The 68563-nt window shown below is 51.3% G+C and overlaps 2 protein-coding genes across 2 annotated transcripts; both read right to left on the bottom strand.

Moving 5' to 3' along the window:
• Positions 1-33402: 33402 nt before the first annotated feature.
• Positions 33403-34913, bottom strand: LOC121860530 (UPF0746 protein DDB_G0281095-like; the record flags this gene model as incomplete). Its single annotated transcript, XM_042357686.1, is given in 4 exon segments — positions 33403-33510; positions 33512-33598; positions 34289-34716; positions 34748-34913. Coding segments are annotated over 4 exon segments (789 nt in total), but the record flags the coding sequence as incomplete, so codon positions are not given.
• A 4683-nt stretch (positions 34914-39596) lies between these two features.
• LOC121860528 (cell wall protein RBR3-like) lies at positions 39597-50156 on the bottom strand. The gene is made up of 5 exons (XM_042357684.1): positions 49818-50156; positions 48934-49149; positions 48030-48329; positions 42098-42251; positions 39597-39946 (listed from the first exon to the last, which is right to left on the bottom strand). The coding sequence occupies exons 1-5, from the start codon at positions 50154-50156 to the stop codon at positions 39597-39599; spliced, it is 1359 nt and encodes a 452-aa protein (XP_042213618.1).
• Positions 50157-68563: the final 18407 nt, after the last annotated feature.

Here is a 68563-nt window from a genome sequence, read left to right as displayed (position 1 = left end):
CACGTTGCTCACAAAGATATATAAACCTCACATACACTATACTGTATATATATTACACACCAATGCATTACATGTCCACAGCATCTCAGTATACATACATACATACATGCATACATACATTCATACATACGCCAGTGATCCTGCTCTACCTGTCCTGACCTGACCCCAAGACAGACAGCGATATAAACACCAGGTACAGGACTAGTGCGGGTAATAATAGATAAAACAACAAGTATTGAGAAAAGGTTGAAATATTTGTGGGGAAATTCCTGGTGCCTTATATGAGTGTCACGGGTGAAGAGAGACAACCCTGAACTATTGTGTTGGTGGTAGTGCAAGTTGGCCGCTGTACAGGATAGTGTTGTGCTAGTATTATTATTATTATTATTATTATTATTATTATTATTATTATTATTATTATTTTTATTTTTATTATTGCTATTATTATTTTTTATTGTTTCTGAATATTGTTACTCATTATTGTTGTTATTGTTGTTATTATTAATTTTTTATTGTTCCTGGTAATTATTATTATTGTTGTTTTTATTAGTCATTATTATTATTATTATTATTATTATTATTATTATTATTATTATTATTATTATTAATTATTATTATTATTATTATTATTATTATTATTATTATTATTATTATTATTATTATTATTATTATTATTGTCGTTGTTAGTAAAAGCAGTAATAATATTCTGATTTACATTATTATAACTTGTCCTATTAATTATCATGCAACAACACACGATATGGTATAATTATATAATGTTTCCAATTACAATAATTATCACCATATGTATTATCATTACAAATTAGATTTATTTCATCCCGACCGACAGACAAACAGCGAGGGTCACTTACAACTGTGAGTGTTTTGTGCGGGGCATAACTGTGTCGTGTAGTAATTAGCTGGTGGAGACAGACAGACACACACACACACACACACCCGAGAACCTCATTAACATAATTATCCCATCGACAGGTAAAGCGGATGGTGGTGTACCTGTCCTGTGGGGGGTGGGGAGGTTTGAGGGGGTGATGGAGGTTGTGGGGGTGATGGGGAGGTTGTGGGGGTGATGGAGAGGCTAGAAAGGGATGGGGAGGTTGTAGGGATGGGGAGGTTGTGGGGGTGATTGGGAGGTTGTAGGGTTGATGGGAGGTTGTAGGGGTGATGGGGGAGGTTGTGGGGTGATTGGGGAGGTTGTATGGGTGATGGGGAGGTTAGGGGTGATGGGGAGGTTGTAGGGGGATGGGAGGTTGTGGGGGGGATTGGGGAGGTTAGGAGGGATGGAGAGGTTGTAGGGGTGATGGGAGACAGGGGTGATGGGGGAGGTTGTGGGGTGATTGGGGAGGTTGTAGGTGGGTGATGGAGAGGTTGTAGGGGTGATGGGGAGGTTGTAGTGGTGATGGAGAGGTTGTGAGGGGTGAGGGAAGCTGTCGAGTGATGAAGGGAAGTTGTGTGGGAGGGTGAGGGGAAGGTTGTGTAGCTGGGTGAAGGAGGTTGTGGAGTGGTGGAGGTGAAATTGTGGGAGTGTAAGGGGGGGGTTGGTGGAGTGGTGAGTGGAGGTTGTGGAGGGGTAAGGGAGGTTGTAGAGTGAGGTTGTAGGGGAGGTGAGGTTGTAGAGTGGGTGAGTGGAGGTTGTGGAGGGTAAGGGGAGGTTGTGGTGAGTGGAGGTTGTAGGGAGGTGAGGGGAGGCTGTGTGGAGGAGTGAGGGAGTGTGCCGAGTGGCAAGGGAGGTTGTGGTGAGTGGAGGTTGTGTGGAGTGGTGAGGTGAGGTTGTGGTGAGTGGAGGTTGTGTGGAGTGGTGAGGGGAGGTTGTAGGGAGTGTTGTGTTGTTTATGATCAATATAGAAATATGTGATTATATATTGTGTGTTGATCATGAGTAATGTTTCTTTACTGTTTTCATACTTTTTTGTTCCTTCATCTGTTTATAAGGAACACATGAAGATTAACACTCCCAGCTTGTTTACCTTATGATTAAACACTCGCACTCAGCTAATTTAACCTAATCTAACCTAATTCAACTTAACCTAACCTACTTTAGCTTAACGAAACCTGCTTTAAGTTAACGAAACCTAGCATAATCTGAACCAAACCTAATTTAGCTTAATCTAACTTAATATAGCTTTACCAAACCTAACCTAACCTAACATAATGTAATTTAACTTAACCTAACATAACCTACCCTTAGGTAGTGTTAGGGTGTTTGACCATGAGGTGAAATAAGAGGGGGGGGGGGTAATCTTCACGTGATCCGAACTGTTATAATGCTATTTTGAAAGTTCATCTTTTGGTATTGTTATTCGTTCATTAATAAAAAGGATCGTAGACTTACACAACTCGTTCGAGATGTAATAGTACTAACCTTTACGAGTGTGACGTCACCAGGGATTTCAAACCAGGAGGAGATGACGTCACAAGAGACAAGTGATGTCAACAAACATGGCCGACCTTGTAAACAAATCCGGGGGTTTACTTATTTACTCTTCCTCTTAACACATTAAACTAAGCCACGTACTGTAGGCTGTCGTGTGAAGATGGCTGCCAAAGTGGAGTAGCAATTACTCTGAGACTCGAACTTAACTATAGAAGCTTTTTTCGTAGTAATAATTAAGGGGAAATATATACACGGTTGAAGAATAACTTAAAAGCATAAAGTTGACAACAGCTTGAACACCTAGACGTGGGTGTTACCAGAAACCCGCCTTAGTGTGAAGTGATAACAGACACACACACACACACACACACACACACACACACACACACACACACACACACACACACACAAACAACTTGTATCTAAGACTGAAAAAAATTCGACACCATTTTTTTTCAGCTGTGATGTACCGAACAGGAGATATAATTAGTTTTTATTGAAAGAAAAAATAATATGGGTAAATATTGTTTTTTATGTAAACTTATTGTAAAGTTTATAATAATGGAGTTGTTGTGGGAGATTTTAATGACTAGTTTTATGTTTCAAATCCTAAACATGTGTAATATTTACCAACCAATTACTATCGTCTTAAGCCTCCACTGCCTGTGTAGGGAGGAGGAGGGGGAGGCATATTGATCACCATCTTTTGTCTGTCTGTATGAATGCTTCTATGTATATATGCACGTATGGTCTTTGTATATAATATGTATGATGTTTGTATATATGTATGATGCTTGTGTATATGTATTAATGCAATCTCGGTCCATTCAAGTGTATTAGCAGAATTAAACCCTAAAAATAATTACCTTTTAATAATATTAGTTTTAGGCCTATGTAAATACTTAACTGTCTCACCTGATCACGTCTAGCAGGTGTACTGTTGAGGTGTTTCACTGTCACGAGTCTGTGTTGTTCTTGTCCAGAGGAGTGAGGGAAGTTGGGTGAGAGGAATTTATGTCTTTTGTGGGTGTGGTAAGGTAATGTTGCTTGATGTAAAGTCTGATTTTATAATCTGCGGTGTTTGTCTAATGTTTATATGTACGCTCACATTCTTACGTACACAGAAACACACACACACACACACACACACACGCACAGGTCAGTACACGCTCACTTGCAGACAGACACATCAAAACCTGCACACACACACACACACACACACACACACACACACACACACACACACACACACACACACACACACACGCATAGGTCAGTACACGCTCACTTGCAGACAGACACATCAAAACCTGCACACACACACACACACACACTTACTTTAGCAACAGTCAAACACCAAACAACAAGGAGTTTATTTACAGGAGCTAACACGAATCTAATTTACATAAACTAACTCCTAGCCACATGCAGATCACCTTACACTCACCCTTACCGCCATCCAGAGTGTGTTAACCCCATGTTTTAAAATAAATAAAACACTGTGTACTGTATAGGTGTGTAATCTGAGAGTATAAATCTGAGAGAAGAAAATAGTAAATCCTTTGAAAACCATAAAAGCGGTGATGGTATGTTATTGATGTAAAGAAAATGATTTACTCTCAATTTGCCTTAACAGTAGGTTTAGTTTATCATGTTTATTCGAACTAACTTAAAAAAATAATAATAATGTCAGTGAATATTTATTGTCTCGGAAAGAATAGTTATTTCATACGTTTAAAGAAAATAATGACGGAATATACCCAGCATAAAAAAATATACGGCTAAATATGTCTTTAATGTGTTATTATTATTTTATTTTTTATTTTATTTTATTCGTTTTATTTTATTTTATTTTTTTGTATGAGTTAATGGATCATATATCAACAGAATCGTCAAGAAGGAAGAGTTATGACACTGTGATCTTAAGACCGAGCAACGGCAGACGGCCCAGCTCACCACCACCACTAGCCTGCCGGGGGAAGAAAAACACCCCCAGCATAGACGAAACTGTGGGTAATTTCTCTCTGATATGACGTCACACACTGGAGGATTCTTGAAGCATCCGGGGAAAAACCAACAGAAATGTGAGCATTTACTGTGTGTGTGTGTGTGTGTGTGTGTGTGTGTGTGCGTAATAATAATAATAATAATAATTAACGGTTTATTGAAAAAGTTCTGCAGCCCGAAGGCTGAAAATATACATTGGACATAAATGACTTATTACATACATTGGTGGTTGAACAAAAGCCTTCATTAGAGAAAGGTAAAGGAACATACAGTGAACATACAGATTAATGTAGGATTGTACGTGTTGAACAGCAAACACGTAGTGTAGTAACTCCCTCCCAGATGGTGTTAGGAGGGACCTCACGTGATGTAGTAGTTCCCTCAGATGGTGTTATGAGGGACCTGACGTGGTGTAGTAATTCCCTCGCAGATGGTGTTAGGAGGGACCTCACGTGATGTAGTAATTCCCTCACAGATGGTGTTATGAGGGGGCCTCACGTGGTGTAGTAATTCCCTCACAGATGGTGTTATGAGGGGGCCTCACGTGGTGTAGTAATTCCCTCACAGATGGTGTTATGAGGGGGCCTCACGTGGTGTAGTAATTCCCTCACAGATGGTGTTATATGAGTGAGGTTTGGTCCCAGGCCTTCCTATCGTAGACGGATTAACACATCTCTGGTTGTTGTTGGGTCTCACGGGCCGTTATCACTGGGTACCTGGGACCTCACTGTGTGAAGGTTAACTTGGGTAAGGCTGTTACTGTTGAGTTGTTCTCACTGACTTAAGCACTGTTCACCACTGTTCACCTCTGTTTAACACTGGTTCCAATCCTTTTCTAAATGAAATTGTAACTTCTGGCGAGAACTTGTTGATATTCCGGTGGGGAGGAGGGTTCAGGGGAAGGGGTTGGTATGGGCCAACTTAACAGTTGACCTGGCTGCTCCGAGAGGAGCGCCAGGTACTTCTTGACTCTTCGGTGGTCAAGGATGTAGTGTGTGTGTGTGTGTGTGTGTTTGGTACAACTCATCAACTCGTTATACACGACTTAATTAAATTTTTCTTTGTCTTTTAATCTAATTCTTTTTTAACTAAGTTTATTATTTATTTATTTATAGAACGATCGATAATCCTCAAGAGCTTTAAATTTAATACAAAATAAATAAAACTTCGTAAACTACTGAGAACCACAATCATAATTCTGTACCTGCATTTCCTTCTATTAAATGGGTTAACCTGGCATCACCTGAAGTGTATTGTAAGTTGTCAGCTGCTGTGGCCTGGGGTGCACGTGACTATGAACATGAAAATAATGAACAGAGGTAAATTTAACGAAGAGTTTTCTGCATCGTGTAGTATATTGTGTCAAGCCTTGTGTGGGTGCATCAGGGTCTCAACGACAGTATTCTGAGGACATTTCAATTTCGAATTTCATCATTATCAGTTATTATCAGTCACCGCCATCATTAATCATTACATTATCATTACCGTCATCAATCATTATAATCATCATTCATCACCAGCGTTATTATTACCATGTAGATCATCACCATTATCACCATCAGTCATTACCATCATTACCCGAAAGTAAGAGCTTAAGGTAAACAGCCAAGGTTCACCTGAGGTATAGACCAACAGACAGCACCAGCGACTCACTGAGATATTTATCCACCGAACTTTGTCCAGTCGAGGGTGACCTGTAACACGCAGTTGTGGATCTCCCTCAACAAGGTGCAACCACAGGACACCTCTATGACCCCTCTACTCGTGTCTGGTTAACCCCCGCCCACCAAACAGCGCCGTCTATCACTCGAGCGGTTGCGTCTGTCTGTCGGAGAAGAATGGGTAGCGGTGGGCAGTGTCACAACAGAGAGAGGAGGGGGGCCGTCTGTAGGGGGTGGAGAAGCACCCTTTGTCCCTCCTCACCGCAAATATGCCCCCTTTAGTTACAAAATAGCGTCTTTACTAAGTGGTTTGTCCGTCGGGGGTGTTCCATCCCAGGGAGCTGAAGAGAGAGCGGGAAGGAGAGACAGACAGACAAGAGGAAGATTGGATCTATACTGGTTTTGATGGAGGTGGTGGAAGCTAAGTCAGTTCTGGAGGTGGTTTGATGGTAAGGGATGTGAGAGATCCACACACACACACACACACACACACACACACACACACACACACACACACACACACACACACACACACACACACACACACACACAAAATTATTACCCAAACACATTCTTCGTCTTTAAGTGAGGTGAAGAAGTTTCCTCTTGAAATTCGCTACGCCGTTGTTATGAGTTGTGTTAATTACAGACACAGGGCCATGTTTATGGTTCTTGAGAATTACTTGAGTCAGACACTTCTTCTTGAAATGAACCTGGGTGTAGTCAATCAAAAAACTATCTTTACTTGGGGTGATCGATGAATTTCAGAATGAACACTGCGACTCCTGTTGTCTCGGTAGGGTTGTCAAAATTCTTCGTTCTTTGCGTCATATTTTCTCAGCACAGTTTTGTAAAGATATATTTTGAGTGACTGAATCACTTCTTAATGTGAACTTGGTCCGCATCAGTATATAAATTGCATTAAAGGTTTTCATCATCACGAACACACCTGAGCCATTCTTAAGCCATTGAGTGGCAGGAGTTTCTCTCAAATGAATAAAATCGTCTGGCGTGTCCAGAAGTAAAAGAACTAAGTGCGACACTACTCCTTAAACTTAAAAGGTTAATGTAATGTGAGTTAACCTGTGTTTATGAAGATTTTAATTTTAACTCTTCCCATTACGAACTCGTCTTACCTGCCAGCCAGCCAGCCACTCCACTACCTGAGCCAACCTGACTTCCCTCCTCACCACCGCCCTGGCTACTTGAGCTGCCTTAAGACCGCCCGCTCCACCTGTAGTGACTCCCGACGTGCTACCACCTCGGCTTCCTGCTCCTCCACTGTCTTACGCTGGAGGTTCTGTGCTACCCATGCATGATAATAGTCATCCTCTCTTACACTCAGCTGCTATGATTCTTTGCTTTTGTTGACGTTATTCTGTCCACTTGACATAACCTGTTTCTTTTGTTTGCTTTTTTTTTACTTACCCTTTTAAAAAACTATTAACCTGCTAATTAAACGCCTCCCGTTATTACTTTTTGCTACCTGCTTCTGCTACCCTCTCCCCCTCTTACATTAGGAAAGCTTACCCCCGGTCTTAATGCTGGTAAGGTCTTTCCCTTAGAATAAACTTCCATTCAGTCTTTCGTACTTGATTTTGTCCCTCTGTTTATTGGAGAAAGAATCGCCTACCTATTCCTCCCTCTAGTCTTTAATGCCCCTTTTCTCTCACCCTCCTACGCGAGAAAGACTCCTACATCGTTGCTGCTCACGTCTTCTCAGTCTTTAGTCTTTGATAATCGCTCTCGTGCTCTTGTGACCCTGAGAAAGGATCACCACATTCTCGCCTCTCAGACGCCCTTCCCCCCTTCACATTAGCCTTTCCTTCTCTCTTCAACACAGAAAAAGACTCATCCGTTCTCGCTTCCTCGACGTCTATCCTTCCGTCTTCGCTTACGTGTGCTACTAGCTAACTTAAGCACAAAAAACATGGAACACAAGCTCGTAGGTTAGTAAAACGCCTCCTCATATACTCTCGCCCACCACCTTCCTAACCCAGAAACATAAAAACCTCGTTAGCTGTCAAATGGAGCCATCATTCCTAATAGGCTCCTAACCAAACCTAATTAACTATTATAATTGGGGCTCATTAGGCACGGGAGCCATTAGAATTGGTTAGATTTGGTTCGATTGGGATTTCTTAGGACTTAGGGGGAGGGAGTTGTCCACTTGACCAGTTGGTTAAAAAGCGTGACCTCTTCCTCGTCAGGTTTTAGCGCCCCCTCACTTACCCATTACCTGCCTGGCCTCACTACCTCCCTTACCCTTGGGAAAAAGTGACCGACCAAACGGCTCCTTATTGTGCTACCACCACTACCACCACCACCTCCAACAGCAGGAGCAGAAGCGAGCCTCGGCCCCTGATGGAGTGGCGGGTGGCCGGGGACATTACTGCTGGTCTGTGGTTACTTCCATTACGTTCTTGGCGGGGTACAAGACGCCTCCATTACGTTGGTCTTGCTGGGGGTATAGCATAAGTTTGTTGGGATTACATGGGGTACATGTTTACTTGGGTACATGTTTGTTTTGGTACATAATTGCTTCCAGGGGTACATGGCTACAGTAGTACAGGAGTTTTGTTGAGTTACAAGATTTCTCCCTAACTTTCTTGACGGGGTTAAAAGTGCATATTCCCGACAAGGCTTAGGGACCTCTTGACATGAACTCAGCATCGACGCTTTTAGTACAGTTATAAAGTCCCCACTGCCCAGTTTTTCTTGTAGGGGAAGGGAGGGAGGGAAGGTGGTAAGGGTTCATTTGCCTAAGACATTGTAAAACCTTAGCGTCAGTATGTGATTTTTCCCAGTTAAAAAAAAAATAGTTAAACTCTTTCTGTCTTCACCAACCTTACCTGGATTAGAGAAGACGTTTGCATATTGTAGAGTCTTTGTATAATTTCGTTGCCATTATTTTACCCTCAGCTTAACATGAACCAGTTAGAAGTGTCCCGACGTCTGCAGTTATAGAGGAGAAAATTTTACTTAACGATCCTGGCTTCAAGTCCCCCGCTGATGTGACAACGCGCCAGAGACTGACTCACTTAAACAACGACCAAAAAAATAAAAATATGTCGTCTTAAAATAGGGCGTTAACAGTGCACTGAGACATTAACTTACGTGTTTGTTTTTTAGGCTCCGGGAAGAGGTCATTATGGTCGTAAAGGTGTAGAGGTACGTCCAAACAACACACACACACACACACACACACACACACACACACACACACACACCTGGGCCTTCCTTATCCTTCTCTCCTTCTCCAGTTTAACAGAGAAAGGTGTTAAGACTAGTTTCTTGTAGACTATAGTCACTCATTCCCCTCCTGCATCCTCTCCTACTCCTCTTCTTTCTCATTTATCCTCTTCCTCCTTCTCTATTCTCTCCTACTGCTGTTCTTCCTCCATCCTTTCTTTGTCCTCCTTCTTCTCCTCCTCCAGCATGACATAGGACTAGATACAGTACTTGTAGACCAGTGGCTGTAAACAGTGTGGTCAGGCCTGGCGCGTGGTGGGTGTTGAGGCAAAACAGCCAAACATTTCAACAATATATTTCATGCAAATGACTGTGTGTGTGTGTGTGTGTGTGTGTGTGTGTGTGTGTGTGTGTGTGTGTGTGTGTGTGTGTGTGTGTGTGTGTGTGTGTGTGTGTGTGTGTGTGTGTGTGTGTGTGTGTGTGTGTGTGTGTGTGTGTGTGTGTGTGTGTGTGTGTGTGTGTGTGTGTGTGTGTGTGTGTGTGTGTGTGTGTGTGTGTGTGTGTGTGTGTGTGTGTGTGTGTGTGTGTGTGTGTGTGTGTGTGTGTGTGTGTGTGTGTGTGTGTGTGTGTGTGTGTGTGTGTGTGTGTGTGTGTGTGTGTGTGTGTGTGTGTGTGTGTGTGTGTGTGTGTGTGTGTGTGTGTGTGTGTGTGTGTGTGTGTGTGTGTGTGTGTGTGTGTGTGTGTGTGTGTGTGTGTGTGTGTGTGTGTGTGTGTGTGTGTGTGTGTGTGTGTGTGTGTGTGTGTGTGTGTGTGTGTGTGTGTGTGTGTGTGTGTGTGTGTGTGTGTGTGTGTGTGTGTGTGTGTGTGTGTGTGTGTGTGTGTGTGTGTGTGTGTGTGTGTGTGTGTGTGTGTGTGTGTGTGTGTGTGTGTGTGTGTGTGTGTGTGTGTGTGTGTGTGTGTGTGTGTGTGTCCTCGCTCCAATTCACTGACTACGTTGGACAGATATTTAGGCGTCCGTTCTGTGTTTTTGGATGTGCCTCTGTTGCTTCTTGGTCGATTACAGGAAGGTTTTTCACTCTCCTCAATGCACTGAAGAACCTCTAGCTGGTGGCATGTGCATGTGACTGGAATAACCAATGTTAGTCTAAGCAAAAAATATATAGTACTCGTATATCTATGAGAACAATCCTCGCTGTGCCTTAGGAGAACTTTGTAAGGATATTGATGATGTCTTTTAAAGTGAATGATTTCCCATTGGCTGCAGTCTGCGCGTGATGTATAGTGGGTCACCGTCAAGGTCTACTGTATGAAATCCACGTGAAGTGTCAACTTCAGACTGGACATAATCTTTCTCCGCTGTTTTTATAATTAACACATCTTGGAGACGTTGATATGTCGGAAACTTGGGCCGTTACCTCCTCTTCCTCCACAAGGGCCGTTACTTCCCACTCCTCCACCGTCTGGGCAATCACCTCCTCCTCCTCCTCCTATTCATTTTCCTCCACTACCTCTTCCTCACCCACTCCTCTCTCTCCTCCTCCTCCCCCTCCATCACTACCACCACCCCTTCTCCTCCCCACCACCCCTTCTCTCCATCCCCTCCACCACCCCACTCTCTTCTCTTCCTCCACCACACCACCTTCCCCGTCCCCCCACTACCAGTACCCATCCCCAACCCGCTACCCTCCCCCCTCCCCCACCACCCGCACCGTCACTCGTACACTTCCCAACATAAACAAGGTGTAGTGCTATAATTACACACCTGTGGCCTTATTTTAGGGACGTCCTCACCTATACTTTAGGGGTCCCATATCCTCAGTGAGTCGCCATTGCTGGGGATTAATTGGTAATTGGGGAAAATTACATAATGAGTGCGTGATGGTGGAGGGGGGGGGGTGTGGAGTGTATGGAATGGGGATGAGAGGTGTGGGGGGACTGGGATGCAAGGGTGAGGATGGGAGGGGTGGGGGTGAAGGATGGGGGCGAGGATGGGAGGGGGTGAAGGATGGGATGTAAGGGTAAGGATGGGAGGTGCAGAAGGGTAGGTGAGGGAGATGGGGATGAGTGTTTGAAGGATGGTGATGGGAGATGGGATGGAATAGGATTAGGGTGAAAGAGAAGGGTGATAATGAATGAGGAGAGAAGAAGGATGGTAGGGTGAGGAAGATGGAGATATGAAGAGAGGAAAAGTGGACTGAAAATATGAGTGAAGAGACAGAATAAAGAGGGAGAATGTACTTGAGACGAGGCAGAGAACGATGGAAGTGGAGGAGGATGAGGATGGAAGGTAGAAAGCGGGGGTGGGTGAAGAGATATATGAGAAGATGAAGTCAAAGAAGATATGAGAAGAAGATGAAGTCAAAGAAGATATGAGAAGAAGATGAAGTCAAAGAGGGAAAGAGATTATCTACTTCAACCTGAGATAACGAGAGACAGACGGAGAGACAAATGAAAAGATAAATAAACAGATACAAGACAGACAAACATGCAGACGGACAAAAAAGGGCCATAAGACTACGTTCATTATATAGGCAGCAATACCGTGCCAGTACTCAGTTTAACAATCCACATTGAGTTATAGGCACCACCAGGGATAAATTTAACCTGCGTGCAACGTAACTAATTAACAGCCATAGGTATTATCTCACCTGGATGATAAATTTAAACATTAATATACTTCATCATCTTGTTTTTAGTCATTATTATTATACACAATCCCTTATAGACTACCATCTAAATATAGTTGCATCCCTATATACATAGTAACTAACGCAAATAATACACTTGACCGTTATACAGAGTGTAGGTTTACGTAAGACGGCCACCTGGCTAAAGGGTAATGTAATGTAATGTCATGATATTAATTAAGGTAATCGCTGCCTCGTAACGGCTCGACACAGGTGAGTAACGGGTAGGTGTTTTTTTTTTTTACGTCTCACCTGAAGTTTAATAACATGACAAGAGCTCTCAGTTAGACCTTGGGAGTTCTCGGCCAGATCTTAGTGCTCTCTCTCTCTCTCTCTCTCTTCCTCTCTCTCTCTCTCTCTCTCTCTCTCTCTCTCTCTCTCTCTCTCTCTCTCTAAAACGTCATAACCTACCTGAACAGACACACACACACACACACACACACACACACACACACACACACACACACAGACAACAGACAGACATTTGACCCAACAGAAAACAGAGATAAGAGATAACAGACGGACAACACAGACATACAGACAGACTATAACACACACACACACACACACACACACACACACACACACACACACACACACACACACACACACACACACCAGGCGGGGCACAATAAGGTAGAGTATATGGTCGTGCTGTAACAATAAATATAACAGGGGGAAAATGTTCTCTCCCTACCGGGTGGTCAAGACTGAGGGTGGGAGAGTGGGGGTGGGGAAGGGAGAGAGGAGAGTGAGCGTGAGAGGGAGAGTGGGAGAGTGTGAGAGGAGAGAGGAAGTGGCGTGACGAGGAGGGGAGAGGAGAGTGAGCGGTGAGGAGAGTGGGGGTGTGAGGAGGAGAGTGGAGAGCGGTGTGAGGAGAGAGGGAGAGTGAGCGGTGTGAGGGAGGGAGGTGGGGGTGTGGAAGGAAGGAGAGTGGGGGTGTGAGGGAGAGAGGGAGGTGGGCGATGTGAGGAGGGGAGGGGTGGGGGTGTGAAGGAAGGAGAGGAGGTGGGGTGTGAGGGTATGGAGAAAGAGGGAGTAAGGAGGGAGGGGGGTGGGAGAAGGTGAAGAGAGAGAGAGAGCTGAAGGAAGAGGGAGGAGAGGTGAAAAGAGAGAGACAAGGGGAGGGTGATGAGAAAGAGGAATGGAAGGGTGAGAAAGGCTGAGGGGAAGAGAGAGAGGAGGATTAGTGAGAAATAGAGAGAAGGAGGAAAGAGTGAGACGGAGAGGAGGGATGAGAAAAAAAATCGAGAGAACCATTTTGGGGAATTATGGACCAGGAATGACTCGAGGAGGGAAGGACTGTGTTGGAGGAGGAAGGGTGGTGGAGGGAGAGGGAGGTGTGGAGGAGGAAGGGAGTGTAGTAGAGGGAGTGTGTTGGAGGGAGGAAGGGTTGTGGTGGAGGAGAGTGTGGTGGAGGGAGGAAGGGTGTGGTGGAGGGAAAGGAGTGTGGTGGAGGGAGGAAGGGGTGTGGTGGAGGGAGAGAGGGAGTGTGGTGGAGGGAGGAAGGGTGTGGTGGAGGGAGAAAGGGAGTGTGGTGGAGGGAGGATGGGTGTGGTGGAGGGAGGGAGTGTGGTGGAGGAGGAGGGAAGGGAGGCAGTGGGGAGTGTGATGGAGGGAGGAAGGGAGTGGTGGAGGGAAGGAGGGAGTGTGTGGGAGGGAGGAAGGGATTGTGTTGGAGGAGGAAGGGGTGTGGTGGAGGGGAGAAGGGGAGTGTGGTGGAGGGAGGAAGGGTGTGGTGGAGGGAGAGGGGTGTGGTGGAGGGGAGGAAGGGTGTGGTGGGGAGAGGGAGGGGGAGGAGGAAGGGGTGTAGTAGAGAGTGTGATGGAGGAGGAAGGGAGTGGTGGAGGGAAGGAGGGAGTGTGGTGGAGGGAGGAAGGGATTGTGTTGGAGGGAGGAAGGGTGTGGTGGAGGGAAGGAGGGAGTGTATGGTGTATATTAGGAAAGAGGTTCTGTCTCTCAAGAAATATGTATTGTAAATAATAATATGAAGTGTATAGTGTATGAGAAGGAGTATAGTGTATAACGTATCAAGAACGGTGTATAATATATCAAAGAAGGTGTATAATGTATCAAGGACTTTGTATAATGTATTAGGGAAGGTTTTTTTTATATAAGGCGATTAGCCCACCCAGGCACAGGTCACTGGCCCACAGCGGGGCCTGGGGGGGCGAAAATGTAATAATAATAATAATAATAATAATAATAATAATAATAATAGTAATAATAATAATAATAATGATAATAAAGAACCATAAAGAAATACAAAATGAAAATGATCAAGCGTGAGAAACAATGTATGTATGTTGTGTTGTCAATGGTAAGAGAAATAATTGAGACCCTGCAATTGTGTGTAAATGAGGCAGAAAGTCAGATCAGCAACCTGGGACTTGTTCACAATTTTTAGGATGCCATATGGCAGCAGGGTCTACCATTAGACAACACATTATGCTTCCAATATCTTCCCAGGCGGTAGTACCTCCCTGTTTGGTAGCTACCTACTACCTTCAGATGGTGTGTAATGTATTAGGGATCGTGTATAATGTATTAGGAATGATATATAATACATTAAATATAGGATTGTATAGTGTAGTAGAAATCCTGTTACTGTATTATCGAGCAAACAATATCGTCACAGCCCGGGAACCTGGTCACTCGCCCGGCAGCGCCACACGTGCGACCAATGTGACCTTGACCGTACTACTGCTGAGGACCCGGGAGTTGTTCACGACCTATTGTGGTGTTGACATAAACCTTTCTGTAAAATTAGCCTCAGATTCTCAACTCTGATTCAAAAGTTGTAGAGTGGCCGGACAGAGAGACAGACAGAAAGACGGGAGGACGGACGGGAATGGCGGTAAATACAGGACTAGAACTTAATACAATGAACCCATAGTTTCAGAGAACATGAACACACTGCTGAGAAACGGAATGAGGGTAATGGGGTGTAAAGAAAACGGGGTCGTGTGGATGAAAAGACAAGAGGTATAGAGGGAGGAGCAGTGCGTTGACCATACACAGGAGATTAATGTTGGGTATGAATTGGAGGGAGGGAGGGAAAGGGAGGGAGGGAAAGGAGAGGGGAGGGGAGAAAAGAACCATTGAGAAAAATCGGGGCCGACACTTACACTATGGGAGGCTGTCTGTCATACCTAGTGCCCTGCCGCTTGAACCTCCTCCTCCACCTCCTCCTCGTGTCTATTCTCCTTATGTACTTTTCATTTCTATATTTTCTTCTTCTTCTTCTTTCTTCTTCTTCTTCTTCTTCTTCTTCTTCTTCTTCTTTCTTCTTTCTTCTTCCACTCAATGACATGTGGAGGTTCCCACACTACTTAGTGGGCTGTGTGTGTGTGTGTGTGTATGTTAGAGCACAGCAGAGCATACCTGGGGTGTGGAGCATGTCAGAGCATATCTGTGTATGTGTGTGTGTGTGTGTGTGTGTGTGTGTGTGTGTGGAGCATATTAGAGCATACCTGGTGTGTGTAGAGCATAGCAGAACATACCTGAGTGTGTGTGGGGGGGGATACTAGAGCATACCTGAGCGTGACCCAACCCCACACAATGTCACTGACAGATGGCACGGACTGTCATACCCAAAAGCCTACTGACATGTCATTTAGTGTCCCCTTGTCCGCTCCTCTTGTCTGATCGTGCGACACAGGGAAGACAAAGGTCATATTGTCCCTACAGTGGTGATGTGTACCTTTGTATACCGACCACACCCTCCCAACTTCATATAGCACCCACACCCTCCCAACTTCTTATAATGACCACACCCTTCCAACTTCTTATAGTGACCACACCCTCCCAACTTCTTATAGTGACCACACCTCCCATCTTCATATAGCGACCACACCAAGAAGTAACGACACCTTGGTTGCTATAGGGAGTGAGATGGAATAGGGAGGACAAATGGGATGATTGTCTGCCTTTGTTTTCTTGTTGCTGATTTTCTTGTTATTGTTGTTGTTGTTCCTGTTATTTTTGTTGTTGTTATCTGGCGTTAAAACTAAGATGTAGTGAAATAAGCTTCAAAACTCTTGTGGTCTTGGAATCATTTGAGATACGTTAAAACGACAACAACAGAGAGAGAGGGGGGGGGTTACGAACATATCAAAACATAATGTATTGTGCTCGTAACAAGAAACTTTCAAAAGCGTCGTAAGTAAAAGGAAGTCAACTAGAATGGTATACTTTCAACGTTATAATCAGAGACGCACGCTATGTATGTATACAGTATCTCATAAAGTTGGTGTGCTTGTTACGTCCAATTCAAAAGCATCGCGGAAGCCTTTGATTATCCAGAAAAAAAACATAGGTAAGGCGGTTCTCTTCGTATGATACCAACATCAACAAACACGCCCGCAAAGACAAAACCTCATATCTCGTCGACAAGCACAACAAAAACAATGTTTACCCGACAACAGCACATGTTAGAGATACTGTGTGCGTGATGTAGAAGCAAACAACACACTGAGAGTATCCCCGCCTCCTCCCTGCCTCCTCCCTCCCTGCCCTCCCTCCTCCTTCCCTCCTCCTCCCTCCCCTGCCCTCCCTCCCTCCTCCCTAGATAATGATGGGGTGCTAGAGGCAAGCACACTCACAGGTCCCCCAGTAGCCCCGAGACTAATCTAACATTTACAAGCAACAAGCGTCTCTGGTAACAGCAATGTCTACTAGCGGAATGTGAAACCTGTCTAATTAGCAGCCAGCAGCAGGACAGGTTCCTGGTATCAAGAGTGCCTCCCCAACCCCACCGGTATTCTAACAGCATGGAAGGTCCCCAGTATAACAGGTGCAAAAGTCTCCCCCTGTAGAAAAGGTGTGCAAGGTATCCCCCTCCCCCCTCTCAGTAGAACAGGTATGGAAGTTCCCCAGTATAACAGGTGTGTTTACCGGTAGCAGCATGTCCTCAGTGGTAGCCAAGAGCATCCCGCAGGTAGCATAAGTGTCCCTACCGGTAGCAAAGCGGCCTCAACCGGTAGCCGGGTACGAGGGCCGCCACAGCAGCTTTGGGGGTCTTGTTACCGGGATTAACCGGGCTACCTGAACTACCTGGGCCTGTTTACGTCCTCACCTGTCACTCACCCCTGCCACTCAACCACTGTCACTCACCCAGCACTATACCCTGATGTCACTCATACAAAGTAAAACCCATAAAAAATATATAATGATTTATGTATCTTGATTTGTATTATGAATGAACGAATGATGAGAATGATGATGGTGGCGAGGATGATGAGATGATGATATTGATGATAGTTGATTATTGATATCAAGTCGTGTGTGTGTGTGTGTGTCTCTTCCTCTCTTTCTCTTCCCTTCACCCAAACCATTTTACCTCCTTCCCAACTGTTTTACCTCCTCCATCCTCCCCATCCATTCCTCCTCCCATCCCCAACCGTATTCCTCCCCCTCCTCCCCAACCATCCCTCCTCCTCCACCCCAACCATCCCTCCTCCTCCTCCCCAACCACCCCCATCCTCCTCCCCAACCACCCCTCATCCTCCACCCCAACCATCCTCCTCCTCCTCCCCAACCACCCCTCATCCTCCTCCCCAACCACCCCTCATCCTCCACCCCAACCATCCCTCCTCCTCCTCCCCAACCACCTCATCCTCCTCCCCAACCATCCTCCTCCTCCACCCCAACCATCCTCCTCCTCCTCCCCAACCACCCTCCTCCTCCTCCCAACCACCCTCATCCTCCTCCCCAACCACCCCTCATCCTCCTCCCCAACCACCCCCCTCCTCCACCCCCCAACCATCCCTCCTCCTCCCTCACCCCAACCATCCCTCCTCCCTCCCTCCCCAACCACCCCTCATCCCTCCTCCCCAACCATCCTCGTCCTCCTCCACCCCAACCATCCCTCTCCTCCTCCCCCCAACCACCTCCTCCCTCCACAACCATCCTCTCCTCCTCCCCCAACCATCCCTCCTCTTCCTCCACCCCAACCATCCCTCCTCCTCCTCCACCAACCATCCCTCCTCCTCCTTCACCCCAAACATCCCTCCTCCTCCTCCACCCCAACCATCCTCCTTCCTTCACCCCAACCATCCCTCCTCCTCCTTCACCCCCAACCACCCCTCCTCCTCCCCCCAACCACCCTCCTCCTCCCTCCACCCCAACCATCCCTCCTCCTCCTCCTCCCCAACCATCCCTCCCCTCCTCCACCCCAACCATCCCTCCTCCTCACCCCAACCACCCTCCTCCTCCTCCCCAACATCCCTCCTCCTCCTCCTCCCCAACCATCCCTCGTCCTCCTTCACCCCAACCATCCCTCCTCCTCCTTCACCCCCAACCATCCCTCCTCCTCCTACCCCAACCACCCCTCCTCCTCCTCCCCAACCATCCCTCCCCCTCCCTTCACCCCCAACCATCCCTCCTCCTCCTTCACCCCAACCATCCCCTCCTCCTCCCTCCCCAACCATCCCTCCTCCTCCTCCACCCCAACCATCCCTCCTCCTCCTTCACCCCAACCACCCTCCTCCTCCTCCCCCCTCCTCCTCCTCCTCCCCAACACCCCTCCTCCTCCTCCCCAACCACCCCTCCTCCTCCTCACCAACCATCCCTCCTCTCCACCCCAACCATCCCTCCTCCTCCTCCCCAACCACCCCTCCTCCTCCACCCCAACCATCCTCCTCCTCCTCCACCCCAACCATCCCTCCTCCTCCCCCCAACCATCCCTCCTCCTCCACCCCAACCATCCCTCCTCCCTCCTCCACCCCAACCATCCCTCCCTCCTCCACCCCAACCTTCCCTCCTCCTCCACCCCAACCATCCCTCCTCCTCCACCCCAACCATCCTCCTCCTCCTCCACCCCAACCATCCCTCCTCCTCCTCCACCCCAACCATCCCTCCTCCTCCTTCACCCCAACCACCCTCCTCCCTCCCCAACCACCCTCCTCCTCCTTCACCCCAACCACCCCTCCTCCTCCTCCCAATCACCCCTCCTCCTCCTCCTCCCCAACCACCCTCCTCCTCCTTACACCACATCCTCCTCCTCCTCCACCCCAACCATCCTCCTCCTCCTCCACCCCACCATCCTCCTCCTCCACCCCAACCACCCCTCCTCCCTCCCCAACCATCCCTCCTCCTCCTTACACCAACCATCCCTCCTCCTCCTCCACCCCAACCATCCTCCTCCTCCTACCCAACCACCCCTCCTCCCTCCCCAACCATCCTCCTCCTCCTCCTTCACCCCAACCACCCTCCTCCTCCTCCTCCCCAATCACCCCTCCTCCTCCTCCTCCCCAACCACCCCTCCTCCTCCTTTTACACCAACCACCCCTCCTCCTCCTCCACCCCAACCATCCCTCCTCCTCCTCCTCCATCCCAACCATCCCCTCCTCCTCCACCCCAACCACCCTCCTCCCTCCCCAACCATCCTCCTCCTCCTTTACACCAACCACCCCTCCTCCTCCTCCACCCCAACCATCCCTCCTCCTCCTCCACCCCAACCACCCCTCCTCCTCCCCAACCACCCCTCCTCCTCCCTTTACACCAACCACCCCTCCTCCTCCTCACCAACCACCCTGCCCCTCCTCCACCCCAACCATTCCTCCTCCTCCTCCACCCCAACCATCCTCCTCCTCCACCCCAACCATCCCTCCTCCTCCACCCCAACCATCCCTCCTCCTCCACCCCAACCATCCTCCTCCTCCACCCCAACCATCCCTCCTCCCTCCACCCCAACCACCCTCCTCCCTCCTCCACCCCAACCATCCCTCCTCCTCCTCCACCCCAACCATCCCTCCTCCTCCACCCCAACCACCCCCCTCCCTCCCTCCCAACCATCTCCTCCCTCCTCCTTACACCAACCACCCCTCCTCCTCCTCCACCCCAACCATCCCTCCTCCTCCTCCACCCCCAACCACCCCTCCTCCTCCTCCCCAACCATTCCTCCTTACACTAACCACCCTCCTCCTCCTTACACAACCATCTCCTCCTCCTCCACCCCAACCATCCCTCCTCCTCCTCCACCCCAACCATCCCTCCTCCTCCACCCCAACCATCCCTCCTCCTCCTCCACCCCAACCATCCCTCCTCCTCCACCCCAACCATCCCTCCTCCCTCCCCACCTTCAGGACCACCACCAGCGAGGTATAGAGGCCTGGTATTGTTCGTAGGCATGTGTTCGCCCCGAAAGGAATGTGGGCTAACCCACCTACAGCACCCACCCACATGCCCACAGTACCTACCCACCCACCTACCTACCCACAGTACCCTCCCACCCACAGCACCCACCACATGCCCAGTACCACCTACCCACCCACCCACCCACAGTACCCACCTCAGTACCCACCCACCTACAGCACCCACCCATATACCCACCTACCCACAGTACCCACCCACCCACCACTCACCACAGTACCCACCCACCACAGTACCTACCTATACCACCTCCCACAGCACCTACCCACCCACCCACAGTACCTACCTACATGCCACAGTACCTACCCACCCACCTACCCACCCACACCTACCTACCCACAGTACCCACCCATATCCTCACCACCTCAGTACCCACTCACCTACCCACCACAGTACCTACTACCTACCTCCTCTACAGTACCTACCATACCTGTGAGCCCACCAAGAAAGGACCCAAGCACCTGTCTGCTCGCCCGACAAAGACCAAATCTCGGTCTCTGGGTATTAAGAAGGAGGGAGGGAGGGGAGGTCTTAGTGTCTTTTTCTTGTACCATTATCAAGAGTAAGACGCTGGTGGAATGTTAACGAGGGTAACACACACACACACGCATATACACAGAAAACACACACACACACACACACACACACACACACACACACACACACACACACACACACACACACACACACACACACACCCAGCTTTTGATCAGGTACGAAGGTGTGTCAGCTCGGCTCTGAGGTGTTTTCATGGGTCATTTCCCCACAAACTTGCTGTGAACACTTCAGGATAGGAGGAGGAATGACTGTGAACGAGAGGACAGGGAGGAAGAATGACTGTGAACGAGAGGACAGGGAGGAAGAATAACTGTGAACGAGAGGACAGGGAGGAAGAATAATCTGAACGAGAGGACAGGGAGGAAGAATGACTGTGAACGAGGACAGGGATGAAGAATGACTGTGAACGAGAGGACAGGGAGGAAGAATAACTGTGAACGAGAGGACAGGGAGGAAGAATGACTGTGAACGAGAGGACAGGGAGGAAGAATAACTGTGAACGAGAGGACAGGGAGGAAGAATGACTGTGAACGAGAGGACAGGGAGGAAGAATAATGTGAACGAGAGGACAGGGAGGAAGAATGACTGAACGAGGACAGGGAGAAAGAAGTGGAACGAGAGGACAGGGAGGAAGAATAACTGTGAACGAGAGGACAGGAGGAAGAATGACTGTGAACGAGAGGACAGGAGGAAGAATAACGTGAACGAGAGGACAGGAGGAAGAATAATAGAACGAGAGGACAGGGAGGAAGAATGACTGTGAACGAGAGGACAGGGATGAAGAATGACTGTGAACGGAGAGGACAGGGAGGAAGAATAACTGTGAACAGAGAGGACAGGGAGGAAGAATGACTGTAGAACGAGAGGACAGGGAGGAAGAATAACTGTGAACGAGAGGACAGGGAGGGAAGAATAACTGTGAACGAGAGGACAGGGAGGAAGAATGACTGTGAACGAGAGAGGACTGGGATGAAGAATGACTGTGAACGAGAGGACAGGGAGGAAGAATAACTGTGAACGAGAGGACAGGAGGAAGAATGACTGTGAACGAGAGGACAGGGAGGAAGAATAACTGTGAACGAGAGGAGGAGGAAGAATGATTGTGAACGAGGACAGGAGAAGGAATAACTATGAACGAGAGGACAGGACGAGGAATAACTATGAACGAGAGGACAGGAGGGAAGAATAACTGTGAACGAGAGGACAGGGAGGAAGAATGACTGTGAACGAGAGGACAGGTAGGAAGAATAACTGTGAACGAGAGGACAGGGAGGAAGAATAACTGCCAACGAGAGGACAGGGAGGAAGAATGACTGTGAAAGAGAGGACAGGGAGAAGGAATAACTGTGAACGAGAGGACAGGGACGAGGAATAACTATGAACGTGAGGACAGGGACGAGGAATGACGGTGAACGTGAGGACAGGAGGCATTTCTACACCCTGTTATTAAGACCGTTTTTTCTCACATTTTTCCCCCCGTTTTCTTTTTTATGGGACACTTATTTATTTCTTTAGAGCGTTTTAGTCCAAAGCGTAGAGGAATGTTGTTTATATTTGTTTTCTTAATACCGTGGCCATTAAAGGTAAGGTCATAAGGTTTAATGGTTGTTATACGGTACTTAAAAATAGGAGGGAGGCCATGAGGGTAGCCTGCTGACGTTTTGGTTAAGGTTTGAGATTTTTTTTAAAGATTTGTTTGTATCCGTTTGTTATTCCTTTGCATTAGGTTGGGTTGGGTTAGTTGGTAGGTTAGGTTAGAACATAAGAAAATAAGGAGTCTGCACAGCCTGTTGGCCTGTGCATGGCAGCTCCTGTCGAGAGTTACTACCACTCTCTATCATCCATGAATCTATCTAGCCTCCTTTTGAAAGTTTCCAGAGTTCCAGCACTTACTACAAAGTTGCTGAGCTTGTTCCTCTCGCCCACCACCCTATTTGTGAACCAGTTCCTTCCTATCTCCCTCCTAAACCTAAACTTATCCAACTTAAATCCTTTGATACGAGTCCTGTCCTGTTTGGATATTATAAGAACTTTATCTATATCTCCTTTATTGATTCCTTTCATCTACTTAAATACTTCTATCATATCTCCCCGCACTCTTCGTGTTTCTAGGAAATGCAAGTTTAGTTCTTTAACCTATCCTGATATGGTTCTAAGTCCCGAACGGTTTCGTCATTCTTCGCTGCACCGACTCTCGTGAATTGATATCCATTCTATAAGGGCACCAGAACTGAACCGCATAATCGAGGTGCGGCCTGACTAGCGCAAGATATAGTTGCAATAAGACTCTGCACTCTTATTACTTACACTTCTAGATATAAACCCATCACTCTTGTTTGCCTTATTTCGAACATTAACGCACTGTTTTCTAGGCCGTAGGTCCGGCTATAAGTACCCCTAGGTCTCTTTTACAAGTCGACTTCTAGGTTGATGTTGTTAAGGCTGTATACATTGACAGTATTTGTTCTTCCAATATTAAGTACGCTGCACTTGCTGGTGTTGAATTTCATTTGCATTTAGACCAACCCAACCTGTTTCATAGGTTGGCTGTTTAAGTTAGGTTTCGTTAGGTTATATCGCGTCAGCTTAGCTTAACTTAGGTATGTTTTGGTTAGGTTAGATTAGATCACCTTGACCAATTTTGATTAAGAAAGGTTTTTTGGGGAAAGTCTTATTTAGTTTCGGTAAGGTTAGGATAGGTTACCTTGGGTTAGGTTAGGTTCAGAAAGATTTTGTGAATAAGTCATATATTTTCAGTAAGATTATGTTAGGTCATGTCAGCTTAGGTCGCTTAGCTTAGGTCAGGTTAGGTTAGGTTACGTTAGATCAAGATATTTAGGAAAAGTCTTATTTGAGCTTAGGTAAAATGCCTTGGCTGCCGTGGTGAGTGATGCGCACGACTCAATGTGTGACCTCCCTACCCCAGCCCGCGCATGACGCATGAGCTCTCCTCCCACACACACAGGCTCTCCTCCCCACATGGCTCTCCTCCCACGCGCTCTCCTCCCACACATGAGCTCTCCACACAGGCTCTCCTCCCCACCATGAGGCCTCCTCCCACACGCGCTCTCCTCCCACACACAGGCTCTCCTCCCACACACGGGCTCTCCTCCCACACACAGGCTCTCCTCCCACACAGGCTCTCCTCCCACACATGAGCTCTCCTCCCACACATGAGCTCTCCTTCCACACATAGGCTCTCCTCCCACACATTGAGCTCTCTCCTCCCACACACACAGGCTCCTCCACATACAGAGCTCTCCTCCCACATGAGCTCTCCTCCCACACATGAGCTCTCCTCCCACACATGCTCTCTCCTCCCCACATGGCTCTCCTCCCACACGAGCTCTCCTCCCACACACATAGGCTCTCCTTCCCCCACATGAGCTCTCCTCCCACACATAGGCTCTCCTCCCACACTGAGCTCTCCTCCCACACACGAGCTCTCCTCCCACATGAGCTCTCCTCCCACACAGGCTCCTCCTCCCCACATGAGCTCTCCTCCCATGGCTCTCCTCCCCCATGGTCTCCTCACACATAGACTCTCCTCCCCATGAGCTCTCCTCCCACACATGAGCTCTCCTCCCACCTTAGGCTCTCCGCCCCACACAAGGCTCTCCCCACACACCTCCTCCCACACGACTCTCCCACACATGAGCTCTTCCCTGCCAGGCTCTCACACATGAGCTCTCCTCCCACACAGGCTTCTCCACATGAGCTCTCCTCCCACACATGAGCTCTCCTCCCACATAGGCTCTTCCCACGAGCTCTCCTCCCACACATGAGCTCTCCCACAGGCTCTCCTCCCACACACGAGCTCTCCCCTCCCACAAACTCTCCTCCCACACATGAGCTCTCCTCCCCACACATGAGCTCTCCTCCCACAGCTCTCCTCCCACACATGAGCTCTCCTCCCACACAGCTCCTCCCACGTGTACCGCCTCCTCCTCCTCCACCTCCTCCTCCACCACGTCTTCCTCCTCCCCCTCCTCCCCCTCCTCCCTCCTCCTACTACTAGCCCGCTTCCGCACCGAGATGGATCTATTAAACCCGTTTATTAAGTAATTATCCTCGGTTGAAATTATTTTCGGAAATTTCAACTAATTTTTGTATTTCCTGTTGTTGGACATTAGTGGATGAGATAATAATTTCTTTATTATCTCTTAATAACTATTGTTGAAGTGATTTATCGCCCGCCGCTGTGATTTAGTGAGCATTATTGGTTAAGATTCTGACAGCTCGCGGGAGTGGTTGGGTCGGCAACTCTTGGTCACCGAGTATTCGTGAATCACCTGAAGATTAGACACCCCAGCTTATTTTAACCTAACGCTAACAGAACAGAATATTACATGATATTACTTAACTCATCGCTAACGTAACCTAACTCAGTGTAATCCTAACCTAACATAACGTAACATTTTATAACATAACATCACATTACCTCACCCAACGCCCCAGGTAGCGTTTGGGTGTTTAATCATCAGATGAAATAAATTTGGTGGGTAATCTTCAGGTGATCCATCTTCATTGCTACAGGTGTTTCCCCTTTACGAGTAACGCCAGGTAATTTTGTTAATTTAGGTGATTTTCTGGGATTAGGGAGTATATTTGTCTGGCAGTAATGTTAATTTAGGGATTAATGTTAATTTAGGTGATATTCTTGGTACAGCGAACAGCTTCAATTCGGTACAATACTGTCTTTTGAAACCTTGTGTGTGTGTCTGTCTGTCTGTCTGTGTCCCAGTTACCAACATACGACCCGAGGCTCTACACTCTCAAACATTTACCCCTCTTAATTTTTTTTACCTCGATGTGGAGAGATGAAAAGAACTCGTCTGACTTCGATAGAATCTCAGTGCAATTCCTACACCGTTTTGGCTCCGCTATCTTTATGCCGTACGTTAAATGAGACAGGAGTGATGTCTTATATCCATTTGGGGGGGGGGGGGAAATATGGCCTACGTATCTTTAAAAAATCCATCCCAGGTCGATTTCGCTAAACTCCGTATCGGGAGCTTTAATGTAGTATCTCCCAAGACTGTCAAGAACATCGGTGTCTACAGGTTGTATCTGTAGTACACTGTGGCAGCGATTACCACCCAGAGTTTTATAGTGCAACAATATAATAAAGTTTAATACAGGAGAAAACCCGGAAATGTTAAGAGGTCTTCTTCATGGTCCACTCTAACTGGCTGGGTTTTTGTTGCAATTTTCTGCTTGGATCATCCGTGTGAGGCTCGTATAGTGTTGTTTACGACTGCGTTTATGCTTGGGTCTCGCCAGTTAATTACTCTGCCAGGTATTACTTACCTGGGACGCCCTCCAGTGAATGTCTCTCTCAGAACCCTCATCAATTGCAGGTGATTTTCCTTCTTTTTTTTTTCGTCTACACTTTCTCTACATAAATAATAATTTTGATACATGGAATAAAGAGTAACTGGGGACATAGGAGGACTTATGTTTTTAGGGAATAATTATGAGGATGGTGAGAGTGTGTGTGTGAGGGAGGATGAGGTGTTGGTGAGCAGCAAAGCAGTAAAACTGAGTCAGTCCAGCGGTCGTAAAGCGGGCGTATCCTGGAGCCTAATTAACCAGATGCTCACCCCTGCTGCTGCTCCTCCTTACCTCATCCTCCACCTCCTCCTCCTCCAACTCTTCCTCCTCCTCCAAAATCTCCTCCATTATCTTCACAATCACCACCATCACCAAAGTAGATTTTTAATACAATTCACTATTTCCAACCACCACCACCACCACCGCCACCCTCTCCATCACCCACACCCCTGTCTGCTGTAACCAAATCAAGAGTGAGTCACCCCTGAGACTAGTGTAATTCCCCTAGAGCTAGAGTGAGTCACCCTGAGTAGTTGACCCCCTAGAGGTAGTGAGTCACCCTGAGTCTAGTTGACCGCCTAGAGCTAGAATGAGTCACCCCTGAGACTAATATGACTCCTAGAGTGAGTCATCCCTCCGACGAGTGTGACTCCTAGAGCTAGAGTGAGTCAACCCTGAGACTAGTGTGACTCCTAGAGCTAGAGTGAGTCACCTCTGAGACTAGTGTGACTCCTAGAGCTAGAGTGAGTCACCCCTGAGACTATTGTGACTCCTAGAGCTAGAGTGAGTCACCTCTGAGACTAGTGTGACTCCTAGAGCTAGAGTGAATCACCCCTGAGACTAGTGTGACTCCTAGAGCTACAGTCACCCCTTCCTGCTAACCTAACTCTATTTCTAGATTAAGGTCGAGCATCTTCCTCATTCACCGTCCCCGTCTCCCCGTCTACCTCAGTTACCGTCCCCCCGCCCCGTCTACCTCAGTTACCTGCGTCCCCGTCACCCTACATCACCGTCTACGTCTACCTCAGTTACCGTCCCGCCTACCTCACTTACCGTCCCCGTCACCCCTACATCACCAATCCCCGTCTACCTCAGTTACCCGTCCCCGTCTCCCCTCCCTCAGATTACCGTCCCGTCCCCACCTCAGTTACCGTCCCCGTCTCCCTCAGTTACCGTCCCCGTCTACCTCAGTTACCGTCCCCGTCTACCTCAGTTACCGTCCCCGTCTCCCTACATCTCCTTCCCCGTCTCCCTCGGTCACCGTCTCCTCCTCCCTCAGTCACCGCCTCCTCCTCCTTCACCGTCACCTGCAGGTCTGGTTAGGGCTGTCCACCATCACTCACACACATTCTTCCCCCAGGCTTGAGTCACTTCTTCTTCTTCTTTTTCTTCTTCTTCTTCTTCTTCTTCTTCTTCTATGTTACTACTCCTCCTCCTTCCTCCTCCTCTCCTACTTTACTCCTCCTCCTTCCTCCTCCTCTCCTACTTTACTCCTCCTCCTCCTCCTCCCAGAGCTCACTCCTCCCGGTAACTCAGCCCCAGTAGCTGCCAGATGACGACTGCAGTGATAAGTTCAACTGGTAATTGAAGGAGTGACTCTGAGTGGCAAGGCAGGAGGAGGAGGAGGAGGAGGAGGTACAATTACACTCTTACTGAAGCTGAGAGGTTCTCCTGGGCAGGTCTGTGGTGGGAGCCCAGTAGCGACACCAACAGTAGCCGGCCGGTAATTTCTTTAGCGAGTTAATTCGTAAGCCAGGTAGCGAGTTTGATGGTTGCCCTGTTGCCACCTTCACTGTCAAGAGGGGATAGTAATTCGCCTGGTAACCCGACGGTGGTGAGGTGGCAACTGCTCATGAGTACAGAGAGTTGTCATCGATAGTGTTGAAAGAGGAGATTGTGATTCGCGTGGCAACCCGATGATGGTGAAGTGGTAACTGCTCATGAGTTAGCCACAGAGAGTGGTCATTGATAGTATCAGAGGAGTGTGTGTGTGTGTGTGATTCATGTGGCAACCCGAGGGCGGTGAAGTGATAATTCCTCACACGACTACAGAGAGTTGTCATTAATAATGTTTGAGGATATAGCGACTCACGTGGCAACCCCAAGTGGCAATTCTCCATGGCCACAGTGACATGGTTGATGGTGTCCGAGGTACCATGGTTAGGAGTGTCAAAGAAAATAGAAGTTACTCTCGTGGCAACCCGAAGACGTTACAGTGACAACTCATCAGGACCACTGAGACGAGTCCAGGCTCAATTGGCACCACCCAGTGTCTGGAGGAGAGAGACTCCGTGCTTTGAGCGGTAAAATATCAGGGAAGGTTTTGGTGGCTGAGAAGCTAGGAGTTCGCAACACTGTAGGAGTCTCCTGCGTCAGTAGTACTTGTGTGTAATGAGTTCCTCGTACGATAGAAAACATAAAACGTACGGGGGAGTCTACCCTACTGTGGGGTTCTCTCCCAGGATGTCCACTAGGACACTGATGTACTAGAAGTCCGACTGTGTGTTCTAAAGCTTATTCTCTAGATCAATGTATGCTGTATATATATACTATATATATATATATATATATATATATATATATATATATATATATATATATATATATATATATATATATATATATATATATATATATATATATATATATATATATATATATATATATTACAAGCTGAGAAATTGTCCATAGCCTATCTCATTGACTTCATATCATATTATCCCACTACTATCATCTACACTACATCACTACACTATCCCGCCGCTTTTTCCATCACTGCACTATCCCCATACCACTACATCACCACTATCATCTACACTACATCACTACTATCATCTACACTACATCCACTACACTATCATCTACACTACATCCCACTACACTATCACCCTGCACCATCCACACTATCATCACCGCTACATCACTACACATCACCCACCATCCACTACACTATCATCTACACTACATCCACTACCTATCATCTACACTACATCACACTACACTATCATCTACACTACATCCACTACACTATCACCTGCACTACATCCACTACACTATCAACTAAACTACATCCACTACACGATCACCTACACTACATTCAATACATTACCATCTACACTACATCCACTACACTATCATCTACACTACATCCGCTACACTATCACCTGCACTACATCCACTACACTATCACCTGCACTACATCCACTACATTATCATCTACACTACGTCCACTACACTGTCACCTGCACTACATCCACTAGACTATCATCTACACTACATCCACTACACTATCACCTACATACACCCACTACCCTACCATCTACACTACATCCTCTACACTATCTTCTACACTACATCCATTACACTATCTTTTACACTACATCCTCTACAGTATCACCTACACTACATTCACTACACCACCATCTACACTACATCCACTACACTATCATTTACACTACATCCACTACACTATCATCTACACTACATCCACTACACTATCACCTACACTACATCCACTACACTATCACCTACACTACATCCACTAACAACTATCACCTACACTACATCCACTACACTATCATCTACACTACATCCACTACATTATCATCTACACTACATCCACTACACTATCACCTACACTACATCCACTAACAACTGTCACCTACACTACATCCACTACACTATCATCAACACTACATCCACTACACTATCACCTACACTACATCCACTACACTATCATCTACACTACATCCACTACACTATCACCTACACTACATCCACTACACTATCATCTGCACTACATCCACTACACTGTATCTCTACACCCTCGAAACTGTAGCCCTGCGTATCTTTGGGGTTAAGTTAGGTTGAGTCGAAAGGTTTATGTTTGGTTGGGTTAGGTTGGGTTAAATTACGTTAGGTTAGGTTCGGATAAATTACGTTAGTTTGGGTTTGCTTGAATTACGTGAGGTTGGGTTAGGTTAAATTACGCGAGGTTGGGTTAGGTTAAATTACGTTAGGATGAGTTAAATTACGTTAGGTTAGGTTGGGTTAAATTTCGTTAGGTTAGGATGGGTTAAATTACGTTAGGTTTGGTTAAATTACGTTATGTTGGGTTAGGTTAAATTACATTAGGTTACATTTAGTTAAGTTAGGTTAGGTTAAAGTACGTTAGATTGGGTTTGATTAAATTACGTTAGGTTATGTTAGGTTAGGTCAGATCAGATTAGGACCAAACCTATAATTCTACCTATTGATATTCTTCACCATGGAGCTCCTTATCCTGGACCTATTAGTAAACAACATGTACCGTATTATACTGGCCAGGTCACTCACTCGCCCTCACACACTCCACTACTCCACTCTACACCAGATAGGAATAAACACCAATTTTGATACACCAAATGGGAATAAATACGACCATTTTTGTTACACCAGAAGGGAATAAAAGTATGATGATTTAAACCCTTGAGTATGAATGACTAACCCTGAGGATGATGACGAACCCTGAGTAGTGATGATTTAACCCTTGGCATGATGATAACCCTTGAGTATGATGATTTAACCCCTTGAGGATGATGACAAACTCTTGAGGATGATGATTTAACCCTTGAGTATGATCATTTAACCCCTGAGTATGATAATTTAACCCTTTAGTATGATGATTTAACCCCTTGAGTATGATGATTTAACCCTTGATGATGATGATTTAACCCCTGGAGTATGTTTTAACCCTTTGGAGTATGATGATTTAACTTGAGTATGATGATTTAACCCCTGATGATGATGATTTAACCCCTTGAGTATGTTTGTCCTTGAGTATGATGATTTAACTTTGAGTATGTTGATTTAACCCTTGAGTATGATGATTTAACCCTTGAAGAGGATGATTTAACCCCAGTATGATATAAACCCTTAGTATGATGACTTGAACCTTGCGTATAATGATTTAACCTTTGAGTATGATGATTTAACCCAGTAGTATGATATAACCCTTTATATGATTTTTAACCCTTGAGGTTAACCTGAGGATGATGATAATTTTTAATCCCTTGTACGATGACTTAATCCTTTCTTGGACATGATGACTTGATACTTAAAGGGTTATGTTATCGTTTCGAGGGTTTTAAAAGTAGGTGAGAGAGAGAGAAGAGGGGTGGTGGGTGGTAGTGAATAGATGAGGTAAATGGGAGAATAAATTCGTAAAGAAGAGGATGAGGAGGAAGATAGAGAATGAGGGAACTACGCAAACCAGGGGGATGGGAGGAGGGTGGGAGTATCACTGGTTGGTGGGTCATTATTTCCTGTGATGAGCTAAAATGTTGATTACTTAATTTCAACCACTTTTGCTGTTAATTATTGCCCCATCACTGTGATCTTTATTAAAAATATATTTGATTGATGCTATTGATTTAAAGTCCTTTGTCCAGTGGTGGGTATAATGATAGGTGTGTGTGTGGGGGGGGGTTCTGTCTGGCTTGTTGTGATCTTGATGCGGTATTGGGAGGAGAAATTCAGGATTATGTTTTAAGGTCTATGGTTGTCCTTTTCTGTAGTTCATTGTTCGTTTTTTATATTAATTTTTTGTTTTCATTGAAGAGACATACCAGGTGGTCTCCCAATCTCATCCTCCCACTATTATCGACACTCAGTCCACTCGGAAATGTTTTTCACCTGGTTCCAATCTTACTAAATTTCATGTTTGTGGTAATTTGATATGATGACGTGTTTTAATTAGGAAGCTATGATGTCAGTGTTAAGATGAACACTGATCAAGAATGGTCTGTGGATTGAACCCCAGTTACTCAAGAGTACAGCAATGGTAGCTCCCAAACAGAATCTTACCAGGGGTTAAGAGTGGCAGCTTCTCTCACCAGCTTGACAAACACCATCTCTGGGGAAGACCTCTGCTCCACCCACCTGTGATCCCTGAGGTGGGACCGCACTTATCTTTCTATCTTCCCTTTGGTGGGGGGTGTGGGTGTGGGGGGGGGTGTGGGGGGGGGGGGGGGGTGTGTGTGGGTGGGGGGGGGTGTGGGGGGGGTGTGTGTGGGGGGGGTGGGGGGGGGGGGTTTGGGGGGGGGGGGGTGTGGGGTGGGGGGGGGGGGATGATGAGGAGGGAGAAGAGGTGGATGATGAAGAGGGAGGAGAAGAAGGTGGGGGGGGGTTGTTGTTGGGGGGGGGTTGTGGTGGGGGGGGGGGGGGGGGTGGTGTGGGGGGGTGGGGTGGTGGGTGGGGGGGGGGTGGATGATGAGGGAGGACTTGGAAGTGATATTCTGACTGTTGAGGAGATGAGAGGCTTGATCCTGGGCCTTTGTATTTAGCTGACATCTCAAGTATGAAGGAGGAGTTGCACTGGTCAGAAGACCTACAGCAGTGAAGTATTTTCAACTTGTTTTTTCTTTATTCCTCATCTGCAGTACTTTGTTCTCATATCTAACTAGCATCAGCACACGGCTTCCCTGTGGTTACAGTAATATTTGTTTTTTTATATAAATGTTTTCATTTTATCTCATACATATTTTCCTCTGTTGGATAACTGTATGTATGTATGGGGATATTTCTGCACTCACTACTACTACTACAGGAAGGTACTAATGCCTGGGAGATATTGGTTTTTTTTTTTTTTTTTATTACACTTACATCCTTGTGTAAGGTGAAGGCAGAACTGTTTACAGCGCCCAACAGGGAAGTATGCTGTCTATGCTTGCCTTTTATGTCTCATGAGTAAGGCGTAGCTCTAAAGAGTCAAGGGCGTAGCCTGAAGAGTCAATGGTTATGTCATCAAGTTATTGAAGCCCAAAAACTTGTCCCTGGATACGAATTTGCAACTTTCAATGGCTAAAACAGGCAATTCTACTTTTATTGTTAGGTGAATTTCAGACTACGGGGCTAGGAAGTATGTCCAACAACTTCCACCGGCCCGAGAATCGAACCTGTGACATTTTGTTTTCGGATCAGCGATTCGCCACCACTGGCCCTTGGATGGTGTCTAATGGTAAACCTGTGTATGTGGCATCACAAAATAGATCTGACTTTTATGTTTTATTTTTGGGGTTTTGTTTTGGTTTTTTTTTTTTGTTTTTTTTTTTGTTTTTTGCTGCTGCTGGTGCTGCTGCTGCTGTTGTCGTCTATGCTGCTGCTGGCTGCTGCCGCTGTTGCCGCTGTTGCTGTTCATGTTGCTGTTCATGTTGCTGCTCTGCTGCTGTTCATGCTGTTGCTGTTCATGTTGTTGCTGTTCATGTTGCTGCCCTGCTGTTGCTGTTCATGCCGCTGCTGTCTTCATGCTGCCGTTCATGCTGTTGCTTTGCTGCCGTCTATGCTGTCGCTGTTGCTGCCCATGCTGCTGTTGCTGCTGCTGTTGATGCCGTTCTGCTGCTGCTCTTGCTGTTGCTGCTCTGTTGTTGCTGTTCTGTTGCTGTTGCTGTTGTTGTTGCTGTTGCTGTTGTTGCTGTTGCTGTTGCTCATGTTGCTGCTGTTGTTGCTGTTGCTCATGTTGCTGTTGTTGCTCATGTTGTTGGTTGTTGCTGCTGTTGTTGCTCATGCTGTTGTCGCTGTTCATGCTGCTGTTGCTGCTCATGTTGCTGTTGCTCGTGTTGTTGTTGCTGCTGTTGCTGCTCATGTTGTTGCTGCTGCTGTTGCTGCTGTTGCTGTTGCTGTTGCTGCTTTTGTTGCTGCTGTTGCTGCTGTTTGCTGTTGCTGCTGTTGCTGTTGTTGCTGCTCATGCTGTTGCTGTTGCTGTTGCTGTTGCTGTTGTTGCTGCCGTTGCTGCTGTTCATGCTGTTGCTGCTGCTGCTCATGCTGCTGTTGTTGCTGTTGCTGTTGCTCTGCTGCTGCTGTTGTTGCTGGGCTGTTTGCTGTTGTTGCTCATGCTGCTGCTGCTCATGCTGCTGTTGCTGCTCATGCTGTTGCTGGTCATGTTGCTGCTGCTCATGCTGTTGCTGTTATGCTGCTGTTCATGCTGCTGCTGTTGCTTGCTGCTGCTGCTCATGCTGCTGTGTTGCTGCTGTTCATGCTGCTGTTATGCTGTTGCTCATGCTGTTCTGCTGCTGTTATGCTGCCTGCTGCTGTTGCTCATGCTGCTGCTGCTGTTGCTCATGCTGCTGCTGCTGCTGCTGCTGCTGTTGCTCATGTTGCTGCTGCTGCTGTTGCTGCCTGGCTTGCTGCTGCTGCTGTTCTGCTGCTGCTGTTGCTGTTCATGCTGCTGCTGCTGCTGCTGCTGTTGTTCATGTTGCTGCTGCTGTTGCTGTTCATGCTGCTGTTGCTGCTGCTGCTCATGCTGCTGCCCATGTTGCTGCTCATGCTGTTGCTGTCATGCTGTTGCTGTTCATGCTGTTGCTGCTGCTGCTGCTGCTGTTACTGCTGCTTATGCTGCTGCTGTTGTTGCTCATGCTGCTGTTGCTGTTCATGCTGCTGTTGCTGTTGCTGCTGTTGATGTTCATGTTGTGTTGCTGCTCATGTTGTTGCTGCTCATGCTGCTGCTGCTGCTGCTGTTGCTCATGCTGTTGCTGCTGTTGCGTTGCTGCTGTTGCTGCTATGCTGCTGCTGCTGTTGCTGCTCTGCTGCTGCTGTTGCTGCTGCTGCTGCTGCTGCTCATGCTGCTGCTGTTGCTGCTGCTGTGTTGCTGTTGCTGTATGCTGCTGCTCTTGCTGCTGTTGCTGTTGCTCATGCTGCTGCTGCTGCTGCTGTTGTTGCTCCTCGTGCTGCTGCTCATGCTGCTGCTCTGCTGCTGCTGCTCATGCTGCTGTTGCTCATGCTGTTGCAGTCCATGCTGTTGTTGCTATGCTGCTGCTGTTCGTGCTGCTGCTGCTGGTCATGTTGCTGTTGTTTGCTGTTGTTGCTCTGCTGTTGCTGCTCATGTTGTTGCTGCTCATGCTGTTGTTGCTCATGTTGCTGTTGCTGTTCATGTTGCTGCTGCTGTTGCTTCATGTTGTCTGCTGTTGTTCATGTTGCTCATGCTGCTGTTGCTGCTGCTGCTCATGTTGCTGCTGTTGCTGCTTGCTGCTGTGTTGCTGCGTTGCTGTTGCTGCTCATGCTGTTGTTGCTCCTGTTCATGCTGTTGCTGCTGCTGGTTGTCTCTGCTGCCGTTGCTGCTCATGCTGCTGCTGTTGCTGCTGCTGCTGTTGTTCATGCTGTTGCTGCTGCTGTTGTTGCTGCTGCTGCCGTTGTCGCTGGTTGCTGTTGCTCATTGCTGCTGGTTGCCGTCTCATGCTGCTGTTCTGCTGCTTGCTGGTTGCTGCTGTTGCTGCCCTGCTGTTGCTGTTCATGCTGGTTGTTGCTGCTGGTGTTGCTGTTCATGCTGCCGCTGCTGCTGTTGCTGCTGTTCCGCGTTGCTGTCTTCATGCTGCTGCTTCCTGTTGCCGTTCTGTTGCCGTTTGGTTGCTGTTCATGTTGCTTGTTGCTGTGGCTTGTCCGATATGTTGCTCATGTTGTTGCCGGTTGCTGGGCTGCTCATGCTTGCTGTTGTTGCTCATGCTGCTGGTTGCTGCTCATGCTGTTGCTGTTGCTGCTTACGTTGCTGTTGTTGCTGCTGATGCGTTGCTGTTGCTGTTGCTGCTGCCGCCGCTGTTGCTGTTCTGCTGCTGTTGCTGTTGCTGCTGTTGCTGGTTCATGTTGCTGCTCATGCTGTTGTTGCTGTTGTTGCCCAGCTGTTGCTGCTGTTCATGCTGCTGGGTTGCTGTTCCTGCTGTTGTTGCTTCGCTTGTTGTTGCTGTTGTTGCTGCTGCTGTTGCTGTTGCTGTTCATGCTGTTGGTTGCTGTGTTGTTGCTGCTGCTTGCTTGTTGTTGCTGTTTATGCTGTTGTTGCTGGTTATTGCTGTTGCTGGCTTGGCTGCTGTTGCTGTTGTTGCTGTTGCTGGCGTTGTTCATGCTGTTGTTGTTCATGCTGGGTTGCTGTTTGCTGCTGTTCGGCGTTGCTTTCGCTGCTGTCGGTTGCTGCTGTTCATGTTGCTGTTGCTGTCGTTGCTGCTCATGCTGTTGCTGTGGTTGCTGTTGGTTGCTGGTTGCTGTTGCTTATGCTGTTGCTGGTTGCTGCGTTGCCGCCGGCGCTGCTGTTGCCGTTCATGCTGTCGTTGCTCATGCTGTTGCTGGCTGGCGGTTGTTGCTTGCCGGCGCTTGTTGCTGTTCTGCTGGTTGCTTGCTGCTTATGTTGTTGCTGTTGCTGTTTATGTTGCTGCTGTTGTTGCTTGCTCCGTTGCTGCTGTTGCTGTTGTTGCTGTTCATGCTGGTTGCTGGCTGTTGCTGGGTTGCTGCCGTCTGCGTTGCTGCTGTTGCTGTCATGCTGGTTGCTGTTGTTGTTGCTGCGTTGTTCTATGCTGCTGGTTGCTGCTGCTTTGCCATGCGCTGTTGGTTGCTGTTGTTGCTGTTCGCGTTGTTGTTGCTGTTGTTGCTGTTGCTGCTGCTGTTGCTGGTCTTTGCTGTTCGTTGCCGCTGTTCATGTTGCTGCTGCTGTTGCTGCTGTTGCTGTTGCTGTTGCTGCTGTTGCTGCGCCGGCGTTGTCTCATTGCGTTGTTGCTGCTGCCTGCTGCTGCTGCCCATGCTGTTGCTGTTCATGCTTGCTGCTTGTTGGGTTGCTGGTCGCATTGCTGCTGTTTGCTGTTTCCTGGTTGCTGTTCGTGTTGTTGCTCTTGTTGCTGTTGCTTCTGCTGGTTGTTGTCTGGCGTTGTTGTTGCTGTTGGCGCTGCTGCTGTTTGGTTTGTTGCTGTTGTTGCTGCTGCTGCTGCTGCTTGCTGCTGTTGCTGGTTGTCATGCTGTTTAGTCGATCTGCGTTTGCTGGTTGCTGTTGCCGGTTCATGCCGGTTGTCGGCTGGTTCATGCCGTTGCTGGTTCATGCTGCTGTTGCTGCTGCCGTTGCTCATGCTGCTGCTGAGGGTTGTTGCTGTTGCTGTGTTGTTGTTTTTGCTGGTTGTTGCTTGCTGTTGCTGGTGGTGCAGCGAGTGGTTGCTGCTGTTGTTGCTTGCTTGCTGGTGGCAGTGAGCGTTGCTTTGCCAGGCGTGCAGTGAGCGTTGCTTGCTGTTGCTGGCAGCAAGTGCTTGCTGGCGGCTGCAGTGAGCGCTCATTGTTGCTTGTTGCTGGTGGTGGCTGAGTGTTGGTTGGTTGCTGGCGGCGGCAGTAGTGAGTGTTTGTTGTTGTTGTTGGTGGTGGCAGTGAGTGTTGTTGGTTGCTGGTGGTGGTGAGGTTGCTGTTGCTGGTGGTGGTGAGTGCTGTTGTTGCTGTTGGTGGTGGGTAGTGGCGTTGTTGTTGCTTGCTGGTGGTAGTGAGTGCTGTTGTTGTTGCTGTTGGCTGTTGGTTGCTGTTGCTGGTGGTGCGGAGCGTTGTTGCGTTGCTGGTGGTGGCAGTGAGTGCTGTTGTTGTTGTTGCTGCGGTGCAGTGAGTGGGTTGGTTCTGCTGGCTGGTAGTGAGTGTTGTTGGTGTTAGTGGAGTGTTGCTGTTGTTGCTGGTGGTGGCAGTGAGTGTGCTGGTGGTGTGAGCGTTGTTGGTGCTGGTGAGCGTGTTGTTGCTGTTGCTGGCAGGTGAGCGTTGGTTGGTGCTAGTGAGCGTTGTTGGTTCTGGCGTTGCTGTTTGGTTGCTGTTGCAGGCGAGTGCTGGTTGCTGGTGGCTGGTGGCGGCAGTGAGGTTGGCTTCGTTTGCGGCTGGCAGTGAGTGTTGTGTTGTTGTTGCTGGCTGTTGCTGGTTGGTTGCTGCTGGTGGTGAGCGTCATTGCTGTTGGTTGTGAGTGCTTGCTTGCTGGTTGGTGGCAGTGGAGTGTTGCTTGCCGCTGTTGCTGGCGTGAGTGCTGCTGGTGGCAGGTGAGTGCTGTTGCTGGTTGCTGCTGGTGGTGAGTGCTTGCTGGTGTTGGTGAGTGCTGGTTGCTTGCTGGTTGGTTGCTTGCTGTTGGTGCAGGCAGTGGAGTGCTGGGTTGCTGCTGGTGCTGAAAGGAGTGCTGCTGTTGCTGTTGGTAGTGAGTGCTGGTTGGTGTTAGTGAGTTGCTGGTTGCTGGTGGTGGTGGGAGGCTGGCGTAAGAGTGCTGTTGGTTATTGTGCTGTTGCTGGTGGCAGTGGGGTTGCTGCTGGTGGCAGTGGAGCGCTGGTTGCTTTGGTTGGCAGTGGAGTGCCGTGCTGTTGCTTGCTGTCGGTGTGGTGAGCGCTGTGCTGGTTGCTGGTGGTGGTAGTGAGCGTTGTTGGTTGGTTGTTGCTGGTGAGTGAGTGCCGGTTGCTGGTTGGCGGTGGCAGCGAGCGTTGTTGTTGTTGTTGTTGCTGGTGGTAGTGAGTGCTGTTGCTGTTGGTTGGTTGTTGTTCGGTTGCTGGCTGGTGGTGGTAGTGAGTGCTGTTGTTGCTGCTGGTAAGTGTTGCGGTGTCAGTGGTTGTTGCTGGGTTGCTGGTGGTGGCAGGAGCGCTGTTGGTGCTGTGAGGTTGCTGTTGCTGCTGTTGCTGGTTGCGGTGGTGGAGGCTATTGCTGGTAGTGAGGTTGTTGTTGCTTGCTGGTGAGTGCTGTTGCTGGTTGCTGCTGGTGGTGGCAGGATATTGGTTGCTGGTGGTGGAAGCGGAGTGCTGTTGGCGTTGCGGCAGGTGAGTGCTGGTTGCTGTTGGTGAAGGTTGTCGCTTGCTGGTAGTGATGCTGGTTGTTGCTTGCTTGCTGGTGGCAGGAGGCTTGGTTGGCGGTAGTGGAGGTTGCCGTTGGTTGGTGGCAGTGGCGCTGCCGTTGCTGGCGCGGCGAGGTTGCTGGTTGTTGCTGGTGGCGGGTGGTGGGCTGTTGCTGGTTGGTTGGCAGGTAGTGGTTGTTGGCGTGTTGGCGTGGCGAGCAAGCGTCTTGGTTGCTGCAGGAGTGTTGTTGTTGTTGGTGGTGAGTGTTGGTTGTTGTTGGCTGGTAGTGATTGTTGCTGTTGTTGCGGTAGTGGAGTGGGTTGTTGGTTGCTGGTGGTAGTGAGTGCTGGTTGTTGTTGCTGTGTGGTGCTGCTGGTTGTTGTTGCTGGTGTGGTGAGTGCTGGTTGCTGGTGGTGGTGGTAGTGAGCGCAGTTGCTGCCGGTGGCAGTGAGTGCTGGTTGTTGCGTGGCGGTGGAGTGTTGCTGGTTGCTGGTGGTGCAGGGGAGTGTTGCTGGTTGCTGCTGGTGGTAGTGTGCTGTTGGTTGTTGCTGGTTGTTTCGTTGTTGTTGCTGGCAGGTAGCGAGTGCTGTTGCTGGTGGTGCAGGTGGCAGTGAGTCTGTTTGCGGTGCAGTTGGCCGTCGTTGTTGTTGTTGCTGGTGGTGGTGGTGAGCGTTGCTGGTTGCTGGCAGTGAGCGCTGCTGTCGGCTGCTTGCTGGTAGGAGTGCTGTTGCTGGTTGCTGTTGCTGGCAGTGTGAGTGCTGCTGGTTGCTGGGCGGCAGTGAGTGAAGGTTGTTGCTTGGTTGTTGGTTGCAAGGTGGCAGTGATTGCTGGTTTGCTGGCGGTGGTTGAGTGCTGGTTGTTGCTGGTGAGCGTTGCTTGCTGGTTGCTGGTGGCGATGCGTGATTGGTTGTGGAGTGTTGCTGTGTTGCTGGAGTGAGGTTGGTTGCTGCTGGTGGTAGTGAGTGGCTGGCGCTTGCTGGCAGTGAGTGCTGGGTTGTTTGCTTGCTGGTGGTGGTGAGCGTTGCTGTTGCGGTGGCGGAAGTGAGCGCTGTCAGGCTAGTGGTAGTGAGTGTTGTTGCTGCTGTTGCTGGTGGTGCGGCGGTGACTGCTGGTTGCTGCTTGCTGGTGCAGGCGTGGAGTGCTGTTGCTGCTGGTAGTGTAGGCGCTGGTTGGGTTGCTGGTGTTGCTTGCTGGCGGTGGGATGCTGGTTGCTGGTGCGGTGGTGGCGTTTGCTGCTGCTGCGTAGTGGAGCGGTTATTGTTGTTGCTGTTGTTGTTGGCGGTGGCAGTGAGTGCTGGTTGTTTGGTAGTGAGTGCTGGTTGCTGTTGCTGTTGGTAGTGAGTGCTGGTTGCTTGGTTGCTGGTGGTAGTGAGGTTGCTTGGCTGCGATTGCTGTTGGTTGCTGTTGGCGGCAGTGGAGTGCGGTTTGCGTTGCGTTTGCTGGCAGTTGCTGTTGCTGTTGTCAGAGTGAGTGTTGTTGTTGTTGTTGCTGGTGGTAGTGGCGCTGGTTGCTGCTGGTGGCAGGTGAGTGCTGGTTGTTGCTGCGGTGGTGTGAGTGCTGCTGCTGGTTAAGCGGTTGCGGCGGCGTCGGTTGGTGCTGCCGGTGCGGTGAGTGCTGGCTGTCGGTGGTGGTGGTGGAGGCTGGTTGTTGCTGGTGGTAGTGAGGTTGTTGTTGTTGGTGGTAGTGAGTGCTGGTTATTGCTGGTTGGCTGGTAGTGATTGCTGCTGCTGTTGTTGCTGGTTGGTGGTAGTGAGCGTTGTTGCTGTTTGCAGTGGCAGTGAGCGTTGTTGTTGGTGGCAGTGAGTGCTGTTGTTGCTGGCAGTGAGTGCGTTGCTGTTGTTGGCGTAGAGTGCGTGGCGCTGCTGCCGAGCGATCATTGGTGCTGTTGCTGTTGCTGGTGCAGTGAGCGCTGGTTGTTGCTGGTGGGAGGGGAGTGCTGGTTGTTGCTGCTGGCGGGTGGCGGTGATGTTGTTGCTGTTGGTTGCTGGTAGTGACTGGTTGGCTGGTTGCAGGTAGTGAGCGTTGCTTGGTTGCTGGTGGTGGTGCAGGAGTGCTGGTTGTTGTTGGCTGGCGGTAGTGAGCGCTGGTTGGTGCTGGCGAGTGTTGCTTGGTTGCTGGTGGCAGTGAGTGCTGTTGCTGTCTCGGCAGTGAGTGGTTGCTGGGTTGCTGCGGCGTGTTATGCTGCTGCGCAGTGGAGCGGGTTGCTTGCTTGGCTGGTGCTAAAGCGAGTGTCGGTTGTTGCTGGCGGTGGTGAGTGTTGCTGTTTGCTGGTGGTAGTGGAGTGCTGTTGTTGCTGGTGGCAGGTGAGCGTTGGCGGTGTGCTGGCTGGTGGTGAGCTGGTTGGTTTGCTGTTTGGTGGAGGAGTGCTGCTGTTGCTGCTTGGTGGTAGTGAGTGCTGGTTGTTGCTGCTGGTGTAGTGAGTGCTGGTTGGCTGGTTGGTTGGTGGTGAGCGGTTGCTGGTTGGCAGGCAGAGAGGTTGTTGCTGGTGGTAGTGAGGGTTATTGCTTGCTGGTGGTGGTGGCGGCAGTGAGTGTCGTTGCTGGTTGCTGGTGGTGGTGGTAGCGAGTGCTGGTTGGTTGCTGCTGGTGGTGGTGAGTGCTGTTGGTGGCAGGTGAGTGTTGTTGTTGTTGGTTGGTGGGGAGTGCTGTTGCTGGTGGTGGTAGTGGAGGTTGGTTGTTGCTGGTGGTGGAGAGGGTTTGGGTGGTGGTGGTGGCGGTAGTGAGTGCTGTTGCTGTTGTTGTGGTGGAGTGAGCGTTGTTGCTGTTGGTGGTGGTGGTGAGTGTTGTTGCTGGTGGTGGTGGTAGTGAGTGCTGGTTGTTGCTGTTGGTGGTAGCAGAGTGCTGTTGTTGGTTGCTGGTGGTGCAGTAGTGAGTGTTGTTGCTGGTTGCTGGTTGCTGGTGGTGCGAGTGCTGGTTGGTTGCTGGTGGTGGTGGTGAGTGCTGGTTGTTGCTGTTGTTGCTGTTGGTGGTGCGGAGTGCTGTTGTTGCTGTTGGTGGTGGTGAGGTTGCTGTTGCTGGTTGCTTGTTGGTGGTGGTAGTGGCGCTGGTTGTTGGTTGCTGTTTGCTGGTGGTGGTGAGCGTTGGCTGGTTGCTGGTGGTGGTGAGCGCCTTTGTTGTTGGTGGTGGTAGAGTGAGTGTTGTTGGTTGGTTGGTGGCAGTGACGTCGTTGTTGGTAGTGAGTGTTGCTGGTGGTGAGCGTTGTTGTTGCTGGTGGTGAGTGTTGTTGCTGTTGGCAGGTGAGCGCTGTTGGCGGTGGTAGTGAGGTTGGTTGCTGGTGGTGGTGAGGTTGTTGCTGGTGGCAGTGAGTGCTGGTTGGTTTCTTGCTGGCGGTGAAAGAGTGTTGTTGCTGGCGGTGGGGGTTGCTGCTGGTGGCAGTGAGTGCTGTTGTTGGCGGTGGTGGCGGAGTGCTGGTTGTTGGTGGTGCAGGCAGTGAGTGCTGGTTGCTGGTCGCTGCGGTAGTGGGTGTTGCTGGTTGCTGGCGGTGGTGGAGAGTGTTGGTTGCTTTTGCTGGTGGCGGTGAGTGCTGTTGTTTGCTGGTGGTGGCAGGGAGTGCTTGGTTGTTGGTGGCGGCAGTGAGAGTGCTGTTGCTGGGCGGTGGTGGAGAGCGTTGCTTTGTTGCTGGTGGTGGCAGTGAGCGCTTGCTGGTTGCTGTTGGTGGCAGTGAGCGTTGCTGGTTGGTTGTGGGGCGGTGGTGAGCGTTGTTGTTGCTGGTGGTGCAGGCGAGTGCTGTTGTTGCTGGTGGCGGCAGTGAGAGTGTTGCTGTTGCTGGCGGTGGCAGGTTGCTGGTGGTGGTGGCAGTGAGTGCTGGTTGTTGGTTGTTGGTGGCAGTGAGTGCTGGTTGGTTGGTTGGTTGCTGGTTGCGGTGGTGGCGGTGAGTGGCTGGCGGCAGGTGGTGGCAGTGAGCGTTGTTGCTGGTGGTGGTGGTGAGTGTTGCTGTTGGTGGTGGTGGCAGTGAGCGCGGTTGCTTGCTGTTGGCGGTAGTGAGTGCTTGCTGTTGGTGGTGGCGGTAGTGAGTGCGCTGGTTGTTGTTGCTGGTGGTGGTGAGTGCTGGTTGTTGCTGGCTGGTGGTGGTAGCGAGTGCTGGTTGCTGGTGGTGGTGGTGAGTGCTGGTTGTTGCTTGCTGGCAGTGAGTGCTGGTTGCTGGTGGCAGTGAGTGCTGTTGCTTGTTGCTGGCGGTAAAGTGATGCTGTTGTTTGCTTGGCGGTGGCGGCAGTGATATTGGTTGTTGTTGTTGGTGGCGAGTGTTGCTGCTGTTGTGGCGGTAGTGAGTGCTGGTTGTTGCGCGGCGAGCGTTGTTTGTTGCTGGTTGGTCGGCAGTGAGTGTTGTTGCTGGTGGTGGTGGCGAGTGCTGTCATTGCTGGTGGTGGCGGCAGTGAGCGCTGGTTGTTGCTGGCGGCAGTGAGTGTCAGGTTGCTGTTGGCAGTAGTGAGTGCTGTTGCTGGTTGCTGGTGGCGGGTGGTGGCGCTGGTTGCTGCTGGTGGTGGTGGCAGTGAGGCTGTTGTTGTTGCTTGTTGGTGGCAGTGGAGTGCTGTTGCTGGTTGGTAGTGAGCTGCTGCTGCTGGTGCGGTGGGTAGTGAGCGTTGTTGCTGTTGTTGGCGGTAGTGGAGTGTTGGTTTGCTGTTGGTTTGGTTGTTGTTGCTGGTGGCAGGAGTGTTTGTTGCTGTTTGTTGGCGCTGGTTGCTGGTGGCGGCAGTGGAGTGTCGTTGCTGTCGGTGGCGGCAGTGAGCGTCTTGTTGGTTGGTAGTGAGCGCTATTGCTGGTTGCTGGCAGTGGGTTGGTTGCTGCTGCTGGTGGCAGTGAGGTTGGTTGTTGTTGCTGGTAGTGGTGGTGAGTGTTGTTGTTTGCTGGTGGCGGTGGTAGTGAGCGTTGGTTGCTGGTTGGTTGGTGGCGGTGGTAGCGTGGCAGCTGTTGTTGCTGGCAGGTGAGCGCTGTTGGTTGTTGCTGGCTGGCAGGTGAGTGTTGGTTGCTTGTTGTTGCTGGTGGTGGTGAGTGCTGTTGTTGCTGGTGGTGGTGGCAGAGCTGTTGTTCGTTGCTGGTAGTGGAGTTGCTGGTTGGTGGCGGTGGCAGAGCGTTGTTGTTGTTGGTGGCAGTGGTGCTGTTGTTGCTTGCTGGTAGTGAGCGTTGGTTGCTGCTGGTGGTAGTGAGCGTTGTTTCGTTGTTGCTGGCGGCAGTGAGTGTTGCTGGTTGCTGGTGGAGGGAGTGCTGGTTGCTGCTTGCTGGTGGTGGCGGTGAGTGCTGCTGGTTGGTGCTGGTGGCAGTGAGCGGTTGCTGTTTGCTTGCTGGTGGCAGCAGAGCGGCTTGTTGCTGTTGGTGGTGGCGGAGTGTTGTTGCTGGTTGCTGGCGGCGGCAGTGAGCGGGTTGGTTGCTGTTGCTGCTGGTGGTGGTGGCAGTGAGCGCTGGTTGTTGTTGTTGTTGCTGTTGTTGCTGGTTGGTGGTGGTGTAGCGTCAGCTGTTGCTGGTGGTGGCAGTGAGTGCTGGTTGCTGGCGGTGAGTGCTGTTGTTGTTGTTGCTGGTGGTGGTAGTGGAGTGCTGTTGTTGGTGGTGGGTGAGCGCTGGTTGCTGTTGTTGGTGCAGGTAGTGGAGTGCTGTTGCTTGCTTGTTGGTGGTGCGGGCAGTGGAGTGCTGTTGCTGTTGGTGGCGGTGAGTGCTGTTGTTGTTGTTGGTGGTGGTGGTAGTGGAGGTTGTTGTTGCTGGTAGTGAGTGCTGTTGTTGCTGTTGCTGTTGGTGGTGGCGCTGGTTGGTTGCTTGTTGCTGGTGGCAGTGAGTGCTGTTGCTGTTGCTGTTGCTGGCAGGTGGTGGTGGTGGCAGTGAGTGTTGTTGTTGTTGGTGGTGGTAGTGAGGCTGGTTGTTGTTGCTGGTGGTAGTGAGTGCTGTTGTTGCTGGTGCAGGTGAGTGCTGGTTGCTTGCTGGTGGCAGTGGAGTGCTGCTGTTGCTTGCTGCTGGTAGTGACTGGTTGGTTGGTTGCTGTTGGTGGTTGGTGAAGGAGGTTGGTTGTTTGCTGGTGGCAGTGAGCGTTGGTTGCTGTTGTTGCGGCAGTGGAGTGCTGGTTGCTTGCTGGCAGGAGCGTCAGTTTGCTGGTGGGTAAGCGGGAGCGGTTGCTGGTTGCTGGTGGCGGTGATGCGTTGTTTGCGCTGGTGGTGGTGAGTGTTGCTGTTGCTGTTGCTGGTGGAAGTGAGTGCTGCTGTTGTTGCTGCTGGTGCAGTGAGCGTTGTTGCTGGTTGCTGGCAGTGATGTTGTTGCTGTTGCTGGTGGTGGTGAGGTTGCTTGCTGTTGGTGGCGGTGAGGTTGGTTGCTGTTGGTGGCAGTGAGGGCTGGTTGCTTGCTGGTGCTGGTGGTGGTGAAGGAGCGCTTGTTGTTGCTGGTGGTGGTGGTAGCGTGAGTGCTGGTTGCTTGCTGCTGGTGCAGGTGAGTGCTGGTGGTGGTAGTGGAGCGTTGTTGTTGCTGCTGGTGGTGGTGAGTGTTGTTGTTGGTGGTGGTGGTAGTGAGTGCTTGCTGTTGCTGGTGGCAGGAGTGTTTGCTTGGTGGCAGGAGTGCATTGGTGGTGGCGGTGGCAGTGAGTGGGTTGTTGTTGGTTGTTGCTTGGTAGTGAGGCTGGTTGGCTGGTGGTGGGTGAGTGCTGTTGCTGGTGGTGGTGGCAGTGGAGTGTTGCTGGTTGCTGGTGGTAGTGAGCGTGGTTTGGTTGCTGCGGTGGTAGCTGAGTTGCTGTTGCTGTTGTTGGTTGTTGCTGGTAGTGGAGTGCTGGTTGTTGCTTGGTGGTGGCGGTGGCGAGTGCTGTTTGCTGGCTGGTTGTTGGTGGCAGGAGGTTGCTTGTTTGCTGGTGGTGGTGAGTGCTGCTGTTGTTGCTGGTTGTTGGTGGTAGTGAGTGCTTGCTGGTTGCTTGGTTGTTGCTGGTGGTGGTGGTGCAGTGAGCGTTGGTTGCTTGCTGGCGGTGGTGAGCGCTGTTGTTGCTGGTGGTGTGGTGGGTTGTTGCTGTTTGGTGCGGTGGTAGTGGAGTGGCTGGTTGCTTGCTGGTGGCAGGAGTGCTGGTTGCTGGTGGTGCAGTGGAGTGTTGCTGTTGCTGGTGGTGGTGGTGAGTGCTGGTTGCTGGTAGTGGAGCGTTGCTTGCTTGGTTGGTGGCGGTGAGTGTTGTTTGGTGGCAGTGAGTTGGTTGCTGGTGGTGCAGGTGAGTTGCTGGCTGGTGTGAGGTTGTTGTTGGCGGTGCAGGAGCTGGTTGCTGGTAGTGGAGGTTGGTTGCTGGCGGTGGCAGGAGCGGGTTGCTGGTTGGCGGTGGTGGAGTGCTGGTTGCTGGTGGTGGCGGCAGTGAGGCTGTTGCTGTTGCTGGCAGCGAGTGCTGTTGCTTGCTGGTGGCGGTGGTAGTGAGTGCTGTTGCTGTTGCTTCGGTGGCGGTGAGCTTGGCTGGTTGCTGGTGGTGCAGTGGAGGTTGCTGGTTGGTGGTGCGAGCGTGAGCGTTGTTGCTGGTTGCTGGCGGTGGTGGTGAGTGTTGTTGCTTGCTGGTGGTGGTGGCAGTGAGCTTGCTGGTTGCTTGCTGGTGGTGGCAGTGAGGCTGGTTGCTGGTTGGTTGTTGGTGGTGCGGCGAGTGGCTGTTGGTTGCTGGTGGTGGTGGAGGTTGCTGGTTTGCTGGCGGTGCGGCAGTGAGTGCTTGCTTGGTTGCTGGTGGTGGCAGAGCGCTGGTTGCTGGTTGGCGGTGGTGGCGAGTTGTTGCTGTTGCTGGCAGTGAGCGTTGTTGCTGGTTGGGTTGCTGGCGGTGGGTGAGCGCTGTTGTTGCTGGTGGTGGCAGTGAGTGTTGGTTGCTGGTGGTGGTGGAGTGTTGTTGCTGGTGGTGGTAGGAGTGTTGTTGTTGCTGGTGGTAGGCAGTGGAGTGTTGTTGCTGGTGGTGGTGGTGAGTGCTGTTGTTGCTTTGGTGGTGAGTGCTGTTGCTGGTGGTAGTGGAGGTTGTTGCTGGTGGTGGTGTGGTGGAGTGCTGGTTGCTGTTGGTGGTAGTGAGTGTTGCTGTTGTTGGTGGCGGTGAGTGCTGCTGTTGTTGTTGGCGGTAGTGGAGTGTTGCTGGTTGTTGGTGCAGGTGAGTGAGTGTTGCGTTGCTGGTGGCAGGAGTGTTGTTGTTGTTGTTGGTTGCAGTGAGTGCTGTTGTTGGTGGTGAGTGTTGTTGTTGTTGGTTTGCTGGAGTGTTGTTGGTGGTGGTGAGTGTTGGTTGCTGGTTGGTGGTGGTGCGTGAGTGCTGGTTGTTGCTGGCAGGAGGTTGGTTGTTGCTGGTGGCGAGGTTGGTTGGTTGCTGCTGGTGGTGGTGGCGAGGCTGGTTAAGCGGTGGTGGTGGTGGTGGCAGTGAGTGCTGTTGTTGCTTGCTGTTGGGTGGCAGTGAGTGCTGGTTGCTGTTGCTGGTGGTGAGGTTGCTTTTGTTGGTTGCTGGTGGTGGCAGTGGAGCGTTTGGTTGCTGGTTGCTTGGTGCAGTGGGTGAGTGCTGGTTGCTTGTGCTGGTTGGTTGCTTGCTTGCTTGTTGCTGTTGGCTTCGGTGGTGGCGGTGATGAGTGCCGGTTGCTGGTTGCTGGTGGCTGGCGGAGCGTTGCTGTTGGTGCAGAGGAGGCTATTGGTTTTGTTGCTGTTGGTTGGTGGCAGGGTGAGTGCTTGTCTGTTGCTGGCGGTAGAAGTGAGTGCTTGGTTTGCTTGCTGGTGGCGGCGTGGAGCGCTGGTTGCTGGTTGCTGGCGGTAGTGAGTGCTTGCTGCTGGCGGTGGCGGGGAGCGTTGTTTCGGCGGCAGTGGGGGAGTGGTTGTTGCTGGTTGCTGTGGTGGTGCAGAAGTGAGTGTTGCTGGGTTGCTTGCTGGTGGCGGAGTGAGTGTTGCTGGTTGCTGTTGGCAGGCGTTGGTTGGTTTGCTTGCTGTTGGTGGCGGTGGTGGAGTGCTGCTTTCTTTGTTGCTGGTGGTGGTGAGTGAGTGCTGGTTGTTGTTGCTGGTGGCAGTGAGTGCTGGTTGCTGGTTGGTTGGCGGTGAGTGTTGCTTGGTTGCTGGTTGTTGCTGGCGGAGTGGAGTGCTTTGCTTGGCGGTGGCGGTGATGGAGCGCCGCTGGTTGCTTGCTGGCAGGTAGCGAGTGCTGGTTGCTTGCTGCTCGGTGGTGAGCTGAGGTTGGTTGTTGGCGTTTGGCAGAAGTGAGCGGGTTGTTGCTGGTTGTTGGTAGTGAGTGTTGCTGTGGTGAGTGTTGTTGCTGTTGCTGGTGGTGGCAGTGAGTGCTGGTTGCTTGCTGGTGGTGGGGTGGTTAGTGAGCGCTGGTTGTTGCTGTTGGTGCGTGAGAGGTTGGTTGTTGTTGTTGGTAGGAGTGCTGGTTGTTGTTGCTGGTGGTGGCAGTGGAGTGCTGTTGTTGGTTGTTGCTGCTGGCGGTGTGAGGTTGCTGGTTGCTGGTGGTGGTGAGGTGCTGCTTGCTGGTGGTGGGTGGCGTCGTTGCTGGCGGCAGTGAGTGCTGTTGCTGTTGCTGGTGCAGCGAGCGCTTGCTTGCTTGCTGTTGCGGTAGGAGTGCTCGTTGCTTGCTGGCGTTGGTTGCTGGTGGCAGTGCGGAGTGCTTGCTTGCTGGTGGCAGGAGTGCTTGTTGCTGGTTGCTGGTTATTGCTGCTGTCGGCGGTGCGGTGGCGGAGGTTGTTGCTGGTGGTTGCTGAGCAGTTGTCGCTGTTGGTTGGCGGTGAGCGCTGGTTTGTTGGTTGGCTGGTGGTGGCAGTGAGGTTGCTTGTTGGTTGCTGCCTGTTGCTGTTGCTTGTTGTTGCTGGCGGGTGGCAGGAGCGTGCTGCTGCGACTGGTTGCTGTTGCTGGTGGTGGCGGTGGCAGGAGTGCTGGTTGCCGTTGCTGGTGGCAGCGCGAGTGCTGTTGCTGGTGGTGTGGTGGCGGAGTGGTTGCTTGCGTTTGGTGGTGGTGAGCGTTGCTGTTATGCTGGTGGCAGAGTGAGGTTGGTTGCTGGTGGTGGCGGTGAGGTTGTCGTTGTTGCTGGGCGGCAGTGAGGGTCAGTTTGCTGGCGGCAGTGAGCGTCTGTTTGCTTGTGGTTCGGCAGCAGCGAGCATTGGTTGTTGCTGGTAGGCAGTGAGTGCTGGTTGTTGCTAGCTGGTAGTGAGCGTTGCTTGGTTGCTGTTGTGGTGGTAGTGAGTTTGGCGGTGTGTTGGTTGTTGCTGGTTGGTTTGCGGTAGTGAGTGTTGTTGCTGGTGGTGGCGGTGAGCGTTGTTGTTGTTGGTGTGCAGTAGGAGCGTTGCTGTTGGCAGTGGTGAGCGTTGGTTGCCGTTGGCGGTAGTAGTGTTGTTGTTGCCGTTGGTGGTGGTGGTGAGCGTTGTGTTGCTGGGGTGCGGTGGGAGTGTTGCTTGCTTGCTTGCTGCTGGTGGTGGGAGCGTTGTTGCTGCTGGTGGTGCGGTGAGCGTTGCTTGCCGTTGGTGTGGTGGCAGTGAGCGTCGGTTTGGTTGCTGTTGGCGGTAAGTGAGTGCCGGTTGCTTGCTGTGGTTGCTTGCTGGCGGCGGTGAGTGCTTGTCGTTGTTGGTTGGTTTGCCGTCGGTGGCAGCGAGCGGCGTTGTTTGCTGGCGGCTGCGAGCGTAGCTTGCTGCTGGTGGTAGTGATGTTGTTGTTGTTGCTGGTGGCAGTGAGCGTTGTTGCTGGTGCTGGTGGCAGTGAGGCGTTTGTTGTTGCTGGTGGTGGTGGTGAGCGTTGTTGTTGCTGGTGGTGAGTGTTGTTGCTGTTGCTGGTGGTAGTGAGGGTTGTTGTTGCTGGTGGAGTGAGAGTATTGCTGGTTGTTGCTGGTGGTGAGCGTTGTATTGCTGTGCTGGTGGTGGAGCGGTGTTGTTGTTGTGGCGGTGGCGGAGTGCTTGCTGCTGGTTGGGTTGGTGAGGAAGTGAGTGGTTGCTTGCTGGCGGTGGTGGCAGCAGGGGCGGTTGTTGTTGGTGGCAGTGAGCGTTGGTTGCCGCTTGCTGGCGGCGGCGAGCGTCAGTTGTCGTTTGTGCGCAGTGATGCTGTTTGCTTGTTTGCTGGCGGTAGTGAGGTTGGTTGTTGGTGGTAGTGAGTGTCGGTTGTTGCTGGTTGGTGGTGGTGGTGATAGCGTTGTTGGTTTGCTGGTAGGTGGTAGTGAGTGTTGTTGCTGTTGGTGGTGGCGAGCGTTGTCGTTTGTTGCTGTTGGTGGTGAGCGTTGTTGTTGGTTGCTGGTGGTGGCGAGTGTTGTTGTTGCTGTCAGGTTGTTGTTGCTGCTGGCGGTAGTGAGCGCTGGTTTGTTGCTGGCGGTGGTGGCAGTGTTGTTGCTGCAGGTGGTGCGGAGTGCTGGTTGCTTGCTGGCGGTGGCGAGTGGGTTGGTTGCTGTTGTTGCTGGCGGTGGCAGCAGCAGTTATTGGTTGGCGGTGGCAGGCGGTGGGGTTGCTGTCGCTTGGTGGTAGTGAGCGTTGTTGCCGGTTGCTGGTGGCGGCGGCAGTGAGCGTTGGTTGCTTGCTGGTGCAGGCGGAGCGTTGCTGGTTGCTGGTGGTGGCGGTGGCGAGTTGCCGTTTGCTGGTGGGCAGTGAGCGTGTTGCTTGCTGTGTTGGCTGGTGCAGGCGAGCGCTGGCTATTGCTTGTTGTTTGCTGGCGGTGGCAGTGAGTGCTGTTATTGGTGGCGGCGGTGGCGGCGGCGTCATGTTGTTGGCGGGTCGGTTAGGCTGGTGGCAGTGAGTGTTGTTGTGCGGTTGCTGGCGGCAGCAGTGCTGCTGTTGCTGGTGGTGGCGGTGGCGTTGTTGTTGTTGGTGGCAGAGCGTTGCTGGCTGGTGGTGGCGAGTGTTGTTGTTGGTGGTGGCAGTGAGCGTTGTTGCTGGTGGTGGTGAGTGTTGTTGTTGTTGTTGGTGGTGGTGGTGTGAGCGTTGTTGTTGCTGGTGGTGGTGAGCGTTGTTGCTTGCTGGTGTGCGAGTGCTGGTTGCTGTTGCTGGTGGCAGTGAGGTTGTTGCTTGCTGGTGGTGGTGGTGAGTGCTGGTTGCTGGTGGTGCAGTGGAGTGTTGCTGGTTGCTGGTGGCGGTGGTGAGCGTTGTTGTTGGTGGTGGGTGGTAGTGAGTGTTGTTGCTGGTGGTGGTGGTGGGGTGCTGTTGGTTGTGCCAGCGTTGGTGGCGGTAGTGAGCGTTGGTTGTTGCTGGTGGTGGGTGGTGAGTGCTGTTGTTGCTGGTGGTAGTGGCGTTGTTGCTGTTGCTGGTAGTGAGGTTGCTTGCTGGTGGTGGTGAGTGTTGCCGGTTGCTGGTGGCAGTGAGCAGGTTGCTGGTGGTGGCTGGTTGCTGGTGGTGGTGGCAGTGAGTGTTGCTGGCTGGTGGTGTAGTAGTGTTGTTGCTGGTGGTGGTGGTGAGCGTTGTTGCTTGCTGCTGGTGGCGTGAGCGGCGGCGGTTGGCGGTGGCGGTGAGCGGTTGCTGTTGGTTGGTGGTGGTAGTGAGTGTTGTTGTTGGTGGTGGTGGTGGTGGTGAGCGTTGCTTGCTGTGGTGGTGGCAGCGAGTGTTGTTGCTGTTGGTGGTGGTGGTGAGCGCATTGCTGGTTGCTGGTTGGCGGTAGTGCGTCGTTGCTGGTGCGGCGGCGTGAGTGGGGTTGTTGTTGCTGGCGGTGGTGAGTGTTGTTGCTGGTGGCGGCAGTAGCGTTGCTGGTTGTCGGTGGCAGTGAGCGGTTGGTTGCTGGGCAGGAGTGCTTGGTTTTGCTGGCGGGTGAGTGTTGGTTGCTGGTGGTGAGCGTTGGTTGCTGGTGGTGCAGTGAGTGTTGGTTGTTGTTGGTGGTGAGGTTGCTGGCTGGTGTGGTGAAAGGAGGTTGTTGTTGCTGGTGGTGAGTGTTGCTGTTGTTGCTGGCGGCGGAGTGTTGCTTGTTGCTGCTGGTGGTGGTGGCGAGTGCTGGTTGTTGTTGGTGGTGTTGCAGTGAGCGTTGTTGCTGGTGGTGGTGAGAGCGCTGTTGCTGGTGGTGGTGAGTGTTGGTTGTTGTTGGTGGTGGCATTAGCGGCGGCGGTGGCGGTGTTGTCGCTGGTGGTGGGTGAGGTTGGTTGCTCGGTGGTGGTGGTGAGGTTGCTGTTGGTGGCAGTGAGCGTTGTTGTTGTTGCTGGTGGTGAGTGTTGTTGTTGGTGGCGGCTGGAGTGTTGTTGCTGCTGGTGGTGGTGGAGTGTTGCTGTTGGTGGTGGTGGAGTGCTGTTGGTTGGCAGGTGAGGCGGTTGCTTGCTGGTGGTGGTGAGTGCAGGTGAGTGTTGGTTGCTGGCGGTGGCGGTGGTGCTGTTGTTGGCGGTGGCGGAGTGCTGTTGGGTTGGTGGTGGTGAGTGGTTGTTGTGTTGTTGGGTTGCTGCTGGTGGGTGAGTGTTGGTTGTTGGTGGTAGTGAGTGTTGCTGGTTGCGGTGGTAGTGAGTGTTGGTTGGTTGGTGGTGAGTGCTGTTGCTGGTGGTGGTAGTGAGTGGCGGTTGTTGTTGGTGCTGAGGTTGCTGGTTGCTGGTGTGAGCGTTGTTGCTGGTGCAGTGAGTGTTGTTGTTGGTGGTGGTGTGAGTGCTGTTGTTGGTTGCTTGCTGTTCGGTGGTGATCATGTTGCTGGTGGGGAGTGCTGGTTGGTTGCTGGTGGCATGGAGCGTTGTTGTTGTTGGTGGGTGGTGAGTGTTGCTGCTGTTGGTGGTGGCATTGGTTGTTGTTGGTGGCAGTGAGTGTGGTTGCTGGTTGTTGGGTGGCGTGAGGTTTGTTGTTGGTGGCAGTGAGTGCTGTTGCTGGTTGGTTTGAGTGAGGTTGTTGGTTGCTGGTGGTGGTCAGAGTTGCTTGCTGCTGGGGTGGCGGCAGTGATCGCTGTGGTTGGTTGCTGGCAGTGAGCGTCGTTGTTTGTTGTTGCGTGGTGGTGAGTGCTGGTTGTTGGTGGTGGCGGTGAGTGCTGTTGCTGGTGGTGGTGGAGTGTTGCTGTTGGTGGTGAGTGCTGGTTGTTGCAGTGATTGCTGCTGGTGGTGGCGTGAGTGCTGTTGCTGGTGGTGGTAGTGAGTTGTTGTTGTTGTTGGTGGTGGTGAGTGGTTGCTGTTGCGGTGGTGAGGTTGTTGCTGGTGGTGGCGTGAGTGTTGCTTCGTTGTTGCGGTGGCAGAGCGGGGTTGGTTGTTGTTGCTGGTGGTGGTGAGTGCTGTTGCTGCTGGTGGTGGGAGAGGCGTTGCTGTTGCTTGCTGGTGGTGGTGGGAGCGTTGGTTGCTGGTGGTGGTGGCAGTGAGTGCTGTTGGTGGTGGTGGTGAGTGTTGTTGCTGGTTGTTGGTGGCAGGTGAGTGCTGGGTTGTTGGTGGTAGTGAGTGCTGTTGTTGCTGGCTGGCGGCAGTGAGGTTGGTTGTTGGTGGTGGTGGAGAGGTTGTCTGTTTTTTGTTGGGTAGAGGTTGTTGGTTGGTGGGAGTGTTGCTGGTTGGTGGTGGTGGTGAGCTTGTTGCTTGCTGGTGGTGAGTGTTGTTGCTGGCGGTGGCTTAGCTGTTGCTGGTGGTGAGTGTTTGTTGCTGGTTGTTGGTGGTGGTAGTGAGCGCTGGTTGCTGGTGAGTGTTGCGTGAGCGCCGGTGGTGAGCGTTGTTGTTGTTGGTGGTGGTGGTAGTGAGTGCTGTTGTTGGTGGTGGTGAGCGTTGGTGGCGGTGAGTGCTGTTGTTGCTGTTGCTGGTGGTGAGCGTTGGTTGCTTGCTGGTGGTGGCGGTGGTGGTGAGTGTTGTTGTTGGTGGTGGTGAGTGTTGTTGTTGGTGGTGGGTGAGTGCTGGTTGCTGTTGGTGGTGAAGTTGCTGTTGCTGGTGGTGGTGAGCGGCTGGTTGTTTGGTGGTGGTGGACGAGTGTTGGTTGTTGCTGGTGGTGGTGGTGAGGTTGCTGGTGGGTGGTGGCTGTTGCTGGTGGTGGTGGTGAGGTTGTTGTTGCTGGCGGTAAGTGCGGTGGTGGAGTGCTGGTTGTTGGTGGTGGTGGTGGTGCTGGTTGCTGTTGGTGGCGGTGGCGGAGTGCTTGTTTGCTGGTTGCTGGTGGTGGGTTGTGGTTGGTGGTGGGTGGCTGTTGTTGCTGGTGGGCGGTGTGCTGGCTTGTTGGTGGTGGTGGTGAGTGTTGGTTGTTGGTGGTGGTGAGTGTTGGTTGCTGGTGGTGGTGGTGAGTGTTGTTGTTTCTGGTGGTGGTGGGTGAGGTTGCTGTTGTTGGGGTGTGGTGGTGGTGTGTTGCTTGTGGTGGTGAGTGTGGTGTTGGTTGCTGGTGGTGGTGGAGTGGGTTGTGTGGTGGTGGTGAGGTTGTTGTTGTTGGGTGGTGGTGAGTGCTGTGGTTTTTGGTGGTTAAGGATGGTTGTTGGTTGTTGTTGGTGGTGGTGGTGGTGGTTGTTGTTGTTGGTGGTGGTGGTGGAGTGCTGGTTGTTGGTGGTGGTGGTGGTGGCGGAGGTAGGTTGCTGGTGGTGGTGGTGGTGAGTGCTGTTGTTGGTGGTGGTGGCGGTGAGCGTTGGTTGTTTGTTGGCGGGCGGAGTGGTCATTGTTTGGTGGTGGTGGTGGTGAGTGTTGGTTGTTGGTTGGTGGTGGTGTGGGCTGGGTTTTGGTGGTGGTGGCGGTGATTGCTTGTTGCTTGGTTGGTGGTGGAGGTTGTTGGCGGTGGTGGCAGTTGGTTGTTGTTGGTGGTGGTGGGTGAGTGTTGTTGGTGGTGGTGGTGGTGAGTTGGTGGTGGTGGTGGTGGTGAGTGTTTGTTGGTGGTGGTGGTGAGCGTTGTGGTTGTTGGTGGTGGTGGGTGAGTGTTGGTTGTTGGTGGTGGTGGTGTGTTGTTGTTGTTTGGTGGTGGTGAGTGTTGCTTGGTAGTGGGTGGAGTGTCATTGTTGCTGGATTGCGGTGAGTGTTTGTGGTTGGTTGGTGGAGAGGTTGCTTGGGGTGGTGGCGGTGGAGCGCTGGTTGTTGGTGGTGGTGGCGTTTGTTGTTGGTGGTGAAAGGGTGTTGGTTGTTGTTGGTGGTGAGTGTTGTTGCTGGTGGTGGTGGTGAGTGTTTGTTGGTTGGTGGTGGTGAGCGGTTGTTGCTGGTGGTGAGTGCTGTTGGTGGTGGTGAGTGCTGGTTGTTGGTGGTGGTGAGTGCTGTTGGTGGTGGTGAGTGGTTGTTGTTGCTGGTGGTGGAGGAGTTGTTGCTTGTTGTTGCTGTTGCTGGTGCTGGTGAGCGTCATTGCTGCTGGTTGCTGGTGAGCGTTGTTGTTGTTGCTTGTTTGTTGTTGGTTGCTTGTTGCTGGCGGTGGAGGCGGACGATGCTTGTTGCTTGCTTGTTGTTGGCTTGCTTGTTGTTCGTTGGTGGCGTGGTGGTGGCGGAGTGCTGTTGTTGGTTTGTTGTTGGTGGTGGTGGTGGAGTGCTGATGCTTGGTTGGTGGTGGTGTGGCGAGGTTGCTGGTGATGGAGGTGAGTGTTGTTGCTGTTGTTGGTGGCGGTGGTGGAGTGTTGGTTGCTGGCTGGTGGTGGTGGTGAGTGCTGTTTGGCTGCTGTGGTGTGAGAGCGGTTGTTGTTGCTGGTGGTGGTGGTGAGTGCTGTTGCTGGTGGTGGTGGTGAGTGTTGTTGTTGCTGGTGGTGGTGGAGTGCTTGTTGTTGCTGGTGGTGGTGGTGAGTGCTTGTTGTTGTTGGTGGTGGTGGTGAGCGTTGTTGTTGGTTGTTGGCGGTGGGTGGGTGATGGTTGTTGTTGTTGGTGGTGGTGGAGTTGTGTTGTTGCTGATTTTGGGGGTGTTTGGTTTGTGGGGTGGGGTTTGGTTTGTGGGGGTGGTGGGGTGTGTGTTGTGTGGGGGTGGTTGTTGGGTGGGGTTTGTTGTGGTGGGGGTGGGTTGTTGTGTTGTGGTTGGGTGGGGGTGGGTTGTTGGGGGGGTGAGGTTGCTTTGTTGTTGTTGGTGGTGGTTGGAGTAAGTTGTTGTTGTTGGTGGTGGTGGTGAGTGTTGGTTGCTGTTGGTGGCGTTGTTGTTGTTGCTGTGGGGTGGTGGAGTGTTGGTTGTTGGTGGGGTGTGGTGGTTGTTGTTGTGGTGGTGGGGGGTGTGGTTGTGGGGGTGAGTGTTGGTTGCTGTTGGTGGTGGTGGCGTTGCTTGGTGCGCGGGAGTGTTGGTTGTTGGTGGTGGTGGTAGTGTTGTTGTTTGTTGGCAAGGTTGGTGTGGTTGTGTGGTGGTGGGTGAGTGCTTGTTGCTGTTGGTGGCGAGTGCTTGTTGCTGGTGGTGGTGGTGGTGAGTGTCGCCTGGGTGGTGGTGGAGGTTGTTGTTGTTGGTGGTGGGTGAGCGTTGTTGCTGGTGGTGGTGGTGGTGGTTGTTGGAGGTGGTGGAGTGTTGCTTGCTGGTGGTGGTGGTGGTTGCTGTTGGTGGTGGTGGTGAGTATTGGTTGGTGGGGTGGTGGTGAGTGTTGTTGGTGGTGGTGAGGTTGTTGCTGGTGGTGGTGAGCGATTGTTGCTGGTGGTGTGGTTATTGCTGTTGGTTGCCGGGCGGCGGTGGAGTGCTGGTTGTGTTGGTGGTGGTGGTTGGTGTTGGGGTGGTGGTGGTGAGTGTTGGTTGGTTGTTGGGGTGGTGGTGAGGTGGTTGTTGGTGGGGTGGTGGGGAGTGTTGGTTGTTGGTGGTGGTGGTGGCGTTGATTGCTGGTTGCTGTTGGTGGTGGTGGTGGAGTGCTGTTGTTGGCGGTGGTGGTGGTGAGTTTGCTGTTTTGGCTGTGGTGTGAGTGGTGGAGTGTGTTGTTGCTGGGTGGTGGTGAGGGTTGTTGGTGGTGGTGGTGCGGGAGTGTTGTTGGTTGGTGGTGGTGAGTGGTTGGTGGAGGTGTTGGTTGTTGGTGGTGGTGGTGATGCTGGTTTGTTTTTGGTTGTGGTGGTGGCGGAGTTGGTGGTGGTGGTGGTGAGTGTTGTTGGTGGGGGGTTGCTGTTGGTGGTATGTGAGTGCTGGTTGGGGTGGGTGGTATGAGTGTTGTTGGTTGGTTGGTGGGGTGGTGAGTGTTGGTTGGTGGTGGTGGTGGTGATGCTGGTTGTTGTTGGGTGGGTGCAGGTGTTGTTGTTGGTGGTGGTGGTGGTGGAGTGCTGTTTGGTTGGTGTTGGGGTGTGGTGGGTGTGTGCTGGTTTGTTGGTGGTGGTGGGAGGTTGTTGGTGGCTGGTGGTGGAGTGTTGCTGTTGGTGGGTGGTGATGTTTGTTTGGTGGTGGTAGCTTGTTGTTGTTGGTGTGGTGGTGAGTGTTTGGTTGTTGGTGGTGGTGGTGGTGAGTGTCATTGTTGTTTGTTGGGGTTGGTTGTTGTTGTTGGTGGTGGTGAGTGTTGGTTGTTGCTGGTGGTGTTGTTGTTGCTGGTGGTGGTGCGGTGAGCGTTGTTGCTGGTGGTGGTGGCAGGAGGTTGTTGGTTGCGGTGGTGCGGGTGGTGAGGTTGTTGTTGTTGGTGGTGGTGGTGAGTGCTGGTTGCTGGTGGTGGTGATGTTGTTGTTGGTGGTGGAGTGTGTTGTTGTTGTTGGTGGTGGTGGTGGTGAGTGTTGTTGGTGGTGGTGGAGGAGGGTTGTTGGTGGTGGTGGCGGTGGAGTGTTGTTGGTGGTGGTGGTGGTGGTGAGTGTTGTTTTGGTGGGTGAGTGTTGTTGTTTGGTGGTAGGTGATGTGTTGTTTTTGTTGGTGGTGGTGGCGGAGTGTTTGTTGGTTGTGGTGGTGGTGGAGCTTGTTGGTGGTGGTGGGTGAGGTTGTTGTTGGTGTGGTGGTGGTGAGTGTTGTTGGTTGGTTGGTGGTGGTGGTGAGTGTTGTGGTTGCTGTTGTTGGTGGTGGGGTTGTTTTTGGTGGTGGTGGTGAGTGTTGGTTGTTGTTGGTGGTGGTGGTGAGTTGTGATTGTTGGTGGCGTGGGTGATTGTTGCTGGTGGTGGTGGTGTTTCGTTGGTGTTGCTGGCGGTGCGGGTTGTGGTGGGTGGTTGTTGTTGCTGGTGGTGGTGAGTGTTGGTTGTTGCTGGTGGTGGTGAGTATTGGTTGTTGTTGGTGGTGGTGGTGGTGAGTGCTTGGTTGCTGGTGGTGGTGGTGAGTGTCATTGGTTGTTGGTGGTGGGTGGTGAAGTTGCTGGTGGTGTGAGTGTTGCTGTTTGTTGGTGGTGGTGAGTGTTGGTTGTTGGCTGGTGGCGGTGGGCGGTCAGTTGCGGCGGTGAGTTTGGTTTGGTGGTGGAGGGTGAGCGCTATTTGTTGGTGGTGGCGGGAGCTGTGTTTGCTGTTGTTGGGTGGTGGTGGTTGTTGCTGTTGGTGGTGGTGGTGTATGCCGGTTGTTGTTGGTGGTGGTGAGTGCTGGTTGGAGATGGAGTGAGTGTTGTTGTTGGTTGCTGGTGGTGGGTGGTTGCTTGTTGTTGCTGGTGGCGGTGGTGGAGGTTGTTGTTGGTGGTGGCGGTGTGTGGTTTGGTGGTGGTGGTGGAGTGTTGTTGGTGGTGGTGGTGAGTGTTGTTGTGTTGGTGGTGGTGGTGCGGGAGTGTTTGTTGTTGTTGGGGTGGTGGAGTGTTATTGTTTGGTTGGTGGTGAGCATTGTTGCTGGTGGTGGTATTGTTGTTGGTGGTGGTGGCGGTGAGTGTGCTATTGTTGGTGGCGAGGTTGGTTATTGGTTGGGTGGTGGTGGGCTGAGGTCGTTGGTGGTGGTGGCGGTGGTGGCGTGGCTGTTGGTTGTGGTGGTGGTGAGGTTGTTGTTGTTGGTGGAGGTGAGTGTTGTTGTTTGGTGGTGGTGAGTGTTGTTGGTTGTGGTGGTGGTGAGTGTTGGTTGTTGGTGGTGGTGGTGAGTGGTTGTTGTTGGTGGTGGTGGCGGAGGGCGGTTGCTGGCGGTGGCGGAGCGCTGGTTGTTGGCGGCGGCGAAGGCGGTTGGTTGCTGGTGGTAGGAGCGTGGCTGTTTGCTTGGTGGTGGTGGCGAGGCTTGCTGCTGGTGGTTGGTGGTGAGCGGTTGTTGTTGTTGGTGGTGGTGGAGTGCTGGTTGCTGCTGGTGGTGGCGGGAGCGTTGGTTGTTGCTGGTGTTGTTGCTGGTGGTGGTGGTGGGCGGAGTGTTGTTGGTTGCTGGTGGTGGGTGAGTGCTGTTGCTTGCTTGCTGGTTGCTTGGTGGTGGTGGTGGCGGTGATGCCGTTGCTTGCTGGTGGTGGTGGTGAGGTGTTGTTGCTGGTGGTGGTGGTGAGCGTTGTTGCTTGCTGGTGCAGGTGGTGAGTGCTTGCTTGCTGGCGGTGGTGGTGAGTGGTTGCCGTTGGTGGTGGTGGTGAGCTGGTTGCTGGCGGCGGTGGTGGCGGGAGTGTTGTTGCTGGGTGGCGAGTGTTGTTGGCGGCGGCGGTGAGGAAGCTTGTCGGCGGCGGCGGTGAGTGCTGGTTGGTGGTGGCGGTGAGCGTTGTTGTTGCTGGTGGTGGTGGTGTGAGTGTCATTTTGTTGCTGGTGAGCGTTTTGTTGCTGGTGGTGGTGGTGTGCGTTGTTGCTGGTGGTGGTGGTGGCGGTGTGTGTGTTGTTTGCTGGTGGTGGTGATGCTTGGTTGTTGTTTGTTGGTGGTGGGAGTGTTTGTTGTTGGTGGTGGTGGTGGTGGTGAGCTGTTTGTCTTGTTGGTGGCAGAGTGTTGTTGCTGTTGGTGGTGGCGGTGCTTGTTGCTGTTGGTGGTGAGTGCTGTTGTTGGTGGTGGTGAGTGTTGGTTGGTTGTTGTTTATTGTTGTTGTTGTTGTTGGTGGTGGTGGTGGTGGGTTGTTGTTGTTGCTGGTGGTGGTGGTGGTGATGTTGGATGCTGGTTGCGCGGGAGTGCTGCTGTTGGTGGTGGTGGTGAGTGTTTGTTGTTGTTGTTGTTGGTGGTGGTGGTGTGAGTGTTGGTTTGTTGTTGGTGAGCAAGCTGTTGTTGTTGTTGTTGGTGAGCGTTGGTTGCTGCTGGTGGTGGTGAGTGCTGTTGTTGCTGTTGTTGGTTGTCGGTGAGCGTTGACGTTGCTGGCAGGTGATGGTTGTTGCTGGTGGCGGTGAGCGTTTGTCATTGTCAGATTTGCGAGCGTCATTGCCGTCGTTTGCTGGGAGTATGGTGATACCACGTCGGTCATGGTAAGGAGTGTTGTTGTTGTTTATGGTGGTGTATTGGTTGTTGTTGTTGGTGGTGGTGAGTGTTTGTTGTTGTTGGTGGTGGTGGTGAGTGTTGTTGTTGTTGTTGTTGTTGCTGTTGGTTGTTGGTTGTTTGCTGGTGGTGGTGGTGGTGATGCCTGACGTTGTTGGTGGTGGTGAGGTTGTTGTTGCTGGTGGTGGTGAGCGTTGTTGTCGTCATGGTGGTGAGTGTTGTTGCTATTGGTGCTGGTGAGTGTTACTGTTGGTTGCTATTGGTGATATTGTTGTTGTTGTTGTTGTTGTTGCTGTTGCTGGGCGCAGGCGGTGGTGGTGAGCGTTTGTTGCTAATGGTTGTCGGTTGGTTGTTGTTGTTGCTGGTATGGTGGAGGCTCACGTTGCTGGTGGTGGTGAGGTTACTGTTGGTGGTGGTGAGGTTATTGGTTGTTGCTGTCTGGTGGTGGTGAGCGTCATTCGTTGTCGTGGTGAGTGTTGTTGTTGTTGGTTGTTGCTGTTGGTGGTGGTGTGGTGAGTGCTGCTGTTGTTGGTGGTGAGTGTTGTTGGTGGTGGTGAAGTTGGTTGTTGTTGGTGGTGGTGAGTGTTTGTTATGGTGGTGGTGATATTGGTTATTTGGTGGTGGTGGTGAGTGGGGTTGTTGGTTGGTGGTGGGTGAGGCTGGTTGTTGCCTGGTAAATTTGGTGAGAGTCGTCGCTTGTTGGTGGCGGGTGATGGGGTTTGTTGTTGTTGTTGTTTGCTGTTGTTTGTTGGTAATGGTGATGTTGTTGGTTGGTTGGTGGTGGTGGTGAGTGTTGGTTGCGGTGGTGGTGGCGGTGATACTGTTGCTGGCGGTGGTGATGAGTGCTGGTTTGTTGTTGGTGCAGGTGGTGAGTGCTGTTGTTTGCTGGTGGTGCAGGCGAGTGTTTACTGTTTGTTGTTGGCGGCAGAAGTTATTGTCATTTGGGTTGTTGGTGGCGGTGAGTGGGGTTTGTTTGGTTTCGATTTAAGAGCGTTGTTGCTGGTGGGTGAGTGTTGTTGTTGCTGGTGGTGGTGTTGAGGCCATTGTCAGGAGGGTTGTTGTTGTTGTTGGTGGTGAGGTTGTTGTTGTTGTTGCTGGTGGTGGTATGGGTGAGTGTTGTTTTGCGGTGGCGGTGAGTGTTGCTGGTGGCGGTGGTGGTGAGTGTTGCTGTTGTTGGTGGTGGTGGAGTGCTGGTTGGGTTGGTGGTGGTGGATAAGCAATATTGGTGGTGGTGGTGATTGAGTGTTGCTGTCGCTGCGGTGGTGGTATGTTGTTGCTTGGTGGTGGTGGCGGAGTGCTATTGCTGGTGGTGGTGGTGAGTGTTTGCTTGCTTGGTGGTGGTGGTGATGCAGGCATATTGGTTGTTGGTGGTGGTGGTGGGAGTGTTGTTGTTGTTGGTGGTGGTGGTGAGTGTCATTAGTTGGTGGCGGTAAGGAGCGCTGGTTGTTGGTGCAGGTGGCGGAGGTTATTGGTGGTGGTGATATTGGTTGGTTTGTTTGGTGGTGAGTGCTGTTGCTGGCGGCGGCGATAGCCACAGGTGGTGCGAGTGCCTGTTGTTGGCGTGGTGGTGAGTGTTGTTGTTGTTGTCGGGGGTGGTAAGGAGGTTGTTGGTGGTGTGAGAGTGTCATTGTTGTTGGTGGTGGGTGAGTGTTGTTGTTTTGGTGGTGGTGAGTGTTGTTGTTGGTTGGTGGTGGGTGAGTGTTGTTGTTGCTGGTGGTGGTGGAGGGTTGTTGTTTGGTGGCGGTGATGGTGATGTTGCTGTTGTTGGTGGCGGTGGTGAGCGGTTGGTTGTTTCGTTTATGGTGGCGGTGGTGAGGCTGGTTGTTGGTGGCGGCGGCGGCGGCGGTGGCGAGTGCTGGTTGTTGGTGGTGGTGGCGGCGGAGCGCTGGTTGCTTGGTGGCGGTGGTGGTGAGGTTGTTGTCTGTCGGTGGCGGGTGATGGTTGTTGGCAGGCGGTGGCGGAGTGTCATTGTCGTTTGCGGTGAGTGTCATTGGCGGCAGTAGCGCGAGTACAGTTGTCGGTTGGTGGCGGCGGAGCGCTGTCGGTGGTGGTGGTGGCTAGAGGCCGCTCAAGGTTGTTGGTGGTGGTGGTGGCGGAGTGTCATTGGTGGTGGTGGTGGTGGGAGGCTGGTTGGTGGTGGTGGTGGTGAGGCTGTTGTTGTTGGTGGTGGTGGCGGAGGTTAGTCAAGTTGGTGGTGGTGGTGTGTTGGTTGTTGTTGGCGGTGGTGATGCTGGTAGTGGTGGTGAGGCCGTCGTTGCCGATGTTTGTTTTGTTGTTGTTGCTTGTTGTTGGTGAGTGTTGTTGGTGGTGGTGGTGGTGAGTGTTGTTGGTGGTGGTGGTGAGTGCTGCTGCTGGTGGTGGTGATAGTTGGTTGTTGCCGGTGGTGAGTGTTATTGTTGGTGGTGGTGGTGTGTGGAGGTTGTTTGTTGGTGGCGGTGGTGAGTGTTTGTTCCTTTGTTGTTGGTGCTTGCGGAGCGTTGGTTGCTTGGTACATGGCTATTGTTGCTGGTTATTGGTTGGTTGCTTGTTGTTGGTGGTGGTGGTGGTGGAGGCTGATGCTGTTGGCAAGGCGATGCTGTTGTCATTGCTGTTGGCGGTGGTGGTGAGTGTTGTTGTTGCTGCTGGTGCGGTGGTGAGGGTTGTTGTTGCTGGTGGTGGCGGAGCGGGTTGTTGGTGGTGGTGAAGTGAGGCTGGTTTTGTTGGTGGTGGTGGTGGAGTGTTGTTGTTGTTTGCTGGCGGTGGTGGTGAGTGCTGTTGTTGTTGTTGGTGGCGGTGGAGTGTTTGCTGTTGGTTGATGGGTGAGCGTTGTTGCTGGTGGTGAGTGTTGTTGCTGCCGGTAGTGGCGGTGAGGTTGTTGCTGCTGATTTTGGTGAGGCTTGGTTGTTTGCTGTTGGTAAGAGTGTTGTTGTTGTTGGTGGTGGTGGTGGTGCGGAGGGGGCTATTGGTGGTGGTGGTGAGCGTTGTTGGCGGTGGCGTGGTGGTGAGGCTATTGGTTGCTTGGTGCAGGCGATGTTGTCATTGGCTGGTGGCAGGAGCGTCATTGCTGGCGGTGATGAGCGGGGTTGGTTGCTGGTGGTGGGTGGCGGTGAGTGTCATTGCTGGTGGTGGCAGAGCGCTGTTGCTGGTGGTGGTGGTGAGTGTTGGTTATTGGTGGTGGTGGTAAGTGATGGTGGTGAGTGTTGTTGTTTGCAGGTGGTGGAGGGTTAATGTTGCTGGCGGTGGTGGTGAGTTGTTGTTGCTGGTGTGGTGGTGAGTGTCATTGTTGGTGGTGGTGCGGAGGTTGTTGGTTGGTGGTGGTGAGTGTTGTTGTTGGTGGTGGTGAGTACAGTTGCTGGTGGTAAGTATGCTATTGTTGGTGGTGGTGGTGATGTTGTTGCTTGCTGGTGGTGGTGGTGAGTGTCATTGTTTGCTTGTCAGGGTGTGGTGGCATGCTGTTGGTGGTGGAGTGCTGCTTGTTGCTGGCGGCGGAGTGCTGGTTGGTTGGTGCAGGCGGAGCGCTTGTTGGTTTGCTCGGCGGTATGAGCGCTCGGTTGTTTGCAGGCCAGGAGGTTGTCGCCTGGTTGGTGGTGGTGGTGATAGTTTCGTTTGCTGGTGGTGGTGGTGGTGGAGTGTCATTGTTGGCGGTGGTGGTGGTGGTGGTGGGTGTCGTTGTTGGTGGTGGTGGTGGATGGGTTGTTGTTTGGTGGTGTTGTATATGTTACGTTGGTGGTGTTGCTGGTTGTTGGCGTTGGTGGTGGTGATGTTGTTGTTGTTGTTGGTGGTGGTGAGGTTGTTTGGTTGTGGTGGTGGTGGTGATGTTGTTGTTGTTGGTGGTGGTGAGTGTTGGTGGTTGTGGTGGTTAGTGTTGTTTGTTGTTGTGTCGGTGTCGGAGTGTTGGTTGGTGGGGTGGCGGAGCTTTGGCGGTGGTGGTGGCGGTGTTGCTGGCGGTGGTGGCGTGATTGGTTGCTGGCGGTGGTGGGTGATGGCTTGTTTCGTGGCGGTGGCGGTGGTATTTGTTAGTTTGGCGGGGTGATGCCGTTGTGTGGCGGTGGGTTGGTTGTTGTTGTTTGGTGGTAGTGTTGTTGTTGTTGCTGCTGGTGAGTGTTGCTGGTGGTGGTGGGTGAGTGTTGGTGGTTGGTGGTGGTGGTGATGTTGCTTGTTGGTGTTGGTGAGTAGTTGTTGTTGGTTGCTGGTGGTGAGTGTTAGTTTGCTGGTGGTGGTGGTGGGTGTTGTTGTTGGTGGCGTTGGTGATTGTTGTTATTTTGCTTGGCGGTGCTGGTGGGGGTTGTTGTTGGTGGAGTTGAGTGTTTTTGTTGTTGTTGTTGTTGTTGTTGTTGTTGTTGTTGTTGTTTGTTGTTGGTGGTGGTGGTGATGTAGTTGGTTGTTGGCGGTGGATTGTTGGTTGGTTGTTGGTGGTGGTGAGATGTTTGTTTCTTTCTGGTTGTGGTGGTGCTGTTGTTTGCTGGTGGTGGCGGAGGTGGTTGTTTGCTGGTGTGGTGTCATTGTTGTTGGTGGTTGGTGATGTCTTCTGTTGGTTGTTTGTTGGTTGTGTTTATTGTTGTTGTTGTTGCTGGTGGTGGTGGGTGTTGTTGGTGGTGGTGGTGGTGTTGTTGTTGGTGGTGGTGAGTGTTGTTGTTGGTGGTGGTGGTGTTGTTGTTGTTGGTGGTGGTGGAGGCTGTTGTTGTTTGTTGTTGTTGGTGTTGGTGATGGTGTTATTGCTGTTGTTGGTGAGTGTTGTTGTTGTTGCTGTTGTTGTTGATGTTGTTGGTTGTGGTGGTGATTTATGTTGTTGGGTTGTTGTTGTTGTTGTTGTTGTTGGTGGAGGTGTTGTTGGTGGTGGAGTGTTGTTGTTGTTGTTTGCTGGTGGTGGTGGTGAGTGCTGATGTTGTTTGGTGGTGGTGGTGAGCGTTTGGTTGGTGATGATGCGAGCCTGGTTGTTGTTTGCTGGCGGCGGTGGCGTGAGTGTTTGTCATTGGTTGGTGGTGAGTGTTTCACTGGTTTGCTGGCAGGATGTTGCTGTTGCTGGTGGTGGCGGCGGTGATAGTTGTTGCTGGTGGTGGTGGCGGTGAGTGTTGTTGTTGTTGGTGGTGGTGATGAGGCTGTTGCTGGTGGTGGTGGTGGTGAGCGTCAGTTGCTGGTGGTGGTGGTGAGTGTTGCTCGTTTGCTGTTGGGGCGGTGGTTATGCTTGTTGTTGTTGCTGGTGGTGAGCAGTTGTTGTTGTTGATGGTGAGGTTGTTGTTGCTGTTTTGGTGATGTTGTTGCTGTTGGTGCGCGAGTGCTGTTGTTGCTGATGGGTGAGTGTCATTGTTGTTGCTGGTGGTGAGGTTGTCGCCGCTGGTGCAGAGTGTTACTGTTGTTGTTGGTTGTTGGCGGTGGTGGTGGTGTGTGTTGTTGTTGTTGAGTGTTGTTGTTGTTGTTGGTGGTGGTGGTGTTGTGTGTTAGTTGTTTGTTGTTGTTGGTGGTGGTGAGTGTTGTTGTTGTTGGCGGTGGGTGAGTGTGTTGTTGTTGGTGGTGGTGGTGTTGTTGTTGGTGTGGGTGTGGAGTGTTGTTGTTGTTGGTGTTGGTGGTGAGTGTTGTTGTTGTTGGTGGCGGTGAGTGTTGTTGTTGTTGTTGGTGGTGAGTGTTGTTGTTGTTGGTTGTGAGCGTTTGTTGTTGGTGGTGGTGGTGAGTGTTGGTTGCTGGTGGTGGTTGTGAGTGTTGTTTTGTTTGTTGGTGGTGGTGGAGTGTTGTTGTTGTTGGTGGTGGTATTGTTGTTGGTGGTGGTGGTGATGTTGTTGTTGGTGGTAGGAAAGGGTGTTGTTTGTTGGTGGTGAGTGTTGTTGTTGTTGGTGGTGAGGTTGTTATTGTTAGTGGTGGTGGTGATGTTGGTTTGTTGGTGGTGGTGAGTGTTATTGTTGGTGGTGGTGGTAAGGTGTTGTTGTTGTTGGTGGTGAGTGGTTGTTGTTTGTGGTGAGTGTTGTTGCTGGTGGTGGTGAGTGTTGTTGTTGGTTGTGGTGATGTTACTGTTGTTGGTGGTGAGTGTTGTTGTTGTTTGGTGGTGGTGATGTTATTGTTGGTGGTAGGTGAGGGTGAGTGTTTGTTTTGTTGTTGTTTGTTGTGGTGATGGGTTTTGTTGGTGGTGGTGGTGAGTGTTTGTTTGTTGTTGGTGGTGGTGGTGTTGGTGGTGAGTGTTGTTGTTGGTGGTGGTGGTGGTGGAGGTTGTTTGTTGGTGGTGGTGGTGGTGAGTGTTGTTGTTGTTGGTGGTGGTGTTGTTGGGTTGGTGGTGGTGTTGGTGGTGATGTGTTGTTTGTTTGTTGGTGGTGGGGCGAGGTTGTTTGTTGGCGGCGGCGAGTGTTTGTTGTTGTTGGTGGTGGTGAGTGTTGTTGTTGTTGGTGGTGGGGAGTGTTGTTGTTGTTTGGTGGTGGTGTTGTTGGTTGGGTTGTTGTTGGTGGTGGTGGTGGTGAGTGTTGTTGGTGGTGGTGGTTGGAGTGTTGTTGGTGGTGGTGGGTGTTGTTGGTGGTGTGGGTGGTGAGTGTTTGCTGTTGGTGGTGGTGGTGGTGAGGTTGTTGTTGTTGTTGGTGGTGGTGGTGAGTGTTGTTGTTGGTGGTGGTGGTGAGTGTTGTTGTTGTTGGTGGTGGTGAGTGTTGTTGGTGGTGGTGGTGGTGTGTGTTGTTTGTTGTTGGTTGTGGTGTTGTTAGTAGTGGTTGTTTGTTGTTGGTGGTGGGTGGAGGTTGTTGTTGGTTGGTGGTGGAGTGTTGTTGTTGGTGTGAGTGTTGTTGTTGTTGGTGGTGGTGATTGTGTTGTTAGTGGTGAGTGTTGATAGTTTGTTTTGTTGGTGGTGGTGTTGGTGTGGTTGGTTGTTGTTGTTGGTGGTGGTGAGTGTTGTTGTTTGTTGTTGTTGGTGGTGGTGAGTGTTGGTTGTTGGTGGTGAGGTGTTGTTGTTGTTAGGTGTGGTGGTGATGTGTTGTTGGTGGTGGTGGTGGTGGAGTGTTTGTTGTTGTTGGTGGTGGTGGTGGTGGTGAGTGTTTGTTGGTGGTGGTGTTGGTGGTGAGGTTGTTGTTGGTGGTGGTGTTGTTGTTGTTGGTGGTGGTGAGTGTTGTTGTTGTTGGTGGTGGTGTTGTTTGTTGGTGGTGGTGGTGTTGGTGTTGTTGTTGGTGGTGGTGTGTGTTGTTGTTGGTGGTGGTGGTGGTTGTTGGTGGTGAGTTGGTTGTTGTTTATGGTGAGTGTTGTTGGTGGTGAGGTGGTTGTTATTGTTGAGTGGTTTTGTTGTTGGTGGTGAGTGTTGTTGGTGGTGGTGGTGTTGAGTGTTGGTTGTTGTTGGTGGTGGTGGGTGATGTTGTTGTTGTTGGTGGTGGTGTTGTGTGTTGTTGTTGGTGGTGGTGTTGGGTTGTTGTTGGTGGTGGTGGTGAGTGTGTTGTTGTTGGTGGTGGTGAGTGTTGTTGTTGTTGGTGGTGTATGAGTCTTGTTGTTGGTGGTGGTGAGTGTTGTTGTTGTTGGTGGTGGTGAGTGTTGTTGTTGTTGGTGGTGGTGGTGTTGTTGTTGGTGGTGGTGAGTGTTGTTGTTGGTGGTGGTGGTGTTAGTGTTTGTTGTTGTTGGTGGTAGTGGTGAGTGTTGTTTTGTTGTTGGTGGGGTGAGTGTTTGTTGTTGTTGGTGGTGGTGTTGATGTTGTTGTTGTTGGTGGTGAGTGTTGTTGTTAGTGGTGAGTGTTGTTGTTGTTGGTGGTGGTGAGTGTTGTTGTTGTTGGTGGTGGAGTGTTGTTGTTGTGTGGTGGTGAGTGTTGTTGGTTGGTTGGTGGTGGTGGTGAGTTGTGTTGTTGTTGTTAGTGGTGAGTGTTGTTGTTTGGTGGGGTGAGTGGTTGTTGTTGTTGGTGGGTGTTGATGTTGTTGGTGATGGTGTTATGGTGTTGTTGTTGTTGGTGTGGTGAGTGTTGTTGTTGTTGTTGTTGTTGTTGGTGGTGAGTGTTGTTGTTGGTGGTGGTGAGTGTTGTTGGTGGTGGTGGGTGTGTTGTTTGTTGTTGTGGTGGTGAGTGTGTTGTTGTTGTTGGTGGTGGTGGGTGAGTGTTGTTGTTGTTGGTGGTGGTGAGTGTTTGTTTGTTGGTGGTGGTGAGTGTTGGTTGTTGTTGGTGGTGGTGAGTGTTTGTTGTTGGTGGTGGTGGTGGTGAGTGTTGTTGTTGTTGGTGGTGGTGAGTGTTGTTGTTGGTTGTTGGTGGTGAGTGGTTGTTGTTGGTGGTGGTGGTGGTGGTGAGTGTTGTTGTTGTTGGTGGTGGTGAGGTTGTTGTTGTTGGTGGTGGTGAGTTGTTGTTGTTGGTGGTGGTGAGTGTTGTTGTTGTTGGTGGTGGAGGTGTTGTTGTTGGTGGTGGTGAGTGTTGTTGTTGTTGGTGGTGGTGGTGAGTGTTGTTGTTTGTTGGTGGTGAGGTGGTGTTGTGTTGGTGGTGGTGAGTGTTGTTGTTGCTGGTGGTGGTGAGTGTTGTTGTTGTTGGTGGTGAGTGTTGTTGGTTGGTGGTGGTGTGTTGTTGTTGTTGGTGGTGGTGAGTGTTGTTGTAGTGGTGAGTGTTGTTGTTGTTGTTAGTGGTGAGTGTTGTTGTTGGTGGTGGTGGTGGTGAGTGTTGGTTGTTGTTGGTGGTGGTGAGGTGTTGTTGTTAGTGGTGGTGGTGTTGGTGGTGGTGAGTGTTGTTGCTGTTGGTGGTGGTGAGTGTTGTTGTTTTGGTGGTGGTGGTGGAGTGTTGTTGTTGTTGGTGGTGGTGGTGAGTGTTGTTGTTGGTGGTGGTGGAGTGTTGTTGTTGTTGGTGGTGGTGAGTGTTGTTTGTTGGGTGGTGGGGTGAGTGTTGTTGTTGTTGGTGGTGGTGAGTGTTGTTTGGTGGTGGTGAGTGTTGTTGTTGGTGGTGGTGAGTGTTGTTGGTGGTGGTGGTGAGTGTTGTTGTTGTTGGTGGTGGTGGTGGTGAGTGTTGTTGTTGTTGGTGGTGGTTGTTGGTTGTTGGTGGTGGTGAGGGTTGTTGTTGGTGGTAGTGGTGGTGGTGGTTGTTGTTGGTGGTGAGTGGTTGTTGTTGGTGGTGGTGAGTGTTGTTGTTGTTGGTGGTGGTGGTGGTGGTGAGTGTTGGTTGTTGTTGGTGGTGGTGTAGGTGTTGTTGTTGTTGGTGGTGGGTGTTGTTGTTG

This window comes from Homarus americanus, unplaced genomic scaffold (genome assembly GCF_018991925.1).
Source record: "Homarus americanus isolate GMGI-L3 unplaced genomic scaffold, GMGI_Hamer_2.0 scaffold43226, whole genome shotgun sequence".
NCBI lineage: Eukaryota > Metazoa > Arthropoda > Malacostraca > Decapoda > Nephropidae > Homarus > Homarus americanus.
This window is presented reverse-complemented; position numbering and strand designations above follow the sequence as displayed.

Coding starts and splice junctions, on each gene's coding strand:
- LOC121860528 (XM_042357684.1), bottom strand. CDS start 50,156: ATGACGCCGCCGCCACCGCCGCCACCAATAACAGCACTCACTGCCACC. Junction 49,150..49,817: donor CCACTCGCCACCGCCAGCAA/GCAACCAGCACT, acceptor GCACCAGCAACA/ACGCTCACTGCCACCAGCAA. Junction 42,252..48,029: donor CGAGCACTCCTACCGCAACA/GCAAGCAAGCAA, acceptor CTGCACCACCAG/CAACAACAACGCTCACCACC.